This window comes from Notamacropus eugenii, chromosome 3, assembly GCF_028372415.1.
Source record: "Notamacropus eugenii isolate mMacEug1 chromosome 3, mMacEug1.pri_v2, whole genome shotgun sequence".
Taxonomy (NCBI): Eukaryota; Metazoa; Chordata; class Mammalia; order Diprotodontia; family Macropodidae; genus Notamacropus; species Notamacropus eugenii.
The window spans coordinates 453,983,281-454,055,369 of NC_092874.1; the positions used below are offsets into that span (position 1 = coordinate 453,983,281).

Consider the following 72,089-nt stretch of genomic DNA (forward strand, 5'->3'; position numbering starts at 1 on the left):
TCTTTTCTTTGATCTCAAGGATTCTGACAGGACTCTTGCCTAAATGTCAATCTCCTTTTTTTTGGTGACCTCATCTATAGTAGTATATTGTCAATGAGAAACATGATGGGAGAATAAACGCTACTCAGATAGCATTGGCCTCAGTTTCCACATCACTAAAATAAGAGTGTTGAACTAGACCAGTAGTATCAAACTCAAAGAGAAACAACTTCCCTAAGTTGTATGTAAGGATCCCTGTGGGCTACATTTGGACTTAGAAAACCACATATTAATGTTATCTATGTTCTATTATATTGCTGTTGATTTTGTTAAATATTTCCCAATTGCATAGTCTGGTTCAAGCTACACTGAAGCCTGTGGCCACATTTTTGACATGTCTGAATTAGACAACCCTTAAGGGTCGTTTCCAGTTCCAGAACTTATGGCATGTCATACAATTAAAATACTTTTGGAGGTTGAGTTTAGAACCTTAGTAGACATCAACAAAAACAATCTTATGAGAATGCAAAATCAAAGTAAAATCTTACACAAATCTTTTACTTTTTAATAAGGTGATAGTAATGATATTATTAATATGGGGCAATCAGGTAGCGCCATAGCACACTAAGTAGTGGACCTGGAGTCAGGAAGACTCATCTTCCTGAGAACAAATCTGGCCTCAGACACTTACTAGCTGTGTGACTCTGGGCAAATCACTTTACCTCAACTATAAAATGAGCTGGCGATGGCAAACCATTCCAGTATCTTTGCCAAGAAAGCCCCAGATGGGGTCATGAAGAGTCAAGTATGACTGAAAAGACTGAACCACAAAAATGGATAATAACAGCTAGCATTCACATAATACTTTGAGATTTTCAAAGTACTTTACAAATATTATCTCATTTGATCCTCACAACAACCCTGTGAGGTAGGTGCTGTTATTATCTTCATTTTTCAGTTTAGGAAACTGAGTCAAACAGAATAAGTGACTTGCCTATAGTCACACAGATAGTAAGGGTCTGAGGCAGGTTTGAACTTAAAATCTTCCTGCACCCTGTCCAGCAGCATGCACCACCTAGCTGCCTGTGGCAGGAAGCAATGAATTAGTGTGGAAAGGAAGAAAAAAAAATACATCTCCTCTGGGCCCCTCTCTAAGTCCATTAAAAGTTCCACTACCATTTGTTTTATTTTTTTTTTAAAGCAGTGGTATGTTTATAGTGATATGGATACCACCAAGCACAACATCTAGCCCATAGTAGGAGCTTAATAAATAAATGCTCGTTGATTCATTGTTGATTACCTATAATCAGTTTCTCAGTCAATAGCACCACCAAAGGGTGGAAAGTTCCTCTGTCCTGCATTTGGGCTCCTCTCCAGCCTAGTCAGAGATACGCAGTTAAGCCACCCAAGATAGACCTAACTGTATCTAAAGAATACAGTATTGATATTTCATCGACCACACTTAAGAGAATGAAGTCCTAGTCATGTGACCTAGAGAAGTAACACCCCACCCACAGCACTGAAATAATTTATGGATGTGATTCTGAGCCACTGCTTTGAAGAAATATAGTGGAGGAGAGGAAAAGAGAGGATGCCAAATGCTAAGGAGATAAAAACGTTACCGATTTTCCAAAATGAGAAGAAAATGCAACCTTAAAACCATCGGGTCATAAACTTGACATCAATTCCTGTTCAAAAAAACTCTTGAGTGGATTTGTAACAGCCCCTCTGGGCTCATTCCCTCACACAAACTTGAGATGGTGGCATTAAGCACATCACAGAATGTAGTTATGAAAGCTAATGAGGAGGGCTGGGCACATAGTGACAGTGAGGGATAACAAATGGACAGCTGGTGGGATGTGATGCTATCCAAGAAATACTAAAGGAACCAAGGAAGCCTCCCAGCATGTTCTTCAGATCCTCTGTGGAGGATATATGAAGGCACAAATGCAAGTATTGATTTGGGGAGGAGTGGGGCAAGATGGCTTAACTATGTCGATGAATCTATGATCGCATTGATGAGAGCAGTTAGTTCCCTAAAACTGTTGCATTTCACACTCCATCTGCTATCTTTTCCTTTTGAGTAACTCTTTAATATGTTTGTACATAGATCCACCACAATGGAATGACTCCATGCTCTAGGTGCCTTCCCCTAGGTCTCCTTGGATTTCCTGGGCTGTTCATCTCTTTTTATCCCTCTCACACAACATGACTAACTAACTTGCTCCTCAGTCCATGTATTTCCTCAGTGAGGTACTGGACACTTTCTTCCGTGCAACCTACTCCATTTCTTTTCCTTCTATTCAGTGCTGGACCTAATTCATGATTCCTGTATAGTGGCTGTCCAATGTGGATGCACTCATATGCTAATGCAATATAATGGCTGCCCTATTGCATCTTGTAAAAATAACAACATTTTTCATTCTTTTCTTTTTTCTTGTATGCATTTAAGCTTTTTTCTTTGGAGGTAATTTTGGATTACACCAAAGAGACCTCACAATGTTCTGGACTTTATGCAATTAGCACAATTCAGTAAACATTTACTAAATGTTTACTATGTGCCAGGCACTGTGTTAAGCATTGGGGATACAAATTAGAAAAAGACTGTTTCTGCCTTCAAGGAGTTCCCAATCTAATGGGGTAAGTTGTTCAATCATTTTTAGTCTTATCTGATTCTCCTTGACCCCATTTGGGGTTTTATTGGCAAAGATACTGGAGTGGTTTGCCATTTCTTTCTCCAGCTCATTTTACAGATAAAGAAATTGAGGCAAACAGAGTTAAGTAATTTGTTCAGGATCACACAGTAAGTGTCTGAGGTTGGATTTGAACTCATGAAGAAAAGACTTCCAGATTCTAGGCCTGGTGCTCAATCCACTGCACACTTAGCTGCCATTGAGAGAAAACAAGGCACAAAAGGAAGCTGGAAATAAGGATGAAGGGGTGGAGGTGGGACATCAGTGGGTACCCAGCTTGGGGACATTTTGTGCTGTGAAATTGAAACCAGCAAAAGTAGCAGATGCAAAGTGGAGTGAGCTGAGTCCAGTTTCTGTCCTTTCTAAAGGAAGGCATTGGGAAGAGTTTTGTATTGTACCCTGCAGCCCTCCAAACAGAAAGGAGAGAAGGCTGAGGGAGGTGGAATCGAAGGTTGAGTTAGTAGCATAGGGATTAAATTTGAAGTGGATCAGTTATTCTGGGAGGGGACATCTTGTTCCATAAAGTTGAAACCAGGCAGAGTTACAGATGGAGGATGGCAGTGTCAAACAGAAGTATCTGCAGCCTTTCACCATCTAAAAGGAAATCTGTCTTTCCTTTGGACCTTGATCAACACATTCCTAGCACAACACCTTAGTGAACACTCATTTTCCCAGTTTAGTTCTCACTGAACATTAATAATCAGGGCTTTGGTGAACAGAGCTACTTCTATACTTTCATTTGTCATGGAACCTGCTTCTATCTTCATCAAATTGAATTGAATTGAGTCACACCAGTAGGGAGTATGTTTTTTATTTGTTGGTTGACTTTTTTCCCCTACAACAGGAAGAATAGGTACTTGTGTTGGACTGCTGGCCCATGAACTCCTATTAAGAAAAGTCTCTAATCTTAGCCTGCATGAAAAAAGTGTCTCATTTTAACATCTGCAACACATTAGTCTATATTTGTACCTGAAAATTTCGTGAGAAAGGTGAGAGAGGAAGGAGTCAGAGCTCTTTGGGTTTCTTTTTTCCTTCTAAAACACACCTACGTTGAATCAATTCAACATATTTTTTTTTTCAAATCTTTCAATGTGCTGTCAGCAAATGAATTGGAAGGAACAAGGGGTTCACTTTAAAACCTCCCTGCGTGGTTTAGTCATAGTCATTTTTGATGCTACTTTTTTGTTTGCTGGATTCCAGAATCATAGAACTTCCAGACTAGCTGGAACCTCTGAGATCTACTAGTCCAGCCTGTATCTGGACAAGAATGCCTTCTGTACCAGAGTCAATGAGTGTTCTCCCTCCAATGAGAGGGAAGCTCCCACTTCCTAAGGCTGCCCATTCCTTTTTTGTCTAGTTCCAATATTCAGGAAAATTTTCCTCTATCAGGCAAATTTATTGCCTACCAGATTTTCCCTTATTGCTTCTAGTGTTGCCTTCTGAGGTCAATGAAAACAAATTCAATACCTCTTTCCCTTCAAGTACTTGGGGACCACTCTATGTACCCCTGAAATCTCCTCTTTCAGCCAAATAGCCCAGATACTTCCATCGATCCTCATGCGGTTTAAATTGGTGGCCCTCCACTATCTTTGTTGCCTTAGGGGTCATCTCCAGTCATTCAGATCCATATCTGGACATTAGACCCAGACGGCTCCAGAGAAGAAAGTGAGGCTGGTGATTCTGCACAGTCCTGCCTCACTTAAATCCAATTCACTTGCATGTCATGGCATCACCTTCCTGATATCAAGATCCTCTTCGAGAATGAAGGACAAACAAGTTTCCCTAAGACATTTGCCATCTTATCAAAGTCCTTCCTAAAATGTGGTAGTAAGTAAAATACTCCAGACAGGGCTGACCAACGTAGATTATCCTCAAAGTTATAACTCTCTTAATGAAGTCCAAGACTATACCTACCGTATATGTATATGTATATGTATATGTATATATAGATAGATAGATAGATAGATATAGATATACAATATTGTGTAATATTGTATATATTATAAGGTATATAATACCTTATTGTATATAAGACAAGAGACAGCATAGAGACTAATGGATAGAGACCTGGCCCAAGAGCCATGAAGACCTGAATGCAAGTACTTCTGATACCTTTTAGTTTCTTCATTCTTGCCAAGTGCTCAGCAAGGCTTCTCTCTAACATTATAAGTTCCAGAGGCATCTGGGTGGCACAGTGGATAGAGCAGTGGCTCTGGAGTCAGTAGGACCTAAGTTCAAATCTGACCTCAGACACTCACCAGCTGCGTGACCCTGGGCAAGTCACTTAACTTTAATGGCCTTTTTAAAAAAAGACTGCAAATTTCAGCAAAAGTGCTGAATTTATAGAAGGAATTTCTTTATCTGGGAGTTTCTTATATCAAAGAAATCCAAATTCCCATTAAATGGATCCACGCACCTTTAACTAATGTTATTCCCTCCAGGAGTGCAAAATGCAATCCATCCTGTGAAATTCTTGTCAAAGTTCTCCTATAGAGCTTCTACAGAGAATCAGCCTAAGGTAATAGTGACCTTCCAGGATAAGTCAATAAGCATTTATTAAGCACCTACTATGTGCTAAGGTTTTAGAACACAAATTAAAAAAACATTTATTTTCCTCAAGGAACTTATAATTTATTTGGGGAAGAGGGGGAAGGACAGAAAGAAGACTAACAAAATGAAGCTGGAAATGGATGGGGTGACCCTTCTTGAGGGGAAGGGACACAATGGTCTAGTCTTATTTAGTCCAGTGAAATGTAGCCAAGTAGGAAATAAAGAGATGGATGGCCTAGGAGCACTCTTTATATGAAATCTTTCAGATGAACTTTTTGCCCTCCAGCCTTCCAATCAGAGGGGTAAAAGGATATTGAAAGTACTGATGAGATGTGAGTGCCAAGGATGATGCAGTGTCACAAGATGATGAATTCCTGGGTACATGATGGAGGCCAGTCCAAATATCAGTACTGAGCTTGGCATTCAAGGCTCTTCATAACCTACCCCTTCCTACTTGCCAATCTTCTTAGACTTTACTCCCCTCCACAAATTCTATGATCTAGCTGCCCTGGTCTACTTGTTTTTCCCTGCCATGAAACATTTACATATCCAATTTTTGTGCCTGTGTGATAGCTACTCCCCATTCTTGTATTTGTATCCCTGACACTTAACACTGCCTGATGCACAGTAAGCACATAATAAATACTACCTCCCTTTTCTCATCTATCTATCTATCTGTCTATCTATCTATCTATCTATCTATCTATCTATCTATCTATCTATCTACCTATCTCTATATTTCTCTATTTATCTCTTCCTTTCTATCTATCCGTCATCTACCTATCTACCTACCTGTCATCTAATCAGCACCACCATCATCCTCATCCTCATCATCTCTCCCTATCTATCATCTAACCATTCTCTCTCTCTCCCTATCCTATCTCCATCTATTTATACATCCATCCAAGTATCTGTCTATTATCTATCCATCCATCATCTACCTACCTACCTACCCATATACCTATCTGACAAAAATGCAGGCCCTGCTGTCCCACGGGGATATTATTCAGACTCCTCCCTGAGTCACTAGGGAGACTGACACATAGGTGAATACCTCATTAGCACAAATCTCCCCCTCCCACACTGTTCTCTATTATAGAAGAATTGCTATTGAATGTGATGAGAAGCCTCTTAAACTTTTCTTCTGTTAGCTATGAATGAATAATTTACAATAGCTATAGTTCTGTGAGAAAAAAAAAAAAGCTGTGAGGGAAAGGAGAGAGAAATATCTTGTTCCAGGTGAATATTTTACATGAAGTTTCAAAAGCTGCTTCCTGCTAAGTTAGGAAAGGTCCAACAAGAGTCATAAAGAGGGGAAGGGGAGAAACGAAAACAATGAAACACAAAATGATCAAAATCCAAGTGATCTGCTTTTCCAGGTAAAATATACAAATGCGCCTGGCTTTGAGGAGGTTATATGGTGAAAGTAAAAGCATTTTGGACTTGGAGTCCTAAGGCCTGGGTTCAAATACTACTTCTGCTGTTTACTACCTGTTTGATCCTGGCCAAGTAATTTATCTTTTCTAGACCTCAGTTTCCTCAATGATAAAATGAAAGGGTCAGACTGAATGGTCTTCCTTCCCCTAAAGCACTAATCCTAGAAGAGATCCCTCTTTCAGTCCTCAGAAGGAACATTTGAATTCACTTATTTGATCCTATGCTATCAAAAGCTGAGGGGAGAGTCTTGTCCTTGAGTGTCTCTAGCTCTGCTCCAGGATTCTGATACAAGGAGATAATTTTCCTGCATAAAGATTGGCCTTCAGAAATCTGAGGACTTTTTCTTGTAGAAACCTCTGGACATGTGACTTTTTTCCATGATGCATTCAATAAAAAAGGGACAACAAAAATCCAGTTTGTAAGAAAAGCTGAGAAAGAACCCTGGTGGTAAATGGTTGTCACAACGGTACCTAACAAGAGGGTAGGCCTCTGAAGAGGAAGGCCCCTTCGCACTTCTGTCTTTGTCTTCCCAAGGTTTAGCACAATGCCTGATATACTAGGTGCCTCATAAGTACTTGTTGAATTGTGGGATGGCATCATGTCACAGGAGAAGGAGCACTGGATTTGGAGTCAGAGGAGCTGGGCTATGATCCAGCTCTGTCCGTCACTGCCTGAATGGCCTTAAGCAAGTAGAGTCACCTTTCTAAATGGCCTCTAATGTTCCTTCCAGCTCAAGATCCATGATCCATGAACCTGTGACCCTTTCAGAAAATGCTTAACACGGATAGATGTGGCTTCAAAATTGTCCAGAGAGGCTTGATCAAGAACAGCAAAGTTGGATATTTCTTCTAGAGAGAATATCTATTAATGGCTTACTTTTAATTTAATTTTGTTTTTATTCTGAACTCTATTGTTGTCCAGTCATTTCAGTCATGTCTGACCCTTTATGACCTTTTTGGGGGTTTTCTTGGTAGATACTGGGGTGCTTTGCCATTTCCTTCTCCAACTCATTTTACATCTAAGGAAACTGAGGCAAACAGGCTTAAGGGACTTGCTCAGGATCACACAGCTAGTAAGTGTCTGAGGCCACACTTAAACTCGAGAAGAGGAATCTTTGTGCTTCTAGGCCCATCTATTTGACTGGGCCACCTAACTGCCCCATTCTGAATTTAACAAATGTTGAAAACAGAGACATTTCCATATAAACAGTAGAACAGAAAAATAAGATTATTATACGTTAAATTTCGGGTCTTTATTCACTCTTTCGCTTTTCTTTTTAGCTATATAAGTTCAGCCTATAGCTTTCAAACTGTCCTGTTTGAATGTACTTCTTTAAGGCTTCTTTCTGTTTTCTGCATTTAAAAATATGCCTTTTCTTTTTTTCATTTTCCCTTTCATTTTTTCTTGTTCCTTCTTCCTTTTTCTCTTCATTTCCTTCTTTCTTTCATTCTATTGGTTTTTCTTCTTTTCTCATTCTTTCTTTTTTTATTTTTTCCCTTTGCCCAGAGACAGAAAAAGCCCTTGTAACAAATATGCTTTATCAAGCAAAACAAATCCCCACTTTGGCGCAAACAGTTCTTAAAGAGTGTGCCTCAAGGGTGGACAAGTGTAGCCCAAAACTGTATGGAATTTATACTTTGAATCATTTGTGCATGGAGAGTACCTGAACTTTTTAGAAATTCCTCATAGCAAAACATATTGTTCCCTGAGCAAAATATGTAAAACCACTGCCTTACTGATTCTCCAAACAATGGTTTATCCATGAGAGTATTCATGGCCCAGGGAAGAGACAGGGAGAGAGAAGGCATGCATGAGAGCATCTGCTCAACAGGCTCAGGGCTGAGACTGTTACCCAGAAATCAGCATAGCTTTGCAAGCTTGGAATTCACTGGGAGGGAGGCAGAACCATCACCAGTAATTCTGGCAACAGTAAAAACACTATAGAAATGAACGTGGGGCAAGATTTAAGACAAATTTATCCTAGAGACAGGGGAGAGAACACATGACCTCATGGTTGGGGAGTTGAAGTTGGGACACTATTCTATGGGAGAAACTGTCGAGCCAGAACGCTGGACTTCTGGAACACTTCACGGCTGCTACTGAAGAGACCATCACCAGAGGGAGTAAGAAGATTCAGGGAGTCATTCACCTAGGTTGCAACTGCCATGGTAGGATAAGGGGGAAGCTTACTATCTGGTCATATTTATTTTAACTAAATAGTCTTACTAACTAGGCGCTAAGCTCAGTTGTTTTCTATTGAAATGTCATCAGTGCCCTCTAAAATTCAGTGTCCTGGAATAAAACCTTGATCACCACCCCAATTTTGACTCTGTCTGGAAATGATCTACTCCCTCTTTATAAGATATTTGCAAAAATTATGATACAGAGGATTGATGGAGATTATACAAGCTGAGATTATTCTGCAATGGCAGAAGATATTTGGGGAGAGCTCAGAGGATGACGGGGACAGGGACAGGGAGACAGGGACAGAGAGACAGAGACAGACAGAGACAGAGGCACAGAGACAGACAGGAAGTGAGAGAAGGAAACAGAATGAGAGAAAAACAGAGAGGAATACCAGAAGAGAGACAGAGACACCCTGGAGTCAGGGATGGGAGGGAAGGGAAGGGAAGGGATGGAGAGAAAGGGAGAGAATTACGAAGACAGAGACAGAAAGATAAAGAAAGAGGCATCAAACAACTAAGAAAATGAAAATAAGAGAAAACAGAGACTCAGACATGCTCAGACAGAAAATTCCCGTACAACCTGTGGAAGTAGTCACAGGGATATGAGATGTCTAAGTCCGTTCCCCGCCCCCCCCCCCCCCCCCCCCCCCCCCGCCATAAGTGTGTCCTGGGTCAAGGTGCCTGCAAGGGACCATCATTGGTCTCCAAGTTTGCAGAAGTGATTGGCACAGGGGACTAGGGCGTGAGACCCTCCCCCCTCCCCAGAAACTTGCTTTAATATAGACATATTCTGTATTCTGGGCTCTGAAGACTGTGGCATTCCTGGAATCAGAAGACCCAAGATCCTTGACAATCCAGGGTCAACAGGAATCCATCAATTTATTGAAGGTCTACTATCAATCATTCAATCAACAAGCCTTTGTTGATCTGGAGATGGCCCTCGGGGAGAAAGTGAGGCTGGTGACTTTGCACAGCCCTCCCTCACTTAAATCCAATACCTTACATGTCATGGCATCACCTCCTTGATGTCATGATCCTCTTCAAGAATGAAGCACAAGCAGCAACAATCTTTGTTAACCTGTGCTAGGTACTATGGACAGAAATACAAAAAAAAAAAATAATTCCTGTTCTCAAGGGGCTTAAGACATTCTATTACAGGAGAGTTTTATATATATATATATATATATATATATATATATATATACACATATACACACATACCTATCCATGTATATATCCACATATATACATACATATATATCAACTAAATACAAGGCAATACTAGATTTCTATTTTATTTATAGATCACTTTAATATGTGCCAAGTGCTTTATAAATTTTACCTCATTTTATCCTCACAATACTGGGATGTAGGTGCCATTGCTATCCTCATCTTACAGATGAGGAAGCTGAGGCAAACAGAAGTTAAGTGACATACCCAGGGTCACACAGCTAGTAAGTGCCTGAGTCTGGATTTGAACTCAGGTCTAGTGTTCTATCTACTATATCACCTAGTTTCCTAAAATAAATATGAGGTATAAGCTAATTGGAGGAAGAGTTATCTTCTTATCAACTAATTACCAGTATCTGTTGGTGGGGGTGGGGTCAGGAAGGACTTCAAATAGAAGATGGTGATGAGTGTATGATTGCTGTACACTGCTTACTGTGCTGAGGACTTGGAGGATAAGATGAATGTTGCTGAATTGGAAGGATATTGGAACTTGGGATGGTGGGATTTAAGTGTGTGTGTGTGTAGGGGGGTGTCACTGACCTCTTCCTCCCCAAGTCTCTCTGGTGACCTGTTGATTTTTAGTTTTGTGTTGCCTCTGCATGTCTCCCCATCTGTTAGCAACATCTGGTTGCTAAGCTTCATCTAGGGTAAGGTGACAGGGGTGTTTCCCCAGGGCACAGAATTTAGAGAAAACCCATTTTAGCGGTGCTGACTAAACTTGCAATACCTCAACAGAGGAGAAGAAAAAATGGAGATTAGCACCCAATTTGCAAGAATAATTAGTTAAAATTAAAATCTGCCAGATGGTAGGCAAGCTCTTTCTTTGCCCCCAACCCTACCCCACTTCCCCTTCAACTGAGGGCATGTTCTGGTCCACTTGCCCCAGAGACTGATATAAAATTTTCTAGTTATAATTTGGTGGCAGTTCATGGGTTGTGACATATAATGTATGTGCCCAATAACATACATCTTGGAAAGTACAATTCCTCAAATAGTATAAAAAAGATTTAACTATTCAATGGCTTTTAAAGTGATAATTCTCCAATTATACCCACTCCCATCAAGTCTCATTGCATCTATCACTGCCCAAGAGTTTTGATACTGGAGCCTATTGATGTCCATACCAAATGCCTAAGAAAGGACAGTAAAATGTCCCCTATCAAGGGGGGGATGGGGTTAATTATTTTTAACTGGTATTTTTTTTTATATCCCATTCATTCCTACATATATCTCCCATTTCCCCAGGCTCCCAATCTCTACCTAGAGAACCTACCTTGGTTAAAAAAAAAAAAAAGATGAAGGCTAGAGGTATAGTAAATTCCCTCTACCAAAGCAGGTTTGTGCCTTCCTTAGAGTACTGAGAAATCAGATGGTTTTTCCCAGGGTGACACATTGTATATATCAAAAGCAAGACTTGAACCAAGATTGTTTCCTGGCTCCAAGACTGGTTCTCTATTCACTACAGCAAAATTTCATTAAAGATTTTAAAAGAAAAAAAGTCAGTTCAGCAAAACCAGTCAATATAGCCACCTCATGGTATATTCAATATTTCACCCCCATCATCTCCCACCACTGCAATGAAAAGAGAATGGAGTTTTTTCTCAACTTTTCTTTGACATCTATATTAATCCTTATAACTGCACCAAATTCAGCTTCATGTTTATGTTCTTTCAGTTTGTATTGTAATTATTATAAATATTGTTGAGCTGATTGTGCTTACCTGACTTTGCATCAGTTCATATAAGTCTTCCCATGTTTCTCTGAATTTTTTGTATTTGTTGTTTCGTCTGGGGCACTAACATTTCATTTCATCCCTGTCCTATAATTTGTTTAGCCATTCCTCAAATGTACTTCATTTCCAATCCCTTTTGTCCACAAAAAGTAATGTAATTAATAGTTTAGTGCTTGTGAGGACACTGTTTCTATCTTTGGCATCCTTGAATTATACAGCTAGCAGTGGGTTCTCTGGGTCCAAGGCAATTGCATTCAAACCACTGCAGGAAGACAATCTCACAGAAGCCCTTTGCCCTTTTATCGACTGGCCAAGCAAAGAGGATAGTGAAGAAGAATCTGTCACTCACACAGGTTTGTGCTTGAGCTATTGCAATCTCCTAATGGCCAACTTTCCAGTTTTTGACTTCTACCCACTCCAAATGGCTGTCAGCACTTCTTCTATAATCATCTTCCACACCTTTTACTTCAACTAGGTCACTTTGCTATTCACAGCCCTTCACTGACTCCCCTGCACTGCCTGAATTGAATAGACATTTCTAGCTATAGTTTTGTCCGACTCTCCTAAAGCAATTCCCATGCTTACATCTGTAAGTCATTTCCTGACTCTGTGCCTACTCTAGGTGCTTTCCACCCTTTGCCCTTCTCTCTCCTGCCTCTTATCAATTGTCTAAGCCCCTTGGATCGTGTAGAACTGCTTTCCCCTACATACAAGTCTTGCAGTACTTATTATCTGTATCACTTACTACTGAATTGGAAGCTGTATTGTAGTGTGCTGTTTCATGCACAGTGCTCTCTCTAACAAGATTGAGTCCTTTAAAGGTAGCATCCTTACTTTGCCCCCAAAGCACCTGTCTACTAGGCACTCCACATATCATTATTTTTAAGCACTAGGTGGTACTGGTAGCCACTAACCCGATCCTGTTCAACAGGAAAGATCCGGTACTGACTTTGTGTATAGTTTCCCCCTGCTGAGTAGACATGCTAGAGATGGGTCAAGCTTGATAAGTTTTGCGAGAATTAACGATCTTCTATCCCTTCAGCTGTGCTTTTGTCTGGGTTTCTTCATTGACTCATCCATCTAGTGAATGTGTGTAATATGGATATGCCCATGTAGAGTAACAGCACTGAACTGTCAGCTCTTGGCTTTGCATTTTCTCCAACCTGAATTTGTGATTTTTACTGAGTCCTAGTCATGTGACTTTGATATTATAGAGTCACTCCCTGAAAGAACAGATAGGCATACCTGAGTATTGCATATGGTGTTTTACTCTTTGCATAGAAAAAATATAACAGCACATAATAAAACAACTGTTGCAAGGATACATGCCCATAACTTCTAGACCTAGGCAGCCTGCAGAAAGCACACAGGCTGCAGCACATCCCGGAATTCCAGAAAAGGCATGGTTTAGTTTGGTTAGTCAACCATGGGATAAGAACAGGCAAAGTTATGCAGATAATAAAACTCACTTCCTAACTGATGGTCAAAAAATAAATTTTGTGACTTTTTTATTTTTCCATAACCAAAATTTCTCCATGTCTACCTTTTCCCTTTTTTCCCAGAACGCCTTCTCATATAGCAAAAAAATTTTTTAGAGGAAAAAATGATGTTTTTAAAATCACTAAAACCATCAACACATTGGGAAAAGTCTGAAAATATATGTAATATTCCATACTCATGGATTCCTTTCTTTTCAAAGGGGGAGGAGGAAGAGGGAAGAGGAAATGAGAGGAGGAAGAGGGAGGATGTGGAGAACAAGAAGGAGGAAGTGGTGGTGTCCATAGTGGTACAGGGTAATTAACCTGCTTCTTTGTGCTGTAGGGATGGTTTTGCCTCCTTAGATGAAACAAGTTCAAAATGTTGATTTCATCCATTTTAGGGGCAGTATGTGGCCATGGGTTTGGGCTGGTCATTTTTACTTATTTATGAAGCTGGACTAAACTATTCCCTAGGTGCAATTAAGCACTCTGAGGTAGCATTTAATAAATGACTATGCAGTGCACTAAGTGGTATCCTAATAGCCCCAAACAATTAAAACACCTCCCTCTGCCTGACCCTCAGGGAGCAGCATTAACTTTTTTTAGACAGCGAGGATATGCCGTGTAAATCCCAGGTCCTATTATTGTTACATTCACTGTTTATCCACCCACAGGAAATAGCTCATTCAACTGGCAGGGTTGGGGTCATAATTTTATTAATGTCTCATCATTAATTCAGTGTTTTCAATATCCTAGTAATCAGGGTGACAAGTTTACAAATGAAAAACTCCTGATGCCAAGAGATCTGTTCCACTTCTCCCTCCCTCTGCTGACCCCCAGCCTGTTTGGGCTCCAGGTATCTTAATTATCTGCCAACATTGCCAGGTAAGCACATAACCAGCTGCCTTTCTTTCTAACTGATGTTCTAAGTCATCTTTCAATGGGTCAGAAGCTATCCATCCTGGCTAGCACAGAAAAGGGCACCAGATCCTTTTATCTTTAACAAACAAGCATTTGAGAAGAGCGGAGAGGCTGCCAGGCCACGAAGTCAGACTTTCTCTACTTCTTTTATTGATGACTTTTTTTTTTTTACATTATATTAATTTCTAAATACATCCCTCCCCCTCCTCTACCCAGAGAGCCATCCCTTGTATGAAAGATTTTTAAAATGCAAAAAGCAGTTCAGCAAAACCAACCAAAACGCTGAATTCATCAGAGTGTATACAATATTCTTCCCCTATTATTCCCCACCTCAGCAAGGGAGGAAGGAAGGTAAATTTTTTTTCTCAACTCTTTTCTGGGGCTAAATTTTATCATTTTAATTAGAGGGTTTTTCTTCTCTGTCTTTTTCTTCTTCTTCTTCTTCTTCTCCTCCTCCTTCTTCTCCTTCTCCTTCTCCTTCTTCTCCTTCTTCATCTTCTTTTTCTTCTCCTTCTTCTCCTTCTCCTTCTTCTTCTTCTTCTTCTTCTTCTTCTTCTTCTTCTTCTCCTTCTTCTCCTCCTCCTCCTCCTCCTCCTTCTCCTCCTCCTCCTCCTTCTCCTTCTCCTCCTTCTCCTTCTTCTTCTTCTTCTTCTTCTTCTTCTTCTTCTTCTTCTTCTTCTTCTTCTTCTTCTTCTTCTTCTTCTTCTTCTTCTTCCTTCCAGGTTATGTTAGTGGAGGCATTGCTTATACTGTTTTCCTGAGTACTTTCTTCATTTCCAGATCTTTACTAACAAAAATGGATTTCTTTCAACATTTTAGTACATATGAAACTTTTCTATTTTTGTTGAATGGATGGATGGATGGATGGATAGATGGATGGATAGATAAATGAAGCATTTATTAAGTGCTTACTATTGACGGGGGTCGGTCCTAGGAGCCTGGGCGGATAGGGGCCTCCCCGGGAGTGGCAGCCCACCAATCCGAGGGAGACACGGCTCCCATAGAGGAGTTGTGAGCCCACGGGATTGGTCGGGTGGGCTGGATCCAATCGGGTGGTAGGCCTCGCCCTCGGGGCGGGTTAGGATGGCAGCCTGGAAGAACCTCCCTATATAAGACAACACCCTGAACTGCTCGGGGGACTCCTCCATGCAATAAAGCTATGAACCTCCTGCGCATTGCCTGATTATTGCCTGCCGCCGTGTCCCCCGGGGTAGGTCCGGAGACGTCCGAAGCGGTGCCCACCGAAGGGAGATTCTCACTCGAAGGTCCCGGGGACAGACCCGGGACATACTATGTACAAAGAATTGTACTGGGGATGTAAATAGAAAAATCAGACAGTGCCTGCTGTCAAGGAAAGCAAGGGGGAAACAACTCACATGGAAGGTTTCTGCTGCATATCAGATAGAAAGATCCCATGGTCTTTAGGGTGAAGTGACAAAACAGATGGCAACATCTCTCCTTTAATGTCATTTCCACTGATAAAAAAAAAATCTTATCAATTTCTAATGTTGACTATTTAACAGTGGCAAGGACTTTGGTAGAAAGGATTTTTTTCTGGGTCTTCGGGGGCTGTGACTATGGCAGCCACAGAAGCATCTGCAGGCTACATCCCCTCAAGGATTGCTTCCCAAGATGGTGGCTTTGGACACTGAACTGGAAGCTTTTCTGTTACTGAGTTCAAGGCTCACTGCTCTGGACTGTCTCCATCAGACCTCTAAGGTAGAGGATGGTGGTGGTGGCTCAATTTTCCTGTCAGTGTTGCCTTCCATCTTTCCTTTAAGGCGTCCAGCTGCTGCATCTAGGCTGCCTTTTCTGTCCTGTGAGTGGCAGTTGGTTACCAGTTGGTAGGAATTGTTTGTCTCTTCTTCACAGGGTCTCCTCCAAAAGGTAATGGCTGAAAAGACTGACCAGGAAGCAGGACCAAGAGTCTGGAGGTACTTGATCTTGTTGAGGTATATGCTCAGCAGCAGGATCTTTGGGTCAAAGGGGCTGGAAAATTTTATTCCCTCCCCACCTTTTTAAGCATAATTCCTAATTGTATTCCAGATTAGTTGGACCAATTTGCAGTTCTACCCAGAATATATTAGTATGCTATAATAATAGATGGTGAATGGATAGAGAGCAGGCTTCAGAGCCAGGAAAACCTGGGTTCCAATCCAGCCCCTCATAAATTCAAGTAGCCTTGGGCAAGTTGCTCTCAGTACTTTATAAATGGCAGAAAAGATGCTGACCTACATTGGTTGAGGGAGTTTCCTCACCTGGGAGTTTCTTATGTTAATTAAATCACAGATCCATTTCCTGTTCTTTAACAATAGCTAACCATTGTATAGCACTTTAGGGTTATTACAACAAACCTATATAGTTTCCAGATGAAGGAACAGGGAGTCAGAATATTGAAAACTCTTTACCACCTGGTCCCTTCCTACCTTTCTAATCTTATACTTGACTCCTTTCAACATAGTTTTGTGTCCTGCTTCCTTGTGGTTCCTCACAGAGGACCCTCCATTTCCTGCCTCCATGACTTTTCATTGGCTATCCTCCATATCAGAAAACTCTACTTCCTCACCCTCACTCCCTCTGCCTCCCAGCTTCCCTGGCTTCCTTCAGGTTTTGTCTCCAATCCCACCTTCTGCTAGAAGTCTTTCTGGTCCTCCTCAATGCTAATGACTTCCCTCTGAAATTGCCTCTAGTATATCTCACATGCACCTTGTTATTTACACGTTGTTTTCATCATTGAACTGTACACATCATTCTCCTCCAGGTAGTACTTCTGACTCCCTGGACTTTGTCACCATGACTTGGCTGCCTTCTCATCCTGGATCAGCTTCCCATCATGCTGGCCTCTTTCTCCCATTGGTGAGTTCTATCCAGGGTCCTCCATGTGGGTGATGGGCCCAAGGCAGTCATACTTCCTTCCCCTTCTAGCTCTCCTAGTTCTTTAGCCTTCTCCAGAAGACTCACATGTACGCATCTTCTTGTTTCCTCTTTCGACTTTTCAGTTTCCTTTTATGTGTTGTCTTTCCCTATAGAAATGTAAAGTCCTTGAAGAGAGGAATTGTCTTTCCTTGTATCTCCAGTGCTTAGCAGAGTTTATGGTATAAATACTTAATAAATACTTTTTGACTGACTGACTGTTAAGTGATTTATCCAGAGTCACATGGCTAGTTGTTGTCAGTGGCAGGCTTTGAATCCAGGACTTTTCTCACACTGAATCCAACAGTCTTTCCACCATCCTACACTATCAACTCAATATTGTAGGTAGAACTTTCAGGAATAATGCTGCTTCTTTTTCTGATAAATAGACAGATAGAAAGACAGACAGATAGATAAATGGACAGACAGACAGAAAGACAGATAGATAGGTGTGTGTGTGTGTTTGTCTTTCATTGCCGAAGAAGACCACACCATCAGAGAAATAATGACATGACTTGCACTTGACTTTGTTTTGAGTGAGGAAGGGCCGTGCAGGTCACCAGCCTCACTTCTCCTCCAGAGCCATCTGAATCCAGTGACCAGATATTCATCAGGATGACTGGAGATGACCCAGGATGAGGCAATTGGGGTTAAGTGACTTGCCCAAGGTCACACAGTTAGTGAGTGTCAAGTGTCTGAAGTGAGATTTGAACTCAGGTCTTCCTGACTCTTGCACTGGTGCTCTATGGCCCTCAATAGATAGATGATAGAAGGATGGATGGATAGCTGGATGAATGGACAGATAGATGGACAGACAGACAGACTCACAGGCTGCTGGGCAAATGCTCATTTTCTCTTTAGAACTACTTGTTCCGGAAGTGAGATTTACGAAGCAAACTGGGAAGGGAAGGCCCCCTTTGTTCCTGGGCTCCAAATCTTGATTCCAGCAAAGCTGGAAATCTTGATGACCACAAGCAGTCAGGGCTACACCTAAACAGCAGTTGAGACATGTGTGAGAAGACGAAGTCAAATATTTGCCCGGTCTGAGTTGCCAAAGCAAATGCATATTTGGGGTATCTCCTGAGAACCTGGAAATCTGGGGCAGGCCTGTTGGTCTCCTGGTCCTTCAGTGAGCTGCAGGTGATGCTGAAACTCCATTGGTACCTCAGCCCTCTGATGCCCCCTGGAGACTACATGATAGATAGCAAGGAGGGACGAGAGTGCCAATGAAGAATCAGCCTTGAAAAGACAGTCTATATTTATTCTTTTTAAAAGAATAAATTGTGTTCTCCTAGAGGGTGATTTAAAGGGCTTGGAGACCTAAAAAGACATGGCCCAGCTCCCTTACGCTGAATTCCCGAGGCTAAGGCTGCAGAGCTTGCTCCCAGATGTTGCTGTACTGTATATAATACGATTCATGTGACATTCAGGGGTTGGTGCCAGCAGCCCAATGTGCAGTCTCTGCACAAGGAGCCCAGGAATTCAGTTCAACGTGGTTCAAGAAATCGAATTCCCTCTAGCACTGTTGGAGCACCTACTGTGTGCAGGTCACCAGAAACCTTATCATGAGTCATCTCTAGTTGTTTGCCCATATTAGGGCAAAGCTACCTTTGTAACCACATTCTGCACTTAAAAATCTTTAGTAGTATATTCAGTGGTGAATGTGCTGAGTCCTAAACAGGTGGGACTCACTACTTCCTGGTGGATAGGAAGATTTTAAAAAAAAAGAGGATTTGGCCATAATTTAAACGTCTATATTGATTTTTTTTTTTGTTTTTACATCCCCTTCATTTTGTAATCAGTTCCTCTCCCTGATCCTTGCTTATAACAGAAAATTAAAAAAAGAAAAAGGAGAGAAAAATTCAGCAAAATTAACCAATGCACAAATGAAGTCTTACCACTCGTACCTATAGTATTCCCAATTTCAAGTAGAAAAAAAGAGAGGAAAACGTCTTCTTAGATTTCTCCTTTGGGATCAAACCTGGTTATTCTAATCACACATTAGGCAATTTCAGTTTGGTTGTGGCTGCTCTTTCCATTTTCATTTTTGCAGTCAGTGTACATTATTTTTCTGGTTCTGCTTCTTTCTGATTCAGTTCATATGTTTTCTCATGCTTTTCTATATTCTTCATGGTCATCATTCCTCACAGTAAAATGATATTCAACCACATTCATGTGCTACAATTTATCTCATGATGCCCCAACTGACACAGCATGTTCTTTCAACCCAAACTGAAACTGAAAACATTTTATTCAGATGCAGGACCTTTATGTGTTGGTTTTCCTCATTAGAATATAAGCTCCTAGACAGCAGGGACTTTCTCTCTTTTATATTTATATGCCCAGAACTTGAAACAATGCCTGGCCCAGGATATGTGTTTGTTAAATTAATTTTCATCCATTTATTTTTAAAACAGAAAGAAAAAGAGACATATCTGAGTTTAATTTGTGTAATCACTTTGGAGTCTGAACAAACCAAGGTGGACATACAGGACTGACCTCTTAGATCGTAGAACTATCAAGATCAAGACATATAGTTAAGTGGTGAGTACATTCATACAGTCGTCAGAACATCGAGGTTTTACTCTTGGCTTTACTCATTGACACCTGTGTGAGTGGAGGTAAATCTCTGCACCTCTGCTCCCTCAAAGATAAAACAAAGGGATTGGATTAGATGATCTCTAAGGGACTTTCTAGATTCCCTTCATTTTATAGATGAGAAAATGCCAAAGGGTAAATATCTTACCCAAGTTCACACAGGTGGCACCTCTGAGAACATCAAGGTACTTGGTATTCTCTGTGTCTGATTGGAATCCCATAGTCACATAGTATAGTGGGAAGACAAGAGACTTTGAGCCTGGAGGAGATCCAAGAGGATCATGATAGCTGTCTTCAATAGCTCTCTGTAAGGCTCCAAGAATAAATATCTCTCTGGTGTCCATAGCTATTCTGTTCAACACAAGGGGTCATAATCCTTGAAGTTATCTTTTTTTCAGGTGACTTTCAATCTTGGTTGAATGTAAGATAGTATTTCTCTAATGGTATTTATCTCTAATGATATAATCAATGGGTTGAGGGGGAGAGACATAGACAGAGAGAGACAGAGAGACAGAAAAACAGAGTGAAACAGAGAAAGGGAGGGGAGAGGAGAGAGGGAGGACAGTAGATACATTTTCTTTACTCCAGAGTAATTTCTCCTCAAGGGATTGGCTCCAACCCTACTACTGGAATCCTCCCAATTGGACCTTTTCCACCTTCATTTCTCACCCACTTATACTCCTTTGGACTTATAATTCCACTAGGAGCCTCATCATCCTGCGTAACCATCTCAGCCTTGGTACTCACACCTCTCTAATACCCTCTGTTCACAGAACCCTCTGAATGGAGGGTGGAGAGATCTTCTCCAAAGCCTCACCTAAGGAGGGTGCCCAGGGAATCCCTTCGCTTTCTAGAAGCCACACTTCTTTGGCCTTCTTCATCATCTCCTCCCACCCCACTTTCTACCTCTACCCCTTGTTTTTCTTTTCCTTTTCTGTCTTATCTTCCCCTGCTAGAATGTAAGAAGGTAGAAACTGGTTTTTGTTGGGTTTTTTTTTGCATTATCTTCAGCAATATAGCAAATATATTTGCAATATCCTCAGCAATTAAGCACAGTTCCTGGCACATATTATTGATTTACCCTAGACTGATTCACTACTTATCTGGTTCAATGTTTGGACTGAAAGCTCTTTTCATTCAGTCCAGCGGACTTGACTAATCCTCTAAGCCAGTCACACTGCTTTTCCTTTTGACTCTAAGAGGTTTGAATCTCCTAAAGAGGTAAATAAATCATTTTGTTGTCATCCTATCCATTGATTGATTCAATTCAGTTGAGGTGAGGTTGAACTCCACACTTTAGAAAGACAAGACTTGCCCAGACTTTATCCTAGAGGGTCCAAAGAGTCAAGAATAGGTAAAAGTTATGAAAAGGCAAGTTTAGTCTAGAAGTAAATGTGACCTTGGGGAACTCCAATTTGCTGCCTTTTTGAATCTCTTCCATCTTCTCAGAATGCTATAGGAAAAACTTTAAAAACAACCACAATTAGAGCTATCCAAAAAAAAGGTGTTCTGGAGAGGTAGGGAGTCCCCCCTTTGTAGAGACCTTAAAGACTGGATGACTATTTCACTAGAGATGTTTTAGAGGGGAGTCTTCTTCTGGCATGAGTTGCACTGGGCATTGTATTTCTCAAGCTTAATGAGAGAGTTTGTCTTAATGATGTAGAAAGTCTTTCCACTTGAAAATCATATGGAGTAGGAAAGAAAAGATGAATCAGAAAGAAGTCTATCTCTCCTCCTCTTCCTCCCTCTCCCTGCCCTCATTTCCCCCCTCAACACAAGTTGATGGAGCTTGTGGTCTTTCAGATGAGACGTTACTCTTGGACACTTAGCACTCTTTTTTCTTACCTCCTTCCTCAACTTAAGCTGCTCTCTCCAAAGTTACCAATGACGATGTTCACGGCCAAACCCAGTGGACTTATCTCAGGCTTCAGCCTTTAGTTATATGTGAGTGTTGACCACCTCCTCTCTCCTGGTTACTCTCTCCTAGTTCTCTTCTGTCTGTCCAAGCCTCAGTCTTCCTTTCTGGTTCATCATCCATCTCACACCCCCTAAAGTGGGAGTATCCTCCCAAGTTTCTGTCCTGGGCCCTCTTCTCCCTCTAAACTCTCTATCTTGGTGATCACATTGGTCCTCATGGGATTATCATCTCTTTACAAATGACTCACAGATGTATATCTCCTGCTCTAGACTCTTCTGATCTTATCCCATATTAGACCATTCCATCTGGAGACTCTAGAGTCATCTTAGACTCACCACATCTAGTACAGAGCTCATTCTCTTTCTCCACCTCTTCCAAAAGTCAGTCTCTCAAGTTTGAAACCACAGTGTTATTCTTGACTTCTCTGTCTCCCTCACCTCACATATCTAATTAATTGCAAATCTCATCATTTCTACCTCCTCAGCCTCCTTGAATCTAACCCCATTTTTCTACCCATAAGGCCCCTCAGTTCAGGCTCCTATCCATTGCATCATCTGTCCCTGCTCCCATCACTTCCAGACTAGATTTGCAAATGCCTCCTAACTGGTCTCCCTGCCTCAATTCTCTCCTCTCTCTATTCCATCTACCACAAAGTTGCCAAATTGATTTTCCTCAGAACAGATCTCACTACATCACTCCCTCACCTCCAGTGACTCCTTATTTTCCTCTAAGAAAAATGACACAATGGATAGTGCACTGGACCGGGAGTCAAGAGGACCTGAGTTCAAATTTGGACTTCGCCACTTATTAGCTGTGTGAACCTGAGCAAATCACTTAATCTTGCTTACTCTGTTTCCTTACCTGTAAACTGGGGATAATAATAGCACCTACCTCCAGGGTGTGCTGGTAAATATGTAGCCTTTGATTTAAAAAAAAAAGGGAAAGGAAAAAGAACACAAAACACATTTTTAATTTCAATCTGCATTAACATTTTTTCATCACTTTCTTAAGTTTAGATCATCAATAAAATATTATTATATATTGATGTATTCATCAAACCCTGATTTGTAGTGTTTGCCAACTTCTAAGGTATGTCGAAATTTAGCAATTAATTTTGGGAATGCTTTGGGGTTGTTGTGAAGATTGAATGAAGTATTTTAATGTGCTTTGCAAATCTTAAAGTGCTGCAGAAAATTCAAGGTAGCAGCAGCAGCAACAGCAGTAGTAGTAGCAGCAGTAGTAGTAGCAGCAGTAGCAGTAGTAGCAGCAACAGTAATAGCTGTAGTTAGTGTTGTTCTTATAGTGGTAGTGGTGGTAGAATCCTAGTATTAGTGGTGGTACTAGTAGCTATAGTCATGGTAGCAGTAGTGGTAATGGTGGTAGTGGTGTGATAGTGGCAGTAGTAGCGGCAGTGATAGCAGTGGTAGTAGCCATGGTAGTAGCAAATTTGACCACCTTGACCAGAACCTATCTTTCCACTCTCATCATATATTTCTCCGTTTTGAGCATTCTGGCAATCCAGACAAACCAACCTTCTCTGTTCCTCAGATCTAGTGCTCTATTTCCTTTCTCCTTGCTTTTGCCCCTGGCTATAGCCCAGGTGTGGAAGGTCCTCCCTCTTCAACTCTGCCTCATTGAGTCATCTCATCCTGGAAGATGGCTCAAACACCACCCTGTGCAGGATGCCTTTTCTGATCCTCCTCTAGCAGCTGGTGCTCTCTTGACCAAGCACCCTTGTATGTCACTACGAGTTTGCTGGGAAGTGTTTAATAATTGGCTCTCTATTTTTAAAAAAAATTATATACCATACTTTTAAGTTTAACACACATTGTTCACATTTGCTCTATCACTTTCTCAAGACTAGATAATTACCACAACAAATGAAGTCCTGACATATCGTTTGCTGACTTCCAAGGTGTACGTGCTCACCCTGAGCCTTTGACAATCAGTAGTTATGAGCTGACTCTAGCACACCCTGCATTTTACTATCCAGTATTTATTCTCTATATAAATACATATTTTGCATTGTCTCCTACATTAGAATATAATTTCATTGAGAGCTGACTTGTTCATTCTGTGTACCCTCAGTGCCGCACAACAGTGCTTAGCACACAGTAGTTGCCGAATTAATGCTTATTGATTGGCTAAGTATACGCACAATAAACAGAACGTCATTTGAAGGAGGGTTGGGGTGGCGGGGCTTGGGGCAGGGATCAGGAAAGTCTTCATGGAGAAGATGGTGACCAAGCTGAGATGTGAAGGAAATGAAGGATTCTGCAAGGGAGGATGAGGAGAAGTGAGTATTCCACGTATAGGGGCCAGACCAGGCAAAAGCATAGAGGGAGGAGATAGAATACCCCAGTTGTACTGGACAGAGTTCCCAGATTATGCCATGGACATGAATGTACCTTGAAGATGGTTTGGAAGATTTTCTTGCTCCCTTCTGGAGTGATCCTCCTTTCGCCTTTTCATTTTGTGCTGAGAATCTTCAGGTCCTCTTCTCCACTCCCAGCACCTGCAGTGAGGAAGCAGGTGATGTTTACTCCTGAAGGACTGAGGTATTAAGTAGTGTTGGCTATGCAAGTCCAGAGAGGAGCAGACAGATGGACTGAGATTTGGGATTTCTGGAGCCTGGGTGGTGGGGGAACCATCCCCAAAGCTTTCACCAACCTCAGCATTCTGCATTCAAAACGCTAACATCTCCCTCAACCACCAAAAAATCAAAAACAAACAAAAACCTGTGTCTACCATCTGTAGCGTGCTGACCTTTATGCTGAATAAGTTGACCTGCCATAGACCCCAGACAATCTGTGGGTTGGAAGGCCATGGAAACATTCTGTTGGATCAAACCACAGGGTAGCAAAATTAATTTGAGTTGGGAGTTCTCTCTTTCTTTTTCTATTTAAATTAACTTTCTTTTTCTGGGTATTTTTATGAGTCATTTGCTGGCTTTCTCAAGCCTAAGTCATTTTAACTTCATTTAAATTTTCTTCTGTTCAAAATACATCTCTTTTACAGCCATTTCAGCTCTGTTTAATCGGCCTGGCCTGGCTTTCATTGAAGTTTTATGTTTATACTTGTTTTTCTGTGACAGTTTTATGAGATTCATTTTGTATGTTTGGGGTTTAAACTTTCAGGCAGGCAGCTCCTTCTCTCTCTGATGCTGCTTTTTTCTCACTTCTTGGAATTTTTGCTGATCTGACCTGACTCAGAAAACCCTAACCCTTTCAGCCCTAGTGATCTTTCCTCCTCTTCCCACACCTATGATACTTCACATAGCCTATTGCCTTTAAGGAGCCATGATTCACTTGACTTGCCCAGGTGCTTCTTGCCAACCTCCCTGTAGCTGTGCCCTCATACCAGAGACCAGACACTGGGAGGCTTAACTCCCAAACTGTGGCCTGATAGGTGAGTACACCTGGTTGGCAGATGCCTCACGTGGTTCCCTACATCTAGTGACTCTAGCCATGCCACATTCTTGACTGTTGCCTTCCCCTCATCACCTCCCTCTAGGTTGTACCATTTTCCCCTTTTCAGTTCTGCAACTATTATCAAATCAATACTGCCACTGAGATTAAAAAGTGTGACATTCTGCTCTTCTCTGGTTCTGCTCATCCTCCATGTAATTTTCCAAGCCCAAGTATCCCTCTCAAGATATCTATACTCCTTTTTGTATGTTCTCTCTCTTTGTAATAATAATGGCATCCTTTATATGGTACTTTAAGGTTTACAAAGTATTTTACATATGTTATCTAATTTCATCTTCACAACAATCCTGTCAGGTAAGTGCTACTATTATTCTTATTTTACAGATGAGGAAACTGAGGCACTAGGACAAAGACTAACTGACATTGCTCAGGATCACACTCATAAGTGTCACATAAATACTCAAGGTCATAAAACAGGATTTGAACTCAGGCCTTCCTGATTCCAAGTTTAGCAAACCAACCGCTACGCTGACTCTGGAGTATAAGATCTTGAGGGCAGTGACTCTGCTTTGAGATTTCTATCCTGAGCTTTCAGTACCTAGTTATCCCTCAAAAAAACTTTTTTTTTTCCCATTCATTCATTGGATCATGGATTTAGAGCCAGAAGTGATCTTAGAGTAAGAGTCCAGCCCCCTCATTCTACAGAAATAGAAAGTGATACCTAAAGATGTGGTTAGAGTCCTCTTGTTAGAGTCCACAGCCTCTGACTCCTAATTTTTGTTTATTTCTGTTTAGCTTTCTTCCAGTATTGTTATATTTTTCAAGCTTTCAAAGGTTTAGTTCCTAATCCTTCTCTGGTTGATTTGCTTCTTTTATTTTGAACTTGGCTCTGTTGTTGTGGTCTTTCCCTTCTTGGTGTTGGAACTTACAGAATTATAGTTCTACATAGCCAGGGTTGGCTATTTTAATGAACACATCTATGTTTTCTATATATCAACGTACTTTCACTTTCATTTATGGGTGGCTGTGCGGTACAGGAGACAGAGGGCTGGCCCTAGAGTCAGGAAGACTCTAAATTTGAATCCGACCTTAGATACTTGCTAGCTGTGTGAGCCTGGGCAAATCACTTAACTTTGATTGGCCTCAGTTTCTTTAACTATAAAATGGGAATAATAATAGCACCTACCTTTTAGGGTTGTAAGTATCAACTGATGTAACACTTGTAAAAGGCTTAGCATAGTGCCCAGCACATAGTAGGTGTTATATAAATGCTAGCTATTATTCTTTTATATGAACTGGGATGTGATATGCTCAACCATTATTATTATTTTTTCAAGGTGAGGTAACCTGTAGTGTGAGCAGATTTTTCGTGATTGCCTGGAGTTATAAATCAGTATGAAGTTATTAATTTTCCCTTTAGTTAAGTTTAAATTTTTGCTTAGGTATCCATGAAGAAAGTATGGCTTATTTTTCCTCAAAGTCCAGTGACATGAGTTTTATCAGTATTCTAGTTTTTTCTCAACTTATACTTTCTTGTGACATCCCCAAGTCTCACAGATTCATAATTGTTGCCCAAGAAGCCCCATTTTTTTCTAGTGAGGAGAGCTTCTCCCCATTCCCAAAAAACATTTCTCTCAAAAATGAAAAAATTGTGGGAGGGCCCAGAATTTAAACAGATCCCAAGCACCTTCTTGGCTCTTTTGCTAATGATTCAGACTTGAAGGAAAATTCAAGGGCTACCCACAAGCACTTATACATAGAGAGACATGGTTGGGACTTGTGATTTTCTTGGTGTTGGGGACTCTTAGTGGAGGAAACTCCTGCTTTTGGGCCATACAGGCAGCTAATTTTTCTACAACATAGAAACTTAGAAATGGGAGCATTGAGAACATGAGAAACTTGGTCAGGTTCATGTCTTATGTACATTAGAGGTAAGATTTCAATCCAGATCTTTTGGCATCTCCATCTACCATGTAATACTGACCTAACACTCATAATACACACACACACACACACATCCATGTATCCATACACACCTGATGAGATGTAATCTACACATATGCCTATCAAGTTCTCTAACTCTTAGGTACTGTTAGTGCCACTATTAATAATACCTTCTAATTCTGAATATATCTCTCTTGGTATATTTTTCCATCTAAGATCAGAAAATAACAAACAAAAAGGCAGCAGGGACTGAGGTACAAACTAGTTAAGTTGAGTCCCCTATTCTAACTTCCATGTAGATATGTTCACCATGAAGCTGATGTGGAGAAGGACCAACTTATCCTCGCCCTTCACTGGAAGTCTTGTTGGAAAAGAGCCTTTGCTCCCCAACTCTTACGTCTTTACACTTGTCAGATACAAGGTTATTACATTTATTGGTTGCTGTAAGTTGTATGTTCCATTGATGTACTTTTCTATTTCTCAGTACTAGATGTTTTTGATAATTACAGCCTTATAATATACTGTACAATATGGTACTGCTAAACCTCTTTTCTTCACATCATTTTATTAGCTCCTTTGATTTTTTGTTCATTCAAATGAATTTTATTATTTTTTCTAATTCAATAAAAATTTCTTTGTTTTATTCCCTGTTAAAAATAAAATAATTTTCTTTAAAACATGGGAAAAAAAGCCTTTTAGATAGCATTTTCCTCTACCAATTCAAATGTTATAGCCAACAAACACTGATCTCAGTGGAATCCAGTATTCTCTATACCTTCTTGTCAAATGTAAGATTGTGAATGGAACCTAGAAATCATTGGTTAAAATGAGTACCCAATGCTATGTGACTGCATGGGAACTGAGTTTCAGAGAGGGCATAGTCTTATTCCTCCGGCTTCCAGCTTTGAGAAAGGACACACACAGGTTCTCTGAAGGCCCTGGAGGAAGAGAAAGGCTCTGGGAAGAAGCCAACATATAGAGGAGTCAGCACTTTGATCATGTCTCTATCTTCACCTTACCACACTAGAGACTTCAGGATATTACCCTCGGTTAAGATTTGGGACATCCTCTCTCCAGGTTGATCTGAGCTATCTTATTCCCAGTGGGAGAGCTAGTGTGCTGTTTGGTATATTCTAATCTATATGATTTCTCTGATTTTTGTTTGCTATATTCATTTGAATACATGAGTTTATTTACCATTTGCTATGTGTGATGGTGCTTGTGCACCTGGTTTTTGAGTAGGGTGGGAATAGCCTTGAGATATAGCTTAGAATGCTCCTTCTCCATTAAAGGGATAACAACCCTGGGAGCAGATTGGATTTAAAGAGTTATTTTGCTTAAAATAACCATATGTGGCAGTGTGATGGGTATGATCCTATCCGCTCTCTAAGGAGAGTAGACCAGAATCAGCCTTGTGACCCCAACTAACTGCTCCCATCCTGTCAAGAATCAGTCTCCCTTGGAGAATTGTGGATAGAAGAGACTGCAGAGATATTTAATCATGATCCCCTACCCAAAAGCCACATCTAGACACACCCATGTAGACCCTCATAATATACAGGGGCAACATACACTACATTAAGATGTTATCTATCATGAAATATTTGCAGAAGGTTCCCTGTTCCCTTCTCATACCCTTATTAAAGATGTCCACCTCAATACATAAGAAGATTATCCCTGAAAACATTTGTACAGATGGGAAAACATGCATGTGAACTGGCAGTTATTCACATTTTCATGGTAGCCTTTTTTTTTCAAAGAGTAATATTGTCTGATTTTTTCTGTGCTTTTGCTGCTTCCCCCTCTTTCAGTTACTTGAGACATTATCCCTCAGTGCCCTTAAAAATATATGATCTCTGGCATGGAAGACCTCCATGTACATGGTCTATTCCAGCTGTTTTTCCCATCTTTATTTCCTTCTGTGACATTTCTACTCATCCATATATCACATCTAGGACTATGGTGTTAGAGTCCAAATGTGGTGACTTCATTGTTCTGGCTAATGAAGAGTCTGTTTTTCACAAAAAAGAAAAAACCTCTATAGACATTTTCCATTTTTCATCTTTATCTCTCATCTGATGCCTTTAAAGGTCCCCAGGATGACTCTACACCATTGGATCTCTCACCAGGCTTTCTTTAAACTTCTTGTTTTCCTCCACGGCTCCTCACTTTTTTATGAGATTAGGCTGCCCATAATTTTCTACCATCCTTCTTCATAAGATTTAACAAACAAGTTTATATTCTAGGATAATATTGCCTTTGGCTGCCATAACCCTCCACTTGGCAAGGAGAGAGAGCGTTTTCTGACTGAGGTGGTTTCTAGTCTCTTTGGGTCTCCTTATTATAGTAATGAAATTGACGAAACCTCTTTAGGAAACTGTTCATTGGTGCTGAGACTCATTTTTCCATCTATTTCCCTTTATTCAGCATCAATAACTTGTTTTAATAGGTCAGGTTGGAGTTATTTAAATTGTAAGCCACATTCTTTTTTTTTTTTTTTTATTGCTTCTAATTCTGTATTAATTTGGATCTTTGCTGTAATGAGTCAGTGGTCTGACTGGTACTCAGGCAGCTGATTTAGTAAAGGTTCTCCCACCAAGAACAAGTTATTTCTTTTATATTAACACTAAATAACACTACGAACAACAATTCGTTAACTTTGCATACGATTGTTGCTTTTAAAAAATTCTACCTGAGTTCCGATCTAGGACTAAGACGTCTTACCCTGCCGTGGGTTAACTGTAACCTTGGTCAAGTCACAACTTCTCTGGCCCTCTGTTTCCTTCATCTGAAAAGTGAGTGATAAATGACACTAGCTCACAGAAGCATAGATTAAGGACTTCAAGAGACCTCGGAAGCCAGTTTATATAATACCTTCATTCTTTTTTTAAAATTTTATTTTTTTAAAATTTATTTTATTTTCAATTCATGAAACAACACAAACATTTCCATAACACAAGAGGTGAAGTCACTTGCCCAAGGTCACATGGGAACTAATCATCTAAGATGGGTCTTAGAGGCACATTCTCTTGTGTCAGAATCACTTGGTTCTGGCCATGGTGCCATAGTCTCCTACCATGAGGGTCTTTCTCGCTGCCTTCCCTATTTCCTCTTCCACATTTCCTGGTTTGCTTGCACTGCTCCTCAGAGTTAAGTTTTGTTTTTTAAGTTTTATTTTATTTATAATACAAAAATAATATATACTATAATATATATTATACGTGTGTATATGTGTATGTATATATACATATATGTATACACACACACACACACACTATGTCCTCTTCCTCAAGTCAAACAATTCATTTATGCAAACAAAATATTTCTCCTTAACCTAGAATAGGGACAGAATGAGAATTTATATGTGCCTAGAACTGTGCTAAGCATTTTTTTTGTCAGATATGATCTCATTTGATCCTCACAACAATCTTGTGAGGCTGGTGTTATCCCCATTTTATAGTTAAGGAAACTGAGGCAAACAGAGTTGAAGGGACTCTTGTCACTAGTGACAGCTAGTAAGTGACCAAAGCCAGGTTTGAACTCAAGTCTTTCCAATAAAATCTAGCATTTATATAACTCCTACTGTATGTGAAGCACTGTGTTAAGCACTTTAAAAATATGATTTCATTTGATGCTTACAACAATCCTGGGAGGTAGGTACTATTATTAATCCCATTTTACAGTTGAGGAAATTGAGGTTAAGTGACTGTAATGTTAATGAGAGTTAGATCTTCTCATTAATAAGCCTCAGGTGAGCCCATTAAGGGAAGCTTGATTAGAAGAGGATTGTTTTGTAGGAAGGCCCATATCTGTTGTTCATGCTTAATGAGGCACTGGGTCATGAAGGTCATGATGCCCATGTCTCTGAAAAGTACATATATATACACACACACACACACACACACACACATATGTATATATATACACATATATATACATATATATATATATATACACATACACACACGTATATTTATACTCTGAAGTGAGGTTTTGCTTTGGGGGCTTGGAAAAAGGTTCAAGTGCCATATGAGACTCTGGGTAGCCATTAAGGAGCACTCTGACTCTCTACCCCTCCACTTTGAGAACTCACGTGTTGGTGCTTCTTTCTCTGGTGTCTATGTATGTATTTAATAGTCAGACAATTGGATCTGTCTGTAGATCTGTGATGTATGTATTGCTTATGGTCAGAAAGAAACCCTGTCTGTTAGTTTTTATTTCTCTGCTTGTATTTTCTCTGTTGGCATATGCGATTAAAGAAGACTGTTGACCCTTCAAATGTCGCTTTCATTTTAGAAAAGCAGACCTAAGAACCCGTGCTATCGGGCCATCCTGGATGTGTCAGGGTGCTTGCTGGCTAGAGTGCCTGGTGTCATACAGCTTGTAAATGTTTGAAGCTGGATTCAAGCTCAGGTCTTAATGACTCTTGCTCCACTGCTCTATCCAATGTGCCACCAGCTTCCTAGTAGACTTATTCCCTAAACAAATAGGTTTTACTTTTCATGTCTAACACCTGGTGGGGGCCATTGCAAGTTATCTTGACCTATGTCTTACTACTGGACTCTGATGACTGGAGGAGAGAGTGAGGCTGATGACTTTGCACAGCCCTGCCTCACTTAAATCCAGTTCACTTGCAAGTAAAGACATTCCCCTGGTGATGTCACTGGTCATCATCAAGAAGGAAGGACTAAGAACACTTGGTACTCTTTCTTTGTCCTAAGAAATCTTCTACTCAGAGAAAAGAGGTCGTTTCAAGTTTTCTTGCTAAGGAAATTGGGACTGATCAGCAACATCATTGACTGGGGTCAATATTTACCCTTCCTCTGTCAAGGAAAAGGGTTCATTTTCATAATCCTTCCTGTTTGTCAATCATAAAAAGGGGGCTTGAATCTTAAAAGTGGCTGTGAATTGTCTGCAAGAGCTCAGGAATGTTTTTAGCTTTTTGGCAGTTAGGGATTTAGACTTCAGTATTTCAAGTATGCCGAACAAGTCTATTTCAAGTCTTTGGGAGTTCCATCTAAAAGCCCAAAATAAACAATAATGCTGCTTGATGTGGCGAAAGAGTATTCACTCTGGCTGGGGTCAGAGAATCCATGTTCAAATCCTGTCTCTGACACTTCTCACCTCATTTGGCCTCAGTTTTTCATCTATAAAATGAGGGGGTTGGTCTTGACCTCCCAAGGACCTTTCCAAATCCATAATCCTATTAGCCAATTCATTGGCTACAGTCCTGTTTGCACTTCTGCTATAAATAGTAATGAGAATTTATTACTTAAGTCTGAGTCCAAAAGATGGGTTGTTCCTTAAAAAACAAACAAACAAACCAACAGTAATACTTCCTTCAGGGATAGCTGCTAGAATGATTTTTACTTATTTGGCTTTGCATTGATTTTTTTGGAAACTTGTTCATTTATTTAATATCACAGCATGGTATTATAGGGTCTTAAAAATTTTAAGTCATAGATTTAGATCTGAAAGGGACTTTGGAGGTTTGGTACCCAACCTTCCCACCTCCATAGTTCAGATGAGGAGAGGAGAGCCCAGAGAGGTAAAGCCCATGACTTGAACCTAGGCCCTCTGACTCCAAAACTCAGTGGCTCTTCAGTGTCTTTCTATTGCACCACCATAGTCTTTCCATCAGAAGAGTGATCATAGATTGAAGGCCTGACCCACTGAGAGACCACTGCTTGTAGGTTTCTTCTTCTGTTCTTTTATCCTCTCTTCTTAACTTTCAGCCCCAGCAAAATGAGCTTCCTTGTTCTTGGGCGACCATAGACTGCTTCTTTAATATGGAGGATATCATTCATCCCAGGGTTGCAACTGAATTCCTTACAGGCATGCTACATGGAATGGTAGCCTCCATCACCTTTTCTGGATACCTGTTATATCCCCACATTGGAGAGATTCTAGTAGAAAGTAAACTCCGTGAAGGTCTTTGCCTTGTTTTGTTTTAAGTCTATAGATTCCCTAGGATCAAGCACAGCACCTTGCATTTTAGTGGATGTTTTTTAATTGACTTGAATATGTGCTCTTATTTCATGTCTTTCTATATAGACCTCTAAAGACACATTTTTCACTTGTTATTTTGTTCTGGTTCTCTTCCTGGTGATTATCTATCATGATTGATTGGTCCTTTTTTGGATTTTCTCTTTCCTGTGTTGTACTTGATATACTCCTGATATCAGGCTTGTCAGATCTTTGTGGGGAGTTTGTTCCTTCCTCTTCCCTTTTCAGTTTAAATTCTGCTTTGTAAGTTTCACAATGCTCCAGCTAATGTGATTTTAACATCCTTTGTAAGGTATCCTCATCCATGGACAACAGGCCATCATTCCAGTATTGTAGACGCTGGTCCCAAAATCCAAATTCTACTGTCAGATACCACCTTGTCTAGTCATTCACTTCCATATTCTACCTTTTTCTTCCCTCGCCTTCACTCATTAGGAGCATTGTAAACACCATTTTTCTCCTATTTTTTGCCAAGATGTTAGAATCTTGGCCAGTGCCTTCCAGTTTCTTCGTGGATTATCATTTGTCCCTGCTATGAACCAATATAAATGAAATTGGTTGTTTGTTTTCACAGTGGTTGTTAGATTTTGAGTACCTCTTAGGAGCTCCATGAGAACATTGCTAGTTATGGTGTGAAAATTCATCCTCTTCCATCTCCCATCCCCAGGGAGACCTCCAAGTCTTTTGTGATTCAGTCTAGTTTAATTCTAATCTGGACTAAATAACCATCAGTAATTTTACAGAAAGTCTGATTCCCTGCCAAGAGGTAGCCTCGAAACTATTTCTTGACCTGAAAATAAACAAAAACAAGGAGTCCCAAAAGTCTTAGTGCAGTTTTAAATCATTAATACATATACACACACTAAGATTTTTGGGACTACCTGTATAGATGTCTATTGTCTTCTCAAGGGCAGGTATAGTACCTAGGATGTATCAGAGCATCTCCTGCTGGAAATGGCAATGGAGATCAAGGTGTATGTGGATTCCCTCATCATGACTAGTAATTTGAACATAAGTTCATGAAAAAGTAGCTAATACTGAAACAGGTAGCCAGGAATACCTTGTCATCCACAGGGAGCCAAGTCTCAGGGTGAGTTAGAAGATGAATGGAGAAAGAAAAAGATTTAAGGTAAAGGCAAGTTTAACTTTACAATAGGCATTCCAGAAGGCATTCCAGAGGGCATTCCAGAAGGGGCAGAGAGATCTGGAGCACAGCATTTGGTAGGAAGGATGGAGGAGAATGGGAACAAGGAGACAGGCAGTTAGGGATGGGGAAATGAATTTGTATTTCTGTAGCCCAAGGTTCAGAATCACTGCAGTGAGAAGAGTCTGGGGAGGTGGGACTCTGCGAATCATGAAGGAATGAGTTGTTAATGAGCATGTATTAAGTGCTGACTATGTGCCAGACATTGAGCTAAATGATGGAGATTCAGAGAGACTTAAGGAAGAACATCAAAAGAGGTCTATTGGGGGAGGCAGGTGATTGGACTGTTTAAGGTCCTCCTTTTGGACCTGGCCTCAGGGAAGGTGGGATGTACCCTGGGATGCCTAGTAAGTCACTCTCATGGTAGGCAGAAGTATAGCCCATTAGAGTTCCATCAAGGCAGGAGACAGCAATGATACACAGGTTGGGTTGGGGGAGGGAGGTTGGTTTGGAGAAGGCCAAAAACCTGGTCAGGGTAATTAAATGCCAAGGATGCAGGCCCCAATGGGACTAGACTTGATCACCCCTAAGGTGCCTTCGAACCCTAAATCCAAGGTCCTGTGATCAAGAAAATTTGTGTGTAAATTGAATGCTCTCCTTTGTCGCCTTGCATGACAGTTCAGAAATCTTCTGATTTGATCTTGTACTAACAATGATATCTGACACTTTACTGAGGTTGCTTTGGCCCCATCCTGTCCAGTGGAGGCCCTCTCCAATTTATGAACTAAATGTATACCAAAAGTTTGTTTGCTCAGAATTGGGGTTACCAGTTGGAGAATTAGTATTTACTCAGAAACCGCACGTTTCTATGTCCTGATATAGATGGGGGATATAGATACAGATATAGGTATGGGGGCAGGGAAAGATGCTGTTCGTTGTTTATCACTCATTCCCAAAGAGGACCATGACACCAGGAAGGTGATGCCATGACTTGCAAGTGAATTGGATTTTCAGGAGGGAGGGAGGGCTGTGAGAAGTTGCCAGCCTCACTTTCTCCTCTGGAGCTGTCTAGGACCAGCGGCAATATATAGATTGGAAAACTGGAGATGGCCCCCCAGAAGGGGGAGAGGCAAAGATAAATAAGACCAGGTCCTCACCTTCAAAGACCTTTATTGCTGTTTTAATTTCAATGGAAGCCTGGTACTATCCAGCTACCCAAACCCCAAACCCAAACACGAGGTGTCTGACATGACTGAAACAACTGAACAATAACAAAAAAAAAAAAAAGAACACAGCAGGTGCTTAATTAATGTTTGATTGATAGAATAAAGAAAGTAGATACCTCTTTTGTCAGTGGGATATGGCTGAAATGCATTTGAAAGAAAAGTTGTTGTTTTCTAGGAATTCAAAGTTCCGTGATATGTGAGGATCAGAACTGAGCATGTTTAGCCCAGGGGAGAAGGAGGCAGAACAAGATAACTGTCATCAAATGTTTGAAAGGTGGTCGTACGGAGGAGAGATTGGACTTGTTCTGTTTGGCCCCAGAAGATAAAACAAGCAGTAGGGGGTGGAAGTTCCAAACGGGTCCATCTAGGCTCGAGGTCAGGAAGAACCTCCTAACAATGAGAGCTGTCTCAAAATGGGATGAGCCTCTTTGGGAGGTAGTGAGCTCCTCGTGCTTAGAAGTCTTCAAGCACAGTCCAGATGGCCATTCCTCAAGTATATAATAGTGAGGATTTCTTTCATGTGTGTATGTTCATCCTTCATTGCCGAAGAAGACCATGCCATCAGAGAAATAATGACATGACTTGCACTTGGCTTTGTTTTGAGTGAGGGAGGGCTGTGCAGGTCATCAGCCTCACTTCTCCTCCAGAGCCTTCTGAATCTAGTGATCAGATATTCATCAAGATGACTGGAGATGACCCAGGATGAGGCAGCAGTTGGGGTTAAGTGACTTGCCCAAGGTCACACAGCTAGTGAGTATCAAATGTCTGAGGTGAGATTTGAACTCAGGTCCTCCTGATTCCTGCACTGGTGCTCTATCCACTGCACCACCTAGCTGCCCCTCCTTTCATGTATGGATTAGCGGAGATGGTTGTTCAAGGTCCCTTTTAACCCTCAAATTCTGTGATTCTGTAATTCTTAATCACTTTTCATATTGAAAAAATACAAAACCTCTTAAAATGAAATGTGTTAGATTCTAATGTGTCTACAATCTCTTGGGTAGTTGATAAACATTTAATAAGTACCTACTAAGTGCCAGGCACTGTATCAAGGGCTGAGGGTACAAAAAAGGTCAAAGGGGTTACAGCCTAAGGGAAGAGACAAGATGAAAACAACTATGTACTAACCCCATGCATTGCTGCCTATTTTGGAGGGAGGACAAGATAATTACAAAGACAGTTTAGATCACAGAACGCTACAGGACAAGTTCATTTAAATTCAAAAGGAGATTGGGTTGATGTTTGGTTGGGTTAAATCATCTAGCTTAAAAAAGCAGGGTGGTGTAGTGGATAGGATGATCCGACCCCAAGTCGTGTCTCTCACCCATTGAGGTGACAGAGTAGCTACAACTCAGAGTCAGAAAGCCTGGAGTTTATCATATGAAGTGAGCAGAACTAGGAGAGCAGTTTCTACAATGGCAGCATTCTGGAGAAAAACAATGTCGAGAGACCGTACAACTCTGATCCGTGCAGCTTCAGAGACTGAGATGAAACAGGTGATGAACTTAAAACGCACAAAGAAAGACCTAGGTTTGGGGACACCGTCTGACGGGGGTCAGACTTTGTTTTGCTGGACGATGCATCTTTATAGAAGATTTTTTTTTTTAAATTTTGTTGTTGTTCAATGGAGGAAGTGGGAGGGAAAGATTATAAATTCAGGTAAAAATAAATTAAAAAAAAAAAAGAAAAGCCCGAGTTCTAATCCTGCCTTGGCCATTTATTAGTTGTGTGAATTCACTGAGTCATTTAATCACAGTCTCAGATTCCTCATCCATAAAAGTAGGGGTAATATTAGTATCAGTTTCACAAGGGTATTGTAAGGCTCAAATGAGGAAACATTTGTAAAATGCTTTTAAAACCTTAAGATGCTGCATGAATGTTAGCAGTTCCAACAAATAGATCTCATATGTTAGACACTAGAATAATACATAAACATGAGTTATCCTACATATTAGCTATGGGATCATGGGCAAATCATTTAACTTCTCAGTGCGCCACATGGATCTCTACAATTAGACATTATCAGTAACTTGCTGAGATGCATTAGTAGAGGGGTTTTCATACCAAGAGTTCCTTACAACAATGAAATCGCAAGTCCAGAAGCACCCAACCCCTAAAAATATCTGTCAGTCACCAGGGATCCAAGATGAAAAGGAGACAGTTCTTATTTTCTTTTCTTTCTTTTTAAAATAAGTTTTGGCCAGTTTGTTAAAGAATACTTTTGTACAGTTTACTTTTCACTGGTCTGTTCTGGCTTGCTTCTAATTATATCAGAATCACCTGGATCGATGATAGCCAGTGTACATTCGCTATAGTACTTCCCACATGCTGCACCCAATTCATTGTTGCCACTGCAGTGATGTACGCCAGTTTTGGTCAACACAGTGTTATTTCGATCTCTGATTTCCTCAGGGCTGGACAGTTGTTGGCTAAGATGACCAATCTGGCTTTGCCTTGTCTGATCATTTTCAGGGTCTGTACCCTAGCATGTATTTGCAACTTTTCATGGCCAGCTGGAGCCTCGAGTGGACGGACTCCTGCAACTTTTTCATCTTCTTTGTGCTTACTATCTTCCTGCTTATGGTGTGAGAGGATCTTAGCCAGAGACCTGCCACCAAGATGATAGTCCCTATTTACGTGAGCTTACATTAATTACACTTGGGATGGAAACATGGTGGGAATTGGAGGGGTATATAGATAGTGTGGGACAGCAAGTGGTGCAGTAGATAGAGTGCTGGTCCTGAAATCAGGAAGTTTTATCTTACTAAGTTCAACTCTGGCCTCATACACTCACTAGCTGTGTGACCCTGAACAAGTCACTTAGCCCTGTTTGCCTCAGTTTCCTCATCTGTAAAATGAACTAGAGAAAGAAATGGCAAACTGCTACAGTTTCTTGACCAATAAAACCCCAAATGAGGTCAGGAAGAGTCAGACACAGCTGAAAATGACTTAACCACAACAGATAAATATATCATGAGGTTCTGGTGTGATGAGGGTAAAGGAGAAACCTAGAAGTCTTTGTCTGGTGAAATTTAAGAAGAGAGAGAATATTTTCAGCTGAAGGTCAATCAGAGAAAGTTTGATTAAAAACCTAGTCCGGGAAATGTCTATAAAAAAGCGTATTCTATGCCCATTCCCACAGAACCTTATGGGCTTGTGAAAAAAAAAAGTAGGGAGTCCAGCCCAGTGTGCAGCCACACAATGGAAAATCCAACAATGCCTTAAATAAATAAAAAGCCTTTTGTGCCTAACTTTCTTTTCTTTAATCTGATTTGCCCAGGTATGGGAGTTGGAACGCAAGTCTCTGAAGTCATTTTTGACCTCCTGGTTTCGGTATTTACCTCTTTCTTCCGCTCTCCTTTTCCAAAGGGGCTCATAGAAGAAAGGTCATGAGAGAATTTCTTTAGATTAAATCATTCTACAACAAAATATCAAATTAAAAAAAAGTTTGGAATGCAGGCTCAAGTTGGTTGTAACTATCAGATGGTGTTTCAGTAACTATTAGATTTCCAATTTCTGAGTTGTTATTCTGTCTTTTTCTTTGTGATGCCAGGGAGGTTTCCTTGGATCTTTGTGGCAATCGATCTGGTCTGATCACACATAATGCCAATGCAGTGGTGAATCTGTACCTTATACTTTTCATCGACAATTGGAAGACTGAAGACCAGGAGTTCGATAAGAACTCCTCATTGAAGGTCAGTCTCATTGAAACACTGCATTCATGTGTGTCATCAACCACATGAAGACAGACAGCCAGCTTTCAGGAATTCACCAGATCTTCCTCCAGAAAGAGACAAATGATGAGCTGGAGACCCCTGCTGACATGCATCATAGCAGCATCCACATTAACTATGGAAGCTTCTGAGGACAAAGCAATGTCCATGAATGGATATTCTATGTCACAGTTCCACAAAGGGAGAAAACAGCTAGAAAGAAAACAGAAAGTATTTACATAGCACCTTAAGGTTACGTGTTATCTCATTTGATCATCACAATACATCATAACATTTGATCACAATTTGATAAGTACAATGTGAATACTCTGAATATCCCCATTTTACAGATGAGACAGAAAAGTTTTAAGTACGTGGCCCAGGATCACACATTTCCATATCTAGATTCTGAACTTGTCAACTCCATAACAGACGTTTCAGGAATGTCATTACCCTTGGGAAGGGCTGAGTTGTGTTTTCTAATAATGAAAATATTAGAGATTAGAAAATTTTCATGTCACACTCACACTCAAACACCTACACACACAAACAACCCATTGTTCAGTGACTTTCTATTACTATTTTGTCTCTAGAGTAAAGCACAAACTTGCGTTTGGCATTTAAAACTCATCACAATCGGGTTCAAGCTTACTTTTCCAGAAGTACCTCACATTCCTATCTTTCCTCACTATTACTTTCTATCCAAACTGATCTACTTCCTGTTCCCCAAACTTAGCATTATGTCTCCCTACTCCCCCATCAGCATGAACTGTCCCCCATTTCTGGAATGTTCTCAGTCTTCACCTCTTCCTCTTAGAAACTGTGCCTCCCTCCAGGGCTTCTCTCTGTAAAATATTTTTTGGTAGCTTGATTGGTATGGTATTGAATAAGTAATTGAATTTAGGTCAAATTGTCATTTTTATCATATTAGCTTGGCCTACCCATGAGCAAATGATAGTTTTCCAATTGTTTAGATCTGACTTTATTTGCGTGAAAAGTGTTTTGTAATTGTCTTCATAGAGTTCCTGGGTTTATCTTGGCAGGTAGATTCCCAAATATTTTATAATGCCTACAGTAATATTAAGTGGAAATTTTCTTTACATCTCTTGCCGTTGGGCTTTGTTAGTTATATATAGAAATGCCAATGATTTATGTGGATTTATTTTATATCCTTCAACTTTGCTAAATGTGTTTATTATCTCAAGTAATTTTTTACTTGATTCTCTAGGATTCTCTAAGTATATCATCATATCATCTGCAAAGAGTGATAGCTTAGTTTCTTCTTTGTCTATTCTAATTCCTTCAATTTCTTTTTCTTCTCTTATTGCAAAGCTAACATTTCTAGCACCATATTGAATAACAGTGGTGATAATGGACATCCTTGTTTCACATCCCAGACTTATCTCAAGCTCCTCTTATGTAAACCTTGGCTATACAACCTCATTATGAGAATTCTTTCCCTTAAGATGACTTTGTATCCTGCTTATCTACTGTGTATGTCCATATTCCCCAGTGGCCTGTAAGCTCTGAGAGGCCAGAGATAGTTTTCCATTTTTGTCCTCTTCTTTTTTGAGAGGCTGTTTGGTACAGTAGAAGTGGGGGGAGGGACTTGGAGTCAGATTCAAATCTGTCTCTGAAATAGCTGTGTGAGCCAGTCAATCAGCCTTTATAGAACCCAAACCACTCTCTAGCACCTATCTTCAACAAAGCTAAGGTGGGTCTCAATCTTCGTCTGGGAGGAACTCCCACACAATGATGAAATAACAGATCAGTTCTATATTCGTTAATAATAATAATAAGATTTATAGGATGTTTAAAAGTTTGCAAAACACTTTATACAGGTTATCTCATTTGATCCTGGAAACAACCCTGTGAAGGAAGAGATATTATTAATAATAATAATTTTACAATTAAGGAAACTAAGCCAGAGAGATTGAGACTTGCCAGGACTCATACAGTTTTAAAGTTTGTAAAATGCTTGCCATATGTTATCTTACTGGATTACTCCAACAACCCTATGAAGGAGATGTTATTAGCCCCATTTACAAATGAGAAAACTGAGGCTGAGATTAGGGGATTTGCTGGTGCTCATACACCTAGCAAGCATTCGAGACAGTGTTTGAACTCGGGTCTTCTCTGCTCCAAAAGCAATACTCTATCCATTGCACTCACTAGCTGCTTAAACTCCATGTAGCTCCAGGGCCTGCCACAATGTTTAATGAACTATTATTACAGTTTGAAGGTCCTGCATTGAATTGAATTGGTTTGGATTGAATCGTAGCTTGAGGAGTCTATGATAAAGTAACTGGCAAGGTAATACCCAGAGTCCAACTGATTGTCACAACCATCCCGGACAGTTGCCATGTATGGCAGCAGTTTGGTGGACCAGGTCACAGGAACAATAGATTTCCTGGGACCCTGTATTTGAAACTCCCTATACTGTCAACATCAACAGATGTTCAGCCAGGAGCAGCATGCTTCTGATGGCAGAGGGCTCCATAAGCAGACACCCAAGGAAGTCTGGGAGAAACTGCATTGCAGAGGAACCCCTGCATGCTGAACAAAGGCTGCCTGACATTGGATTTCTTCTCTTTTACTTTTTTCTAGGAGAGGAAAGGGAGATGCAGACAATGAGAAGAGATGGAAAAGTGCCACAGGTGGGTCACTAGGTAAAAAGAAGAAGTCCTGGGGATACCTGAAGGAGACAAGAAGCTGGAAGGAGTACTGAGAGAAAGAGGAGGGAGGCTGAAGGATGCTGAGGAAGAGGAAGCTAAGTGAGCAAGTAAGGACACTCCAGACTTTTTAAGTAGTCTGTGCACAATAAAGAGTAGCTTGGGCAGCAGGGTGGTACAGTGGATAGAGTACTGGACTTGGAATCAGGAAGACTCATCTTCCTGAGTTCAAATCTGGTCTCAGACACTTACTAGCTGGGTGACCCTGGGCAAGCCACTAACCCTACTTGCCTCAGTTTCCTCCTCTGTAAAATCAGCTGGAGAAGGAAATGGCAAGCCACTCCAGTATCTTTGCCAAGAAAACCCCACCTGGGCTCCCGAAGAGTAGGGCGTGATGGAAAAAGGACTGAAAAAAAGCACAATACTCATATGTCTTTCTAGTTCTAAGGCTGGCTACACTGTTCAGTGGATTTAGACAATAGATTAAAAACTGAAAGGGACCTTAGAAACCATCTGGTCCAATCACTTCATTTTACAGAATAGGAAACTGAGGTTCAGGGAAGGGAGGAAACTTGCCTGAGGTCATACAGGTCATATATAGAAGAGCTGGATTTTGAATCCAGGTCAAAACATTATAGATTTAGTCAGGAAGACCTACTTTAGAGTCCATCAATTCAAGCACTCGAATTTTTTTTTTAATTTTATATTTTTATTTTTTTAATTTAATTTAATTTAATTTTATTATTATTATTTTTTAATGTTTAATAATCACTGCCATAAAATTAAGATTTTATCCCCACCACACCTACCCCCCTCCCTCCCCACTACCGCATACAATTCTGTATAGGTTCTACACATACTTTCCTGTTGAGTACATTTTCACTATAGTCATGCATGCTATGTAGTTGAACTAAAATAAATGGAAGAAATCATATAACAAATGAAAACATGATACATAAAAACACATACACACACAAACATGATCTGCTACATTCTGCGAATGACTTCCATATTTCTTTCTCTGAGTGTGGAAGGCATTTTGCCTTAGAAAACCACCATTGGGATTTTTTTTTAATAAGTTCTTGCGTTATTACGAAATTCCAAGTCTGCCAGAAAAAACTCTCGCACACCGTGGTCGTTGCTGCAAGCACTCTAATTTTACAAAGGGTTACCAAAAGGCTGAAGTCACAAAAGCAGTAAATGGCAGTCAGGATTTGAACCCAGATCCTTCTACACTGCACCACTCTCCTCTGACCCTAAATTCATTGTTCCTTCCATTGTCCTGGCCAGCCCCTCCCTGCTTTAATCTATAATCTTATGGTCTAACGATGACCTTGGGAAAAAACTGAATACTAAGCTTGAATTTGCTCAGAGCTAGTGGGAACCCATCTATTCTCTTAGGGAAGCACCTCGAGGGACACACTTTTCTATATTGTATTGTCATTCATACACATTTATTTCAACAAATGGATTTTGATTCTAGATTTCCCATGAAGGGAAGGCATCATGGAAGCGTAGAAGGGGGCAGGAATGAGCATTCCAGCTTCATTCTGGGCTCAGCTGTGTCTAGGTGTCTTGACCATGAGAAGGTCAATTAATTCCTCCAGGTCTCTCTCAGCTTCTTCATGAGTAAAACAAAAGGAACAGATGACCTCCCTTCTAGTTCCCAAACCTTTGAGTATGAATATCGCAGTTTCTTTTTAATGTCTTCTAACCTTGACTTGTTCTTTGCCACAGGGGCCAGCAGATGGCAGTGTCCTACAAAGATTGCCCTGTCAACGCATCCAAAAGGCTGTCTAAAAACCATCGCAGTGTTTCAAAAAAAAAAAAAAAGCAAAGAAAAGAAAGGAAAAGAAAACCAGCTTGCCAAAGGCGCTCTCCACAAGGATGTGCATTGCCCTTAAACAGTGGGGTATTTGCACTCCACATTATTTGAAAATTGAACTTTTCGACATGGATTGATACCTCTATGGTCTTGTCCAGCGATTATTTTGGGAAGTACTTTAGTTCAGCTTTTAAGAGGAGCAATAAAATGAATTTAAAATAATTATTAAATCAAAGTAGGACAGGCAGGATTTCTTGTAAAAAAAAAAAAACAAATCAAAGAAATACAGACTTGATGGGATGGTCCTCGGCATTAGCACAGCCTTGACTCTGGCTTCATTCTCTTCCCATGGGAAGTTGGGCTCCGCTCCTCCATCCCTGGGCTGCTATAGGTGATCTTCTGCCTTGTGTCGATTTGGTTCCAGGCCACCATGACACGGTCCAATCATTACCAAACCAGTTCAATTCCTGCATACCACACCCTGCCCCGTAGGTGCCCTGTATTTATTACCTTCCCTTGTTAGAATAAAAGGTCTTTGAAATGGAAGGTGTGGGGGATGAGCTATGTTGTTTGCTGTATTTGCACCCAGAGCTTAGTATAAGTACTTAATAAATGCTTTTCCAACCATCCATCCCACTAATAATGACATTCGCAACATTTTACTGTCATTTTTATTTGTATTGATCTAGTATCTGTTTTGCCACCAGTTTGAAACATTTGGGCTTATATGGAAATAGATTTTTCTGTTGTCTAAATGACTCCTCATTTGTGATGGAAGCCTTCATTAATATAAGATGCAAGAGGATTGATTAGACAGTCCCATGTCTGAAAAAAAAAAGATCTTGAGGGTTTTAGTGGAGTGGAAGCCTGATGGGAATCAGTGTTGTAAAAAATAGGTAGCCAAAAACCAAAACAAAACAAACTAATGCCATATTAGACTGAGTTGAAAAATGAGTACTCTGCCCTAGTCAGACCACATCTGGAAGGAATGTGCTCAGTTCTGGGCACATAATTTAGAGAAGATACTGATAATTGGAGAGAATCTAAAAGAGGGCATTCATGTATGTGAAGGAACTCAAGGTCACATCATGTGAGGACTGGTTAAAAGAACTGGGAATGTTTAACCTATAGAAGAGAAGGTTGGGGATGGGTGGGGTCACATGGCAGCTATCTCCAAGTACTGAATTTGAAGAAAGATTGACGTTCTGTTTTCCCCAGATGCCAGACTTTGACCCAATGTGTGGAAGGGACAAAGAGGCAACTTTAGTCTTGACATAAAGGAAAAGATTCCTACCAATTGGAGCTATCCAGATCTATAATGATCTATCTCAAGAAATGGTGGGTTCTGGAAAAAGACCATCTAAGATGGCAGAGAGGGAGTATTCACGGCAGTTTCATTTCCCTCACGCCTCCGCGCCATTCAAGCTCAGTTACCACACAGCTATCCCTCTTTGTATGAAACTCTGATCCAGACCCCCAGAGGAGATGAGAATCTCCAACTCAGCCATCAGGGCAAAGACCTGCAAAGAGTCTCACTATGATCTCCTGGAAGGACTTCAACATGAATGCTTCTCACTTTCATTGTTATCTCACGTGAGGCCACTAGGTGGCACAGTGTCTAGAGCCCTTCATGAGTGTAGTCATGAAGACCTAAATTCAAATATTGCTTTAGATACTTCTAGTTATGTGACTCTGGGCAAGTCACTTCACCTCTACTGCCTCAATTTTCTTTGTAAAATGCAGAGTAATAATCATACCTACCTCCTAGGGCTGCTAAAAAGATCAATCGAGTTAATATCCGTTAAAACACTGTACAATTGCTAGACATTATAATTATTCCTTCTCTAAATCAGTGCTCCCATTTAAGGAGATTCTGAATGACTGCTGACCTGGAAATTGCCAGGTTGGGATGGAGTTTTCTATGAGAGCAGATGCTGAGTATGGGCTGAATTGGTTAGATGTATAACTTTAGTGAATTTGTTTTAACACTCATCTGTTCCGACCTGAGATGCTTTTACCCCCCACCCAGCCAATGGTGCAAAGCCCAAACCTGTTTTCTCCCTTCAAGCCACATGAATCTCACTCATCCTTTTCCACACCTCACCCGCCCACAACTGATGTGGCAGTTCAAACTCAGTTTTCTCCATCACCTTCTTTTGCAACTGCTTAAGCCTTCTCTGCTTGTTTCTGAAAATCACCTGTTTGCTTAACTGTGAGCTCTGCAGATCACAGCCCTATTATGAAAACTGCTATTTGTATAGCTGACCCAGAAAGCCACAGTCATCCTGGAACTACCCAGAGGATGTAGTAACTTGTACAAAATCATTATTTTATGATCACTAGTTGTTATGATGAGTTCTGCGGTTTTGAGTTCTTACAGTGTAATACTGGACTTGGAGCCAGAAAGACTTCAGTTCAAATCTTACCTTAGAGACCTCCTTGCTATGTGACTCTGGGCAAGAGTCATTTAACCTTTCTGGACCTTAGGTTCTTTATCTGTAAAATGAGGAGGTTGAACTCAATGGCTTTCATAGTCTCTTTCACCTTGATATCTAAGATCCTTCAAAAATCCTGAAAATCAATGCCTTCAGTATAGGTTATCTGCCAGATTGACATCACTTAAAAGGAAATTCGAAGGCATTGGCCTATTATTGGACAGGGCCTCGGAGTGAAAGAGACCCATTTGGAAACAAATCTCAAATGGAAGAGTGCCAGGTTTCATTTTGGGTACGCTTTTGGTGAGAATCACACCAGTTGTCAAGGGCTTGGAAACACTTGAGTCAGCACGGGTGTCCAAAGGATTTGTATGGTGATGACATCTGCAGTCCAGGCTCCAGCCTCATCCCATCCCCAGTGTGCATAAAGGATGGATATCAAGCTCTATCTGGATTCTTACAATTTACGTCAGACCATTTTGAGACCCTCTCAATGCAGGATCAGGTATGGGACATGTGAGTGGGGAACTTCAAGGTTTATTTAACCTGAGGTGGGCTAGATATGGAATATCAGTAATGGAGTTCAACTGCGTATTTTTACTCTCACACTTTGATTGTGGAATCTTAGAACTGGAAATGACCTTAGAGACAGCAGAATGCAAACACCACCCCAAAGGGGTCATCACATTACAACATTTCAAGGAAGTGGTCTTCTATTCTCCCCTTGAATACTCCCAAAGATGGGGAGCACACTCTCAAAAGAAATTCTTACTTTTTTTTTTATTTAGTGAATATTTATTTACAATTGGGATAGTGGAACACTAAGTTGGAAGGGTAGAGTTATACAAATCTGTAACTAAGAATTATTTTCTAAAGCATAATTTGTTGTTCAGTCATTCAGTTGTGCCCGACTCTTCATGACCCCATGACCACTGAATGCCCATACTGTCCATGGGATTTTCTTGGCAAAGATTCTGAAGATTTTGCCATTTCCTTCTCCAGTGGATTAAGGTAAACAGAGGTTAAGTGTAGTAACTGTGTGTTCCTTACTTACCGAGCCTCCTAGATGCCTCCAAAGCATAATTACTGACATTAATTACCTTAAGTCTTTCCTAATCCCTCTTAATTCTACTTCCCATTGTTAATTACTTCTTACTTATATATTGGTAACATATTCATTCACACATTATTTTCCCCACTAGATTGTAGACTCTTTGAAGGCAAGGATTATCTTTTGCCTCTTTGTATCCACAGTGCTTAGCACAATCCCTGACATACAGTCAGCCCTTAGAAGTGTTTATTGATTAATGAAGAGAGGTAGCATTGATGGATGGATAGAAAGTGACTCTTGGAGTCAAGAACAGATGGGATGAAGTCCTGCTGCTGATACATTCTATTCTATGGACCCAAGAAAGTCACTTACCCTTTCAGTGGCTGAGGCCACATTAGAAGTGGGAGATCTTAAACGTTTTATGTATCATGGAACCCTTTCAAAGTCTGGTGAAGCCAACGGACCCTTCTTAGAATAATGGTGCTTTTTAAAGAAAGATGTGTGAAATAAAATACACATGATTACAAAGAAACTAATTATATTGCTATAAAGATGTGACTTGTTCCCCTTCTAAGTTCATGGACCCCCTGAAATCTGCCCACTGGGTAGATCTCCTACTCTAAGGTTATAAATTTCATGGTAAGAGGTAGTCTTAATCTTCCCTGAAGTTCATGCCATCCCTCATTCCCATCCCCATACTCATTAAAGCTCTGTTGGGCTGATATACAGAAGGCACGCAATTTGCACCTTATTTCCTACAATTTCTATTCATTTTTCTAAAGGACTTGATAACTATCTGCCAGTGGACTAACCCTGAGGGACAGAAAGTCTTCTGGTCATCCTAACAAGTGTGTAGCTCCTTCTTTCAAGAGCTACAGCTTCTCTTCAATCAGCCCCAGGTTCTGGGCTTTTAAATGGATCCCCTGAGTTGATGTCCGTGTCAGCACTGAGTGGGGAGCTATAAGAATTTGCTGCCTGAAAATACTTTTTTGAGGAAGGAGAGTTTCTCCAGAACTAGGGGAACTGTAAATACCTCAAGCATAGGGACTACAAATCGCATATCACCTTTGAGCCTCAGTTTCCTCATCTGTAAAATGGGGTTAATAATAATAGGCAGCTTGGTGGTGCAGTGTATAGAACGCTGGACCAGGAAGCAGGAAGACTCATCTTTGTGAGTTCAAATCCAGACACTTACTGCCTGGGTGACCCTGGGCATGTCACCCTGTTTGCCTCAGTTTCCTCATCTGTAAAATAAGTTGGAGGAGGAAATGACAAACCACTCCAGGATCTCTGCCAAGAAAACTCTAAATAAGTCATGAAGAGTTAGACACAACCAAACAACAGCAATAACTTAAGTATTTTCTTCAAAGGGTTGTGGTGATGAGATTCAAATAAAATCAGGTATAGAAATTGCTTTTCAGAATTTAAAGTGCTATGTCAATGTCAGCTGTTTTTTGTTGTTGTTATTAAACCTATTTCTGTGCCCTTTCAAGGTTTAACACAGTATTAGGCCCATGGATCCACAGTGAGAGGTGATAATGTCTAATTTATTCCATGTTGGACACATGCATCACCGTTAGCTATTAAGTTATATGCAAATTTCTATTTGTTTGATATTTGGAGTGATCTGTGATCTCATTGCACTGGGCCAGGAATGTTCTCCCTCCTCCCCTCCACCTCTTAGAATGCTTCTTGACACCTTTGACTATTGCCTTCTCCACAAAATGTTTCTCGATCCATCCCCAGCTGCTACAGCAGCCAACCTTCCTCCTACCAAAAACAAAAAAGTCTACCTTGTATTTATTTTGTGTTTATCCCATGAATGTTCTAACAGGTACATGTTGTCTCTTCCAATAGAAAGTAAGTTCCTTCAAGGTAGAGCTTGTTTGACTTCTGACTTTTGTGTCTGGTGCCTGAGATATAGTAAGTTCCTAATAAGCACTTGTGGACTTATTCTTCCTCCAATGGTGCAGATATCCATCCCTCTAATAATAACATATTTACATGTGTGTATATGTACATATATATGTGTACACATATATACACTGATGTGTACATATGCATAAACACACATTTATGCATGTATACATATACACACACACTAGCTTCAAAAGTCAACAAAACTTTTAGAAGACTATATATGTATATGTATATATACATATTTATAATATTATTTGACTCTAATAATAACCTTGTTAGAGAGGTGCTATTATTAACCCCATTTTAGAGACAAAGAAATTGAGGCAGACAGAGAGTAAGTAAATTGCCCAGGATTCCACAGATAGAAGTACCTGAGGCAGAATTTGAACTCAGGTCATGCTGTCTGTCCAACGCTCCATCCATCATACCACCTAGCTTCCTCCAAGACTTCTTGTACATGTTTTATCACAAATCATCCCTACAGGATCTACCTAATATTCCAGAGGGCTTCTTCTTCTTTTGGGGTTTCTAGGTTTCCTGTGAGTACCTTGGCTTGTCATTGGGTGTTTTCTTATTTTCATTGTGAGCCCCTCACCTTCTTTCCAAAGCCATACATACGTATGTTCTTACCAGTATCTTTCACTTGATTTCTTATACCCAGTATCCTTTTCAACTCATTAATGCTTCCTAATTCATTCAATAACACTAATACTGAGCTTTAAGGTTTACCAAGCAGTTCACTTTCATTATCTCATGTGAGGTTCACAACAATCCTATGTGGTAGGCAGTAGTTATTATTCTTCTGATTCTATGGATGAAGAAACTGAGGCTCCAGGTGGTGAAGTGATTTGCCCTGATCACAAAGCTAGTAGGTGCCTTAAGCCAGACTTTCGTACACAATCTACCTGCGAGTGTTGAAACAGGTACATGTTGTCTCTTCCAATAGAATGTAAGGTCCTTCAAGGCAGAGCCTGTTTGACTTCTGACTTTTGTGTCTAGTGCCTGAGATATAGTAAGTTCCTATATACCTATGCCATCTCATAGGACAGTAATGATCATTTCAGAACCAAATATGGGGGAGATCCAGAATTTTTTACCTTCCTCATTTGCAGTTTAGGTCAAAGCTTAGTTTTCTGAAGGGCAGGGCGGATGATGAGATGAAATCCTGGAGTTGTTAGCCCACCCACTTAGAAAACCTTGCAAAGAACTTAATCTAAGGCGAATTCCAGTCCATTGTGTCTCACTTAGTCGGGTCTGAGTAGAAGTAGATCTTTTCTCTAGATTGCCTGAGGTTGGGGGTGGGCTAAGAGGAGAATAATCAGAGCCTTATCCTGTTCATTAGAATAGGTCCACCACTCATTATAATATTGATCCTTCTCATTGTTAACCAGTCAGAGTTGATTGCCACCCTCAGGACCACCCACCCAATCTTCAAGGGCATTTAAGCACTGAGTGGCTTCTGTGAGGGATCTTTGGCATTCCAGAGTGCCACTGACCCCTTTTATTAATTATCTGCTAGCAAGATTAATAAAATGATTAATTACCCAGAAACTATGTCTCTCAAACTTTTTATATGTTACGATATTTCTCCTGGGACTGAGAAGAGTCTGAATGAGACATTTTACTGCAAAGTAAAGAGAGAGCTTTTTATCTTTAAGGTTAGAAAATCAACATCTTTTTAGTAGGGAGGGGGGAAGATGTACATGATTTTTTTTCAAACTTTTCAAAAGTGATTCTTATGTGATTAGTATGTCCTGGAGAAATGTGTTGAATTTGAATGAATTTCCAAGGGATTCATGACAAATGATAAAGCTGGTGAGGGAAAAGTTTGATGCTTTAAAAAGTGATAAATATGAAGAAATCATAGAAATATGGAAAGAGATATGAACTGATACAAAGTGAAACATAAAAGAAACAATAGATGATCCCTGAAGTCTTGTCCATTTCTAAATCTATGGTTCTATAATAGACACAACCAATCAAGCAATCAAAGTCTTTTATTAAGTGTCTACCATGTGCCAAGCACAATGATTACTCAATGTCATTAGAACAAAACACCCAAACTGTAATGTGTGTAATTATTATGGTCAAGTTTGGACCCAGAGAAGAGTTGAGAAAATACACTTCTCTCTCTCTTTTGCAGAAGTGAGATACTATGGGTGAGGAATATTGTATATGTTGTCAGACATAATGGATGGGGGAAATAAGGAAGAAAGTCTGCTTCCACAGTTTTGGGTGATCAGATTGGTGACCTAGTAGGTCAGGTCAAAAGTCAGAATCTTGTGCACAGGCTTGATGAGGTATTTGAGGGAAAATCTCTCAGAGAGGAGAACATGAAGTCACATGGCAATGGATGGTGTGGTGGGAGGTCCAAAATTCAGAACAGTATAAGAAACTCCCATTAGTCTGGACAAATTGTAGTCTTCCTGTAACCTCACTTGGAAGCTACCCATTCATTAAAGATTAATAAAAACTTTCCTGATTTCACAATGGGTATCATTCTTTGTTTAAGGTGAGCAAGTTTCTCACAGTTGGGGGCTTGTTTAGTTGGGTTCCTTTCTCACAATGTGATGGGTGGTTTTCTGAACTGCCTGGTTTTTTAGGTATACAACGTACAAAAGAATACAGAGTGGCACAGTGTTTGATAAATGCAGAAAACTGGTATAAAATCTTACTATTTGACAAAAACTGCTTGGAAAAGTAGAACGTATTCTGGCAGAAATTAGGGAGAGATTAACATCACATCACATATATTGAGACATTCCAAATGTGAGATTCACTATTCAACATGAAGCTTCTTTTCCTGTTTTTCTCTGTATATGGAAATTCTTATTTTATATGGTACTTGTTCAGTTCAGAGTTTAAAAAAAAAAACATGTCAATAGTGCCATTAATGACTGATTTGTTTAAATGGGAAACATCCTGATGGGGGCTCAGGAGGTCTTTGTGAGTAATAAATGCTATATCTCTCTATACACCAGGATCATCCATAACACCTTGAGAGTGAGTAGGAGTCATCTGCTATGTGGCTCTATCCAGGCTTTTGGGGAACAAAACTCACCCACCAGCATGGGTACAGATAGAATGATCCAGTCATCCTCAGCCTAGGGCTGGATGAATGAATGAAAAACTTTTATTAAGCTTTTGCTATGTATAAAGCACTGTTAAGCACTGGGGTTATAATTAGAAAAATCAGTCCATACGAAAATGACATATGTAAATGGTTTCAGTTGTTAGTCAAAGAAAAGATTCCATAGTTCTCAAGGTTATTGTTGTTAACAGGTGACACAGTGGACAGAGCTCTGCACCTAGAGTAACATAGACTCCTCTTCCTGAGTTCAAACCTGGACTCAGACACTTACTAGCTGTGTGTCCCTGGGCAAGTCACTTAACCTTGTTTACCTTGGTTTCCTCCTCTGTAAAATGAGCTGGAGAAGGAAATGGTGAACCTCTCCAGTGTCCTAAAAAGGTATCAGTTTGATACTGAACCATTTGCCAAGAATTTTGTTGTCAAGACCCTTCTTTTCTGGGTATTTGTAACTGTGACTGAAAGTCTGGGAGAGAAGCAAGACTGATGGTCAGGAGTTGCTGTCGTTTCTAAGGCTCCTGGTCTAACAATTCAGGGTAGCAGTTGGTCATCCTTTGTTGTTGGTCACGTTAAGGTGGAACATCCGCTCCATAGCAAATTCTCCTTTCAGTGATGAGTGTAGGATGAGGAAATAGGGCACTGTTAAACTGGGGCTGGTTCGTTGGGGGTGGAGGGAGGTTCATCAAAAAAGTTAGTATTTATTTTATTTTTAATTTATGGAATAAAACGAGCCTTTCCATAACAGTATAATAAAAGATGATCGCTCATGAAACTGTAGATCTATTATGTACAACTTGCTATTTCTTTCAAATATATAATAGACATCATATAAATTTCTTTTGTTTCTTCCCTCTCCCTTGTCCTCACCCTAGAGACGGTTATGATTTGACACAAATATCTATACGTATGCAAAATCATTCCACACATACTTCTATTTATCAGTTATCTGTATACACATAGCATCTGCCTTCATATGTCCTTTGTGGTTAATTTGGTTATTTACAATAGTCAAAATTACTTAGTCACTCAAACAATGTTACTGTTGCTTTGGATGACATTCTCTTGGTTCTGCTAATTTTGTTTATTATTTCATGGAATTTTCTCCGTGTTTTCCTAAGATCACTGAGATCATTTCTTACAGCACAGTAGTATTCCTTCACAATCATATACCACAACTTGTTCAGTCAGTCCTCAATTGACAGAACTCCCTGCAATTTCCAGTTCTTTGTCACTACAAAGATAGCTGCTATAAATATTTTAGAACACGGGGGCTCTTTTCCCTTTTCCCTAATCATCTTATTTTGGAGAGTAATCTGGAATTATGCCCAAAGAGTTACTGATCTGGGGCTGATTTGGAGAGTGCTGCCAATCCCAAGGCTCTTGGGTTCAGGAACCTAGGCTATTTTGCCCAGGATCTGACGAAAGGTTGGAGTTGAGGGTCTAATAGTGGTGGTTTGATTTGACTGGCACATGCTGCCTCCTGACTCTCCCTCAGGATAAAAGAACTAGACTAGAGAGTGTTAGAGTGGGTCAGTGCTAGGCCTCCAATACCTGCTACATATATTTTTAAAATGAAAAGAAAGTCACTTGAATAGTTAACACTCCCTGCTCAAAAAAATCACAGTGACTTTGTCTTCTCTTTAGGATATCATAAAAACTCCTCAGCCCCAGTTCCAAACCTGGTTCCTACCTAATTCTCCAGGCTTATAAAATGTACAGATATTCCTTTCACAACGTGAGGGTTAGGGGTGTGGTGTCCCTCGTTCTCTGGAAAATCCCCACAAAACTTTTGGCCCTTCCTTTGTGCCAGAGAAGAAGCCTCAATTTTTTCTTTTTCTTTTTTGGGGGGGGTATTTACAGTATCTTTTTGAGAAAAAGATACATAGTACTATACTATGGATATATTTTGTGCATTTCTAAGTTTTTAAACTTTTCCTGTGTTGTCTGCTGGCCTTCACATGTCGTCTGACTTCCAGAAAAGCCCTCCCAAATTCCCATTTAATTTCTTATGCCAACCTGTATATTGAAACCATGATGGGGAAAGTCACAATGTGGAAGCAATCAATGTAATCTCCTTCCTGAAGCATTGATCTACCAATTCTTTCCTCTACTCAGGATTCCATGTCCCATGAATGGGGTACAGACTCTGAACTCTCCTTGAATCTTCCAACTTGCTCTGACTTTTCATACTCAAATCTGCTACCCTTAGCCTAGCCTGGCCCTCCATTGTCTATCACCTCTGGATTGCCCCTTCTGCTTCCTACCCAGCCCTCCATTGTCTGTTACCTCTGGATTGCCCCTTCTGCTTCCTACCCCAGCCCTCCATTGTGTTATCACCCAGTGTCTCCAGCAGTTTCCCACCTTGATCACATCAGAATGCCACTCTCTTGATTCTGATCTGGAGTCACCCCACTCTCATTAAGATCCTCCTTGAACTTTTCAAAACCCTCCCTGAAGCCCCTCCCATCACCCCAGACTACTAGACCACCCCCAGCTCCCTCCCACAATCTTCTGTATATAAAATCCTTCCTGCCTCCACGAGGCTGCTCTGCTTCTGTCTGACCTTCTACAAGCGTCACAAATGGCGAGGATTCATTTTTTTTATTGTCAACTTGACAAGATTTTTATTTAAACCTCTTTCAATGTGAAGTAGTGACAAGAAAACCTTTCTTTTTTTTTTTTATCCCAGATAAACAAATGGTGGTAATTTTCTTTTTTTTTCTAAAGCTATTTAAGTATATACATTTGTTTTGACTGCTTTTCACATAAATATAAATAAGCCTATGTTCACTCTTTGTTCCCAGGTATTTTTAAAGAGATGATATGTTTACTGTTAAACTCAATATGGCTATTGGAGCCCATAAGTGCAATGATCATATTTTAAAAGTTTTGCTTTTTTTTGTTGTGCTGTTATGTCCTTAGATGAAATCATGAATCCATGTCAATGTATGTACTGCCTCCATCAGTGAAGATTTTCCACTCATCTGTCCTTAAATGGTGAGGCTTCTTAAGAGTTCAACCCAATATGGCAGATCTTTAATAACCTTTGGCTATAAGAAGGCTTGGGTTGAATTCATTCGGGCAGGACCTGGGGTGTCAGTATTTCAGGGTCCCAAGTACCCTAAACCTCAACATTATGGTTCCCTGCCCTCCACACCATTCTGTGCCTTTGCATAGTTGGCCTCCCATGCCTGGAATACATTTCCACTTCACTTCTAACTCTTAGAATTCTTAGCTTCCTTCCAGGCTCAGCTCAGATCCCATCCTTGTGAAACCTTTCCTGACCCTCCCTCCCTCCCCCCACCTCCAGTGAGTACTCTCTCACTCCTCCAATTGTTCTGTATTTATTTACTGTCTACAGACTAGATCTCCCAGTAAAAGTTAAAGCTTTTTGAGGGAGAAGCATTGTTTAGCTTTTTTTCTTTTTTGTAGCCCCAGCATCCAGGACAGTTCTTTTCTGTGTAGTAGGTCTTAAATGCATTGACTGGAATTGATGTGAATTACTTCAGTAGTGCCATATAAAGAGGAAAAACTGAAAGAGAGTCATGGGGAGGGAGGAATATTGAAATTGGGTCATATATACAGAATGAAAGAAGCCTAAATGCATACCAGCTAAACTGAATCGATGTTCAATCATTGAGATGTTGGGGAGAGAAAGACACTATTGAGATTGGTGTTGGAAACCATGGGCAAGAAAAAAAATCAGAGACTGCTGAAATATTTTGGGGTTCATTTGTCCAAACAAAGGAATAAAGGAGCCCCAAGTGATCAGGGGAATCAGAGAAAAAGCTATCTCTTTTTTTGCAGGTGTAGCAAATAAACATAATTAAAGTCATGCAAGAGCCATGGTAAATGGACAGTGACCTTAGGCTATATTGAGTAATTGGATTACTCAAGGGAAAAAAAGTACTGGGAAAACCTTTGTGTGACAAGAAGCAGGCCAAAAACAAATGTTCCCAATATGTATCCATTTTAAAGTGGAAACAAGATTAGCTGTTCCTCCTGAGATGTTAATATAATTTCCCTCGAATTCATTTCTATCAGCAGTGATAAATTCTGCATGTGGCAAGATTCAGTGATTTGGAACAAAGTGATGGATGAACTAATGGATTTACTAGTGCCACTAATTATTATTATTAAGTGAGAGGTAGGGGGCATGAGTGGGTAAAGTGTTGGAGTTTGATTTGGGAAGACTGGGCATCAAATCCTGCCTCAGATGCTTACCCGTTGTGTGATTCTGGACAGGTCACTTAAATCTTGACCAACAATAAGAATGTGTTTGATAGATTGATTTTTTTTAGCATTTAATAAGGCTTACAAAGAGCTCTCTTTTCGTATTCTCCTTTGATCCCAACACTAGGAGTCTGTGGATGTGATGAGATGGGTATTGTTCTACCCCACTCCTTCTGTGTGACCACTCCTCCCTCACAGCATGGTTTCAAGGATCAAACAAACAGTATATAAAGGACTTTGCAGATCTTAAAGTCTAGGGGTCAGCTATTACCTGCTCATTTGTCTCTTTTTGCTTATATATTTTGACATTTATATATTTTATATATTTTTGGTCCAACTAGTGCCTCCCTTGACCCCCAATCCCATTACCTTGAACCTTGAATTTATTTTGAATACACTGTACATATTGTACTTACATGTGTACTTGTCCCTGATAGAGTGTAAGCTTCTTGAGGACAAGGATTGTTTCATTTTTTACTTTGTATTCCCGGAGGTATTATAATGTTTGCAACATGATAGGAGCTTAAGAATTGCTTGTTGATTGTTTGGTGTAATTAACAGACTTTGAGAGTTGCCTGATCACAGTGAGAGAGTTTAAGAATCTACACAGCCAGTATATATTTCAGCCAAGGCTCACACAGCTAGGAAAACCCAAGAGGCAGTATTCAAATCCAGGTCCCTGCTGCCTTTAAGTGAATGGGTGGGTACCCTTTCCACCTCCTACTATATTGACTTTTTATTTTATTCCATTTACTGCAAAATCTGATGAGTTTCTTAAGAGCAAGGACTGTCTTTTGCCTTTCTTGGTAACCTTAGCTCTTAGCATAGTGCCTGGCACATAGAAATCATTTAATAAATATTTGTTGTTGCTGCTGATATTGCATGTAACATAACTATGTGTGAACAGGTCTTCCCCAGCTAGACTGCAAGCTATCTGAAAGACAAAGGGTGTTTTTATTTGTGGGGTTTTTTTTTGTTTTTTAAGTGATTTTTAGGCGAAGCAGTATTTAAAACAAAGTCTTTCTGGTACTGCCAGTAACAAAACAGTGGCACCAGACAAGCTCCAGAATGTTTCCATGGTTAAAAGGAATGTGAACTTAGTAGCAGTACTTTTGTGGCAGCAAAAAACTGAAAACAAAGCAGATGCCCATGAATTGGGGAACAGCTGAACAAATCATGGAATATTTCTGTGCCATAAACAACTATGAATATGAAGAATACAGAGAACCATGAGAAAATTTACATGAACTGATTCAGAGTAAAAGAAGCAGAGCTAGGAAAACAATATACACTAAGACTGCAACAATGTAAAAGGAAAGGAAGAACAGCAACCACAAAACGTTAAAACGAAATGCCATCAACAGCTTACACTGCTTAAGTTTGATCTCAAAGAGATACGAGAAGATACCTCCACCAACTTTCTTTTCAGATGTGGGGGATCATAGATGTGTAATACTGCACACCAAATCAGGATTTTTGGATTTGTTCATTGATTTTGTGGGAATTTTTTCTTCCTCTTTTTGAAAAATTCATTTTTAGTAGAGATGAGTCTTTCTGAGGGAGTGGGAGAAGGGACATAGTGGGAAATATAAGTGGTATAAAAACAAAAAATATCAAAAGTTTTACTTAAAAATAAAAGAAATGTGGTATTTAATTTCATCATGCACTGCATTTTCCTAAGGAAAGTCATATTAAAGGAAAACATGTATTGAATCTTGGCCTTGTGAAGCATCCAATATGTTTGATGAATAAATGGGCACTGTTGTCCCAGTTGGGGGAAAGAAATCTGGCAACCTGCTAAATCTGTAGAAACCTGTCCACCTTTTCTGAACGCTCACCACTACTTGCTGGAGTGTATCTTCCAGTGCATGCCCATTTAGAGTCTGTGAATACCCTTTAGTAAGTGAAATAACTAGCTTCAAACGTCCTCCATTTACAAATTGGTTTTAGCTTCTTTGACAGAGCCCTGGGCTCCTCAGGCTGGCATTTAAGGCCCTCCACAATCCTTCCAGACTCATGTCACATTATTTCCCTTCACACTATATTCCAGCCAAGCTAGACTACAAGCTGTTCCTTGATTTGGCATTCCATCCTCTGTGCCTTTGCAAAAGATGTCCTCTATGCCTGGAATGCATGCCCTTCTTATCTCTGCCTCCAAAAATTCTTGTCTTCTTCCAAGGCTCAGCTCAGGTGCCATGGAGCCTGCCCTTATATCCTAGGTTATAGGTGCTTTCGCTCTCCCCCAATCATCTTCTTGTATTTATTTACCGGTGCTTGTAGCTCCCCAGTAGGACAACAGAGACTACTCTGCTTTTGTCGTTGTATTCATACTATCTAGCACAGTGCCTTCATTCAATAAATCAATCCACAAACATTACTATTAAGTAACTGCTATATGCAGGGCACTGAGGATACAAACACAGAGCACAAAACAATTCCCACCTACCAGGAGCTCACATGATGTTGAAGAAGGAAAGCAAATACGCATATAATATATGTAGAATAAATATAAGGAAAATAAATACAAAATTTCTAAATCAAGTTAACTTGGGAAAGAGAGAGGTACTTACAGTGGGGAAGCAGGGCTGAGTGTATTCATTAGGTGAGCTAATGCAAAGACGCAGAAATTGAGGAGTGTGTCCTGTCACAAGAGAGAGAAAATCAGTTTGGTTAGATCACAGGAGATAGAGCACCGTATAATGAAGCTGGAAGAGATTGAAGCTGGGTTAGGAAGGACTTTAAAAGTTAAACAGAGTCTACATTTGCACATAGAAGGCATTTAGTAAATGTTTGTTCAGTTTAATTGAATCTGCTTTTTTTGTAGATTTGAAGTATCTCCACTTGGAAGACCAGTTTGGTCAATGACCTCCGTTATTGAAATATTAGCCTAGTTAGAATCTCCTATTTATTGGATATTTATTGGCCTGTTCATGAGTATGGTTTGATCATATGCATTTTAATAGCTGTTTTCCAGAATACCTAGATTGCTCTTATATTATTCTTGGTTCATTTTCTAATATATTTAGCGGACTGACACATCTTAGGCACATTTTGTATCTGTTAGTCTATTTTGTTTTAGTCAAGATGACTTGTTTCATTGGTAAAAAACCATGGTTGTTTTTACAGACCAGTGTAAATACTTTATGTTCAGACCTGCCAAGGAAGTAAGCCTTCAGTTTAGCAAGTGAGGTAAGAGTAGGGATTTTCACACCTTACCCCAATTAGTGTAATAACAGAAGGCCCAGACATTTGGATTGAATCAGTCAGTTAAGCAAAGGTGTTAACTAGGTACAAATAAGACCTTAATCAACTTGGGAGGAGTGATCTCTGGATTATTGGGAGCTTTGATTACTGGATTGAGACAGATGATGCCACACAGGAAATGACTTGTAACTGACTGAAACAATCCACTCAGCCTCCAAGATTATGATTCACAGCAAACCTGTTAGAAATCATCCATTCTAGCAGCAATAAAACGAGTAGGGTTTGAATCTGGTAGTGAAGTTCTCTTGAAAAGGAACTGAATGGGGTCAGAGGGAATGACTGAGGTTTCTTCCTGCTCTCCTCTCCTTCTCTGACCAGGTTACCTTGTGAACTTCAAAAGATCAGGAAGTCTGAATTGTCCACTGAAGCAAGGAGGAGTCAGGAGCTGAGGTCAGACTGGATGTCCAATGGATGTCAGCTTCAGGAATCCCTAAGTACACTGACCTTTGGGGCCCAATGAAGAGTTGCATCGAAGGGAAACTCCAGAAAGGATGGACGAAATCACCATTAACCAAGAGAGGTAACTTTACACTTTGACCATGTATGCTCTCTGAATGTGAACCCCACTCCTCCCAAGGCCTTTGTGCGTATAAAGAGAATGTGCCCCTGGTTTGAGAGAATGTTTCTGCAATGACTGTCCTTGCTATCCCTGCTAAACAAATACTCTTTCCAAAAGCTAATTAGCTTTGGCTGATAATCAGTGGAAAAACTATAGATGACAGTACTAGAAACTCCAAGTCTAAAGGCCAGGTCTAGTACCTGAGGAGCAAAGGAGTCACTGACTGATCTTCTAGGGACTTGGTCCATGGATTCGGATGAGAGCTGGGGGATCCCAGGTGCTACAGGTGCAGCATGAGTTGTTCTCTTGTCTTACATTCTACCATCTTATATGGTGGGACAGGCCTTTTGTGGACCCAGTTATTCAATGAGCATTTATCCAGCACCTACTATGTGCCAGGCACTAAGGATGGAAAGAAGAAAGAAAGAAAAGTAGTCCTTTCCTTCAAAGAGCTTATATTCCACAGAATGATTGGGGGCAACACACTGAATGCCTTCATTGTTAAATTTCGGGTGTCACCTTTAATAAATGAGCATCCTAGGCTTTTAGGTCTAGAGTTGGAAGGCTACCTAATCAATCCAGTAATCAAAAATAATTTATTAAGTATTTATTCTACGCCAGGCACGGAGCTGGATTCTTCACATAAAAGACAAAGATAAAACAGTCCCTGCTTTCTAGGACCTTTGAGGCCCAGAGAGGTTAACTGTTCAAGGTCATATAGGTAATAAGGACCAGAGACCAAAGTTGAGCTGGGACCCCCTCCTACCTTCCACTTCCACTCCCCCTCCCCCTACTCTCCCCCTACCCGGGTCCAGAGCCAGTATTATTTGTCTCTACGTCACCACAAGGTTTGGACTATACTTCATGCCTCTATAAAGCCAGATGAATGTTGGGATTGGTGCCCACAAGATTGCAAACACATTTGTTGACTTTATCTTGTTGCCTGCATTGAGATATGGCTTTAATATTTTCTCTGCATAAACTCAAATGGTTTTGTTAGTTCTTTCTAAAAATTTCCATGTGTCTGAGGCCTCTCGAATGTAGGAAGCATGCATATTTGTAGGTCATCCACTTTATTATGTTTTCAATAATTTGACATTTATTGATCATGAAATCCCCCATCTAGGGAAGGTGGTCCTTCCTCTGCTTGTATTTAACTCCTTTATAGATCATATATGATATCATGTCACACATATTAGTATTCATTTGTGTAGCCTCACTTGACTTGTTGGTAATGGCTAATGTTTATAAAGCCCATTCAAACTGGCAAGGGCCAGGGAGGGCTGAGTAGCTACTGGCCCAAAAAAGAGTGGGCCTCATCCTTGATTTAATTCAGAGCTCAGCAAATCTTTTTCTTGTCTTGAAAGCTTTATAAAAAATAGGACATGAGTTGGAGTTGAAGCACCCCTTGACTACCTTGGAATCTTTGATTTAGTTTCACCCAGTTATTTTACCCACTGTGGCATGTGAGACAGGAAGATATGAGTTCAAATCTGATCATTTCCACTTGTTTGCTGTGCAACTACAGGAAAATTAGACCTTCAGTTTCCATCTCTGTAAAATGGGGATAATAATATCTGTGATCACTATCACAGGCTCCTGTAAGGTTCAAGTGAGATAAAATATATAAGGGACATTAAAAATTTTAAAGTATCATATGATTGTCAATTATTAAATTAAATCTCTGAATGTCACTTTCTTTTACCATATGTAGTAGCAAACACAATTAGGTATAGCTATAAGAATAAGCCTGAGAAAAAATGCAGGTCCCAATGTCTGGCAAAAGAAGAAACATTATGGCACCAGCAATTCGCTCTGAACCAGTCCAGGCAGACACTAGTAGGATGTAAGGAGTAAGAACCCATGGGACCAGGCCAGATCAAAGTCTGGAGAGGATTGATCCAGATACTGGCTGCCAAGCACTCAGTCCTAGGCTGATAGAAGTGGGATTTTCATCATTTGGAGAATGGGAGAGAAGATGGAATCAGAGTCCAAAGACCTAGTTGACTGAGGACAGGTTGGCTGGCAGATATCAAGATAACAATCCTTCTCCTTCCCCTGTAGTCTTTTTTTCTTTCTCTTTCTCCTTCTCCTTTTCCTTCTCTTTCTTTCTTTCCTTCTTTCTTTCTTCTTCTTTTCAATTTTTATGAAATAAAACAAGCATTTCCATAAGAGTAATATTTTTAAAAAGATGATTGTACATGAAATTGCAAATCTATTATGTACAATTTACTATTCCTTTAAATATATAATAAAGTTATCATGTAACTTTATTTTTCCCCCTCTTTTACACTCCCCCCACATGGCTACCATTGGACACAAATATGTGTTTGTGTGTATACATACATACATATATGTAAAATCACTCTATATATACTTTTTCATTCATATTTATCAGTTCTTTCTCTGGATGCAGATAGCATCTTTCTTCATGTGTCTTTTATTTTTAATTTGGGTATTTATATTAGTCAAAATGACTTATTCAAAGCTGTTTTTAAAACAATATTTCTGTTACTACGTACAACGTTATCTTGGTTCTCCTCATTTCACTCTTCATTATTCATGCAAGTCTTTGACTTTCTCTCCCACCTTCTCTTGTTTTCCTTTTCCCGGCTCCTCTGAGTTTCAGTAGGAAGGGAGAATTGCACTTTGAGAGGAGTACCTTTCCATCTAACCAGGTGTTTATCCCATCCAACAAACATTTTTTAAGGATCAGCTATGTTCCCGACACAGCAAAAACAAATAAAAATAAAAATAGCTCTTGCCTTCAAGGGGCTTATCTTCTATTGGGGAAGACAAGATGGATCTATCTGTCTATCTATCTATCTATCTATCTATCTATCTATCTATCTATCTATCTATCTATCTATCTGTATGTATGTATATAAACATACACACACACATATACACACATGAATGCAATAGGTATTGCATTTCAGTCAATTCTATGAAACATGCAGTGTAGGTGCCTTGATTGATTGCTTTTGGCAGGCCTCTACCCTTGCTTAGGAATGATGAAGCAATCCTTTTCTTGATTCTTTGGTCCCATAATGGCAGTAAAAGATATCTAGCCCACTCAATCAACTTTAAAAAGGAGACATTTTCCACCCTCTCTTCCCTTTTCTTTTCAGAACATGTAGCATGTAAGACTTCCTCTTTTAGAAGTCCCATGAGGGTTATGGAGTGTGAGGCAGTAGGTACCCTTTCTCACCTTGGCAATATGGTGGATACTGACCCATGACATCAGACATATGTCCTACCTAAACAAGTCTGAGCCTGGGTCTTGGCAGGTCAACTGTCTCTTGAGATGAACATATTTAGCTTTGGAGGCCATCTTGGGAGTTAAAGAGGTCAGGACATCTTGGGTCCTTCTGCTAGAACTAACTGGCATCAGGAGGAGTGTTCTTCAATTATACCTTTCTCAGACAGTACAACCACCAGGAAAGGATGACTCCAAGCCTTGACCAGAAGACATGGCCCTGGAGGGAATTGCTCAGACCGAACAGAGCCAATGTTTACATTGTTTCATTGTACATTGTTACAATGTTTCACCTTTAGGTGAAATGCCAGTTCAAAGCTCCAACAAATGCTTCATGTTAAGTTAGCCTCCTGGGAGAATGTAACAGTAGCTACAAGTTATTGCTGCTTGTTTAAATCTTTGTTAATGTGTACTTGTAAGTCTCTTGAGTGAAACATTTCTTTTGTGTGGAAGAAATAAATAGTTGTCCTATATCTGACTTATACTGTATTTTGAGTATGTTTCTACTCTCTTATTTGGAAAGACTCTGGATATGAAACAAACTTAAACTTTGAATCACTTTTCCCTGGGCTTCAGTAGTCAGGATATAAAGAGTCAGAGAGTTCCATAAAGAGCTTAAACTAAGAGAGAGAGAGAGAGAGAGAGAGAGAGAGAGAGAGAGAGAGAGAGAGAGAGAGAGAGAGGGAGAGGGAAAGAAAGGGAGGGAGAGGGAGGGAGAGAGAGATCCGTGAATCTGGTAAAATTAATGAATCTAAAGAGGGGCCCTTGGGCAGAGAAGGAGCAAATAATCATAATAACAGCACTCTTGGGCCTAGCAGTGGCTATTAGTGTTTTTACAAACACAAGGTAATACAAAGTTATTTCAAGATGGAAAGAACCATTGATAAGTGAGGGCATCAAGAAAGGCTTTTTGTTGGAGTTATTACCTAAATTGTGCTTTGAAGGAGGGCAGAGAGTCCATAAGGTAGAGGTGAGAAAGGGAGTGTACTCTAAGCAAGGAAAACAGAAACAGAGGGAATCATAATATTACTTGAATCTAGAAAGAAAAGTAAAAGTCCGATTGTGGAGGATGTTCAACACCTGGCTGAAGAGTTCCTTTTATCTTATCCTAGAGGCAACAGGGCGTTACTGAAGATTTTTGAGTAGAGAAGTCACACTGACAAATCTATATTTTAGGTTTATCTGCTTGTCTGCTGTGTATCATTCTGATTTGCAACCCAAGGAATAGCAGTTTGCATCTAGGAAGTTGCAGATAAACAAAAATTCTGGAAGATCAATATTTTCATGAGGAACCAGAGCATCAGGGAAATTAAATAATAATGATGGTGTAGTTCTGCTAGGGCAACTAGGAGACACAATGAATAGAGCACTGGACTTGGATTCAGGAAGACTTGAGTTCAAATTCAACCCTGTTTGTCTCAATTTCTTCACCTGTGAAATGATCTGGAGAAGGAAATGGCAAACCACTTTAGTATCTTTGCCAAATGGGATCACAAATATTTGTACACAACTGAAAATGACCAAACAACAAGAGGTGGTATTGTTCCCTTTTTAAAGATGGCAGAGCGAATTCCCAATAATCTCTTGAGGCAAAACACTTTCCTCATCTAGAGAAAGAATTATGGAATTGGATCTCAGATAGAAACAGACCATTTTCTTTTGTATTATGTTTTGTTTTGTTTTATGGTTTCTCCCATTCATTTTAATTCTTCTATGCAACATGTATTTAATAGGAATGTATGTGTAGAACCTATATAAGATAGTATGCTGTCTCAGGGAGGGGGTGAGGACAGAAAGGCGAATGAGAGGAGGCGGGGAAAAAAATCTAAGATATATGGAAGTGATTGTCAAACACTGAAAACAAAATAATCTAATTTTAAAAAAAGATAGCAGAGAAACCAGGAATTATTTTTGATTAGCCAAAGTCTAAATACAGAGTTTGTTGCTTTTAGTCTCATCTCCAGATGGTGGAATTATCACTCTAGAGCCAGAAGTGATTATAGAGTAAGCATCCCTAGTCCTTACCCACAGATAAGGGAACTGAAGCCCAGGGAAGTTAGATGACTTACCCAAGGTCATACAGAGAAGCAGTGATAGAGCCTGGATCCCAACTCAGGTCTTGTCATCCCAAGTTCAGCTCTGTGCCTTATTCCCCAGTGCTTTCCTTTCATTCAAGATTCTGTTCTCCCTAGTAGACCTAGTGATGCTTTTCACAGTGGTTGCTATATCATCCTTTATGAGTTGATTGATTAAGACCTTTCTCTGCCTTCCCATTTGGTTCTAGAAAGAAAGGACGTCGACAACAGGCTTTATTGGCTTCAATGTAAATCCAAAAGGTTGAGATGGCACTCACTCATCTCAGTATAGGTTATATAAGGATAACTTATTCTTGGAGAATTTTAAATAAGTGATTTTATGCTAGAAAAAGTCCAGACCTCTAAACTATTCCTCCCCTTTTACCCAGTGATCCCAAAATGAGTGACCAAGGAAATCTGAGGGGAAGAAAAAAGTCCTTTTTGTGCCAAAATATTCAAAGGAGATCTTTTCTGGTAGGAAAAAAATGATCATAGAGTGGGTGCCTATTGATTGGAGAATGACTAGGCAAATTGTGGTATATTAATAGAATAGAATGCTATTGTATCATGAGAAATTAGGAGTATGAGAAAGTCAAAGAAATGTGGGGAAGCTTGTATGAACTGATGCATAGTGAAGTTAGCAGATCCACAACAAAACAATATTTGCAATGACTATAATAATTTTTAAAAAAGGAACACTAAAACTAAATTGAGCACTATGGAATTAAAATGACTGCTCTTGAAACCTTAACCCTAGAAAAGAAATGTGAAAGCATCCTCCTTAAGGAGGAGGGAGAACACAGATGTGGAATGCAGGTTGTATTTGTGGCTCATGTAGATTATGGTAATGTTCAAATAGGTTAGTCCAAGACTGACTCTGTAATCTCAGTTTAATCAAGAGAGTCCCTGATATTGCCAAGGAGACGTTGGCCAACGTCTCTAAGTCATGGACTTGACAGGTCTCTATGTGTCTTTCGTCTTGAAGTTTTTCCCTCTCTCCCAGGTTCTTTCGCTCAAGAGATCCTGGAACCACCAGTTCCTCTCATATCCACAAGCCAGAAGAATATTTCTTTTCCCAGGTTCTTCCCAATTTTGCCTCTTACACAGGCAGAGAACATCAAGTAATCATTCTCTCTACCAACGAGGAAAATCTTACACAAATAAACCAGGCTTGAATCCCAGGCTACAGGAATGTTGGACACTCTGTCAGATATGGTTGCTATGTTGGTTGGATTTAAGTGTGTTGTTGTTGTTACAAAGGAAGGGTCACTAAGTGGGGGAGGAAGAAGGAGTTGGTATACCCCAAAGTGACTGTAAAGTAAAACCAAAGGCATCAGGTTACCATTAAAAAAAAAAAGAGAAAGAAAAGAAAAAGGAGCCCAGATAAAAGAGGAGCCTTTCAGTATGAAATTATGTGATTATCTTAAGTTATGAAGCTGAGAAAAAACTGCTGGCAACAGATGTGACAAAGAAATTTTGAGAAATTCATCTGAGAAATGCTTCTAGAAAATTGGATAAACTGCACTAGTATAAATCCAATCTGTCCAGTAGTGAACTAAAAGATAATTGAAATATATTCCCTTTAATTTCAGAGAAATATTCTAAATATAGAAAATTTTAGTACATTGTCATTTCCATTCTTAAGTTGATCTCATTTATGTCCACTTGAAATATAGCAACAAGAAAAAATTAATGAATAATTAAGGCAGCATGGCAGTATAGCCGGACCACTGAACAGTGTCACAAGTCCTGCCCTTGGTTACCAGTTCTGTTTTCACTATGTGTCTTTGGAAAAGTCACTTCTCCCTGAGCTCCCAATGAACTTTCTTTCATCTGTAAAATGAGGGAGTTGGACTGCATGGCTTCTAAGCTCTTTGCCAACTCTAAACCTATGATCCTATGATTATATATAAATGTAAGTTAATGAAACTCTGCCTCGTACCCATTAGATTTCAAAAGATGACAATAAAGGAAAATGACAATTGTTGGAAGAGCTTAGGAGGACAGGCCCATTGGTAACATTGTTGATGGCCCAACCACTCTGGAAAGCACTTTGGAACTATTTCCAAAAAGTCATTCTACTCTGCATACCCTTTGATCCAGCTATACATCTACTACTCCTGTACCCCTAAGAGATTAAAGAAAGAGGAAAAGGACCTGTATCTACCAAAATATTTGTAGTAGTTCTTTTTGTAGTGACAAAGAATTGGAAATGAAACTGGTACACATCAGTTAGAGAATGGTTGAATATGATAGAGTACTATTTTACTATATGATATAACCAAAAGGATGGGTTCTGAGTAACATAGAAATATCTCTACAAGCTGGTATAGATTGAAATGAGCAAAACCAGGAGAATAATTTACACATCGATTAGCACAATATAAAGGACAATATTTTTGAAAGACTTACAGACTCTGATCACTTCAATGACCAGTTATGACTCCAGTGGACTGATAATAAACTTTGCCTTTCCTCTCTTGGTAGGGAGGTGATGGACTGAAGGTACAGATGAGATGTGTATTTTCAGACAAGTCCAGGAGAAATGCAGCAGCAGAGCAGAAGTCTGTACATGACATTCGTCAATCTCACCAAGGTCTTCCATGCTGTCAGTCACAAAGGTATGGAAAATGGCAAAATTTGGTTGCCTTAAGTTCACCAGTATTGTACAGAGTTACTTGATGGCATGCTTGCACGGGCTCTGGATAATGGACGATGCTCTTGTGTTTTTCCAATCACCAGTGGAGAGAAGCAGGGCTGAGTGCTTGCTCCCATAATTTTTAGCTTGATGTTTCTAGTCATATTGTCAGATGCTTTTAATGAGAATGAAAATGGCATCAAGGTCAGCTACTGCACTGGTGGTAAACTATTCAATTTGAAAAGACTACAAGCCAACACTAAAACAGAGGGAGGGTTAATGTATGACTTTTTGTTCGCAGATGATTGCACACTCAATGCAACCACTGAGGCTGAGACGCAACGTTGTATGGATCAACTCTACGCTGCTTGGGCTAATTTTGACCTAACAACGAATACCAAGAAAACACAGGGGTTCCACCAGTCAGCTCCACACCATGCCAACATGGAACCATCAGTTACAGCAAATGGAGAAATATTGAATGCTGTAGATAAGTTCACTTACCTTGGCAGTACACTTTCCAGGGACATACACATAGATGATGAGGTTGATGCATGCATTGACAGTGTTTGGGAGGCTCTGAAGGAAAGTATGGGAGAGAAGAGGTATTAGGTTGATTACCAAACTGAAGGTCTACAGAGACATTGTGCTGATCTCATTGTTGTATGCCCATGCAATCTGGACAGTGTATCAGTGCCATGCCAGGAAACTGGATCACTTCCATTTGAATTGTCTTAGGAAGATTCTGAACATCACCTGGCAAGATAAGGTACTAGACACTGAGGCCCTTTCTTGAGTCAAACTGTCAAACATTCAGACTCATTTGGAGCTTATTGTGGCAAATTTGGTGAGATCTAGATCAGAGACTGGTTAACTCTTACTCATGGCTCAAATCCAGCCCGCCATTTGCTTTTCTATGACCTATTAGCTAAGAAGAGTTTTTAAATTTTTAAATAAAATATTTTTGGAACAAAACCAAGTTCATTTGCTTAGGTATTATGTATGGCTACTTTTGTGCTTCAACAGCAGAGCTGAATGGTTGCCCACTACAAATCACAGTAGTGCAGATATAAGTCAATGATGTTCTGAGTGACACATATATCATGCCATGAAGTTGGGAGAATATGGGTAGTTGCTGGGGAAGAGAAAAAATAATGCTTTTTAATGGGAAAAAATAAAATTTAATAAAAAAAATAAGACAGAATTTACTATCTAGTAAGGGAGAAAAAAGTATGGAAGCAGATAATTATAATATTAGAATGGGATAGGCACATGGGAAAGGTACAAAGATGTCTGAAACATTGACAGAGGAAGAGATCCCTTTTAGTTATTGAAATCAAAGGGAGATTTATAGAAGAGGTGATACTAAAGCTAGGTTTTGAAGGATTCAAAGATTTCAAAAGACAGGAATTGTGAGGAAAGGTTGGGGGGAAGAGTGGTACATTCCAGGCAAGTGGATTTGTGTGATCCAAAAAGCATGGAAGTGGGGGAAGAAAAGAAATTGTTTGGGAACTAGGAATAGTCCATTATAGCTGAAACTGAGAAGCAATTGCTCAATAAGCCTATCTTCTCTAGTAATAGAAGTTGCAGAGAAGATGGCAACTTGTATCAATAGAGGGAATTTCCTCATTTTGGAGTTCCCTATGCCAGTGAAATAGGTTCAATCTCAAACATATTCTAGGTGCTGAAGATACAAGAACAAAATGATAGGCCTTGTTCTGCTTGGAGGATCAAGTTCCTAGAAGAATAAATATAGAGGGTCTCCTGTACATATATATGTACACACACATATCTACACACAGACCTTTTTAAAATTAAATTTTCTTTTTTTGTTAATTAAAATTTTAAAAACACTTTAAAATTTAATATAAGATATAAGAAAAATAAAATAAATACAGCATGGGCAGCTTGTTGGGTATAATGTTGCCCCTCTTAGAGTCAGGGACACTTAGATTGAAATCCCACTTCTGACACATACTGCCTACATGACCCTGAGAAAGTTATTTCCTTTCTTAGTATTTTCATCAATAGAATTTCTTCATCTGGAAGTTCCCTGTTCCATAAAATCCTACACTGAGGCCTTATTCTAATACAAAATCAATGCACGATGATGGGGACTGAGAAAGCGAAACTAACAGCTAGGATCTGGGAATGCCTTTGGTGGGAGGAGGTATTTGGGTTAATGCTATGGCAGGAGTGAAGGGTTCTAAGAGTGGAGGTGAGCATTCTGAGTATGAGAAGAGAGAGAGAGAGAACAAGATAGATTTCCAATGACAGTTAAGACACTTTGACTAGAATCTCCTTTAAATAATGGCTAGTATATAGTTTTTCCTACAGCATATCATTGTACCAGTTTCCATACAGTTCTTCACAATTACTAGGAAGAAAATATTTAGAATACTTAATTATTTTTTAAAAATTACATCTGAAAATGGCAGAACTCCATTTGGATGGCACTTATTCCAAATGAAGCACCAATAGCCTTTATTCTGTAACTGCCTGGCTGTTCCATTGCAATTAAACATGCAAATCCCTTGCCTTTTGTTTCTCATCATCCTGATAAGGATGAGCTTTTCCAATCTGCTGCCTATGCATTCATTTAGGCTAATGATGATGGTGCTTATAAACCCTTCCTGTTCCAGGGCTGCTTTCATTCAGAAGAATCAGACCCTAAGGTGCTTTTAGAGGCCATGTTTGGAGTTTAATTCCATCTTTATGCAACTGTGGCCATTGCGAGAGTCAAGGAAGCCCTTATTAACTTTTGCCAACACCGGAGCATAAACAGCACATTAAGAAAGCAAATGGCAAGTAACTCACCCAATTGAAAAAATAATGGGAACATAGGAAGGCCAAAAAAATAAAAGAAAAATGATTGTGACTAGAAGCTGGTTTAGCTAGAGCTTTCAATGAATAACAGGGGATCCATCCAGCTGCTGAGTGCTGGGACCTCTGATGTCTATGGATACAGTGTTTGGGTAGTGACTCAACAGGAAAGGAAGAGGAGTGCAACCCACTCGATTACCGGCACTGTGTCCCCTTATCATTCGGTAATCCCACAGGACATGAAAGTCAACACCCTGTGATCTTAAACCGGAACCACCATCCACTTGGGGTCAAATCCTTGCTATTTTGAGCTGCTCTCATGCTATTACACAACTGCTCCCACTGACTTCCTTCCCTGGAAATGCCAGCTAATCCAGAGTTTGGTCATACATCAGCTTTGATGAGTCTTCTTGGTGGGCATTTCCCTGGGCTGCCCTCTGTGGTGTAGGGGAGAACTCTGAGGCAACCTCTCTCCAGAATTATTTTTATGACTACAAAGGAGAATAGACAATGGGCCTCCGTTTCCTCATTTATAAATTAATGAGATCAGACTAAATAGTCCATTCCAGCTCCAATAGTCTAATAGGAAAACATCTAATAGGAAAGAGGGAAATAAATGCCAGACTTCCCTGGCATTGATGATATCAGCCTAAGACAACGTGAAACCGTTTCTTGCTACTGCTACTATGAAAATACAAGCCGTCAGTTAAATTAGTTTTCAGATACCTTGAGGAAGTCTATGAAAATGTAGAATGGTTTAGGTCACCATAGTATCCGTGAGAGGCATCGTCATCTTCATCATCCTTAACATCTATATGTTGCTTTAAGCTGCGCAAAGCATTTTAAATATTATCGCATTTGATACAACAACCCTATAGTATAGGTTTTATAGATGAGAAAACTGTTTGAAGCAGGATTCAAACCCAGATCTCCCTAACTCCAAGTCCAATACTCTACCTACTAAGCCAGTCTGTATAAGCTTTCCCCTTCTGACTGAGCCTTTGACTTACCAGACATCCACACCATGCCTCACCTTCACTCTCACCCATGCATCTACCATCCCCTGTACCTTTCATATACTACAGCATCCTTCACCATGCTAGCCCCTTTTTCCACTGGTGAGCCCTTCTAGGGCCCCCATTCTGAGGAAGGGC

The 72,089-nt window shown here is 40.0% G+C and overlaps 1 pseudogene; it reads right to left on the minus strand.

Annotated features, from left to right (window-relative positions):
* Window positions 1–37,594: 37,594 nt before the first annotated feature.
* Window positions 37,595–43,572, minus strand: LOC140532294 (large ribosomal subunit protein eL30 pseudogene; annotated as a pseudogene).
* Between the last annotated feature and the right edge of the window lie 28,517 nt (window positions 43,573–72,089).